Source organism: Glycine soja, chromosome 17 (assembly GCF_004193775.1).
Source record: "Glycine soja cultivar W05 chromosome 17, ASM419377v2, whole genome shotgun sequence".
In the NCBI taxonomy this organism is placed as follows: Eukaryota; Viridiplantae; Streptophyta; class Magnoliopsida; order Fabales; family Fabaceae; genus Glycine; species Glycine soja.
In genome coordinates this window covers 7,640,623-7,700,798 of record NC_041018.1, presented here as the reverse complement: position 1 = coordinate 7,700,798, position 60,176 = coordinate 7,640,623, and the positions used below count along the sequence as shown (strand labels likewise).

At 33.1% G+C, this 60,176-nt stretch overlaps 8 protein-coding genes across 20 annotated transcripts; 5 read left to right on the top strand and 3 right to left on the bottom strand.

Annotated features, from left to right (window-relative positions):
• The first annotated feature begins 3,881 nt into the window (after window positions 1–3,881).
• Window positions 3,882–6,492, top strand: LOC114391432. Its single transcript, XM_028352442.1, has 2 exons — window positions 3,882–4,049; window positions 4,799–6,492. The coding sequence occupies exon 2, from the start codon at window positions 4,822–4,824 to the stop codon at window positions 6,004–6,006; it is 1,185 nt and encodes a 394-aa protein (XP_028208243.1). The 5' UTR covers window positions 3,882–4,049; window positions 4,799–4,821; the 3' UTR covers window positions 6,007–6,492.
• Window positions 6,493–7,844: 1,352 nt separating this feature from the next.
• LOC114393691 lies at window positions 7,845–15,946 on the top strand. 5 transcript variants are annotated; one of them, XM_028355093.1, is made up of 13 exons: window positions 7,845–8,595; window positions 8,681–8,843; window positions 9,116–9,228; window positions 9,344–9,445; window positions 10,136–10,205; window positions 10,682–10,737; window positions 11,714–11,764; window positions 12,012–12,116; window positions 12,247–12,291; window positions 13,737–13,836; window positions 14,153–14,272; window positions 14,822–14,908; window positions 15,193–15,946. In XM_028355093.1, the coding sequence occupies exons 1-12, from the start codon at window positions 7,951–7,953 to the stop codon at window positions 14,902–14,904; spliced, it is 1,653 nt and encodes a 550-aa protein (XP_028210894.1). In that variant the 5' UTR covers window positions 7,845–7,950; the 3' UTR covers window positions 14,905–14,908; window positions 15,193–15,946. The 5 variants fall into 5 exon arrangements, with proteins under 5 accessions (XP_028210894.1, XP_028210893.1, XP_028210891.1 ...); XM_028355090.1 differs by having other exon boundaries at window positions 7,848–8,595; window positions 8,684–8,843; window positions 14,153–14,355; XM_028355091.1 differs by having other exon boundaries at window positions 7,848–8,595; window positions 9,116–9,219; window positions 14,153–14,355.
• A 1,485-nt stretch (window positions 15,947–17,431) lies between these two features.
• Window positions 17,432–18,939, top strand: LOC114393693. Its single transcript, XM_028355095.1, has 2 exons — window positions 17,432–17,730; window positions 18,191–18,939. The coding sequence occupies exons 1-2, from the start codon at window positions 17,517–17,519 to the stop codon at window positions 18,805–18,807; spliced, it is 831 nt and encodes a 276-aa protein (XP_028210896.1). The 5' UTR covers window positions 17,432–17,516; the 3' UTR covers window positions 18,808–18,939.
• A 2,223-nt stretch (window positions 18,940–21,162) lies between these two features.
• On the top strand, window positions 21,163–22,845 carry LOC114393692 (protein QUIRKY-like). Its single transcript, XM_028355094.1, has one exon. The coding sequence runs from the start codon at window positions 21,473–21,475 to the stop codon at window positions 22,649–22,651; it is 1,179 nt and encodes a 392-aa protein (XP_028210895.1). The 5' UTR covers window positions 21,163–21,472; the 3' UTR covers window positions 22,652–22,845.
• Window positions 22,846–29,384: 6,539 nt separating this feature from the next.
• Window positions 29,385–31,540, top strand: LOC114393879 (mitochondrial outer membrane protein porin 1-like). The gene is made up of 5 exons (XM_028355356.1): window positions 29,385–29,491; window positions 29,623–29,709; window positions 30,358–30,419; window positions 30,526–30,752; window positions 30,921–31,540. Exons 1-5 carry the CDS (start codon window positions 29,443–29,445, stop codon window positions 31,231–31,233), a joined length of 738 nt encoding a protein of 245 aa, XP_028211157.1. The 5' UTR covers window positions 29,385–29,442; the 3' UTR covers window positions 31,234–31,540.
• Window positions 31,541–31,847: 307 nt separating this feature from the next.
• Window positions 31,848–35,529, bottom strand: LOC114393877 (hypersensitive-induced reaction 1 protein). Of its 3 annotated transcripts, XM_028355354.1 has the most exons (7): window positions 35,315–35,529; window positions 34,783–35,083; window positions 34,056–34,254; window positions 33,456–33,576; window positions 33,269–33,360; window positions 33,090–33,186; window positions 31,848–32,683 (listed from the first exon to the last, which is right to left on the bottom strand). In XM_028355354.1, exons 3-7 carry the CDS (start codon window positions 34,242–34,244, stop codon window positions 32,328–32,330), a joined length of 855 nt encoding a protein of 284 aa, XP_028211155.1. In that variant the 5' UTR covers window positions 34,245–34,254; window positions 34,783–35,083; window positions 35,315–35,529; the 3' UTR covers window positions 31,848–32,327. The 3 variants fall into 3 exon arrangements, with proteins under 3 accessions (XP_028211155.1, XP_028211154.1, XP_028211156.1); XM_028355353.1 differs by lacking the exon at window positions 34,783–35,083 and having other exon boundaries at window positions 35,315–35,465; XM_028355355.1 differs by lacking the exon at window positions 34,783–35,083 and having other exon boundaries at window positions 35,319–35,449.
• A 1,815-nt stretch (window positions 35,530–37,344) lies between these two features.
• LOC114394177 (zinc finger protein BRUTUS-like At1g18910) lies at window positions 37,345–47,961 on the bottom strand. Of its 7 annotated transcripts, none has more exons than XM_028355803.1 (12): window positions 47,569–47,959; window positions 45,614–45,832; window positions 43,551–43,745; window positions 43,127–43,476; window positions 42,734–42,965; window positions 40,583–42,270; window positions 39,630–39,848; window positions 39,410–39,544; window positions 38,379–38,613; window positions 38,237–38,296; window positions 37,708–37,791; window positions 37,345–37,627 (listed from the first exon to the last, which is right to left on the bottom strand). In XM_028355803.1, the coding sequence occupies exons 1-12, from the start codon at window positions 47,848–47,850 to the stop codon at window positions 37,520–37,522; spliced, it is 3,807 nt and encodes a 1,268-aa protein (XP_028211604.1). In that variant the 5' UTR covers window positions 47,851–47,959; the 3' UTR covers window positions 37,345–37,519. The 7 variants fall into 7 exon arrangements, with proteins under 7 accessions (XP_028211604.1, XP_028211606.1, XP_028211607.1 ...); XM_028355805.1 differs by having other exon boundaries at window positions 37,345–37,621; window positions 47,569–47,958; XM_028355806.1 differs by having other exon boundaries at window positions 37,708–37,779; window positions 47,569–47,958.
• Window positions 47,962–51,489: 3,528 nt separating this feature from the next.
• Window positions 51,490–55,055, bottom strand: LOC114392987 (protein NRT1/ PTR FAMILY 4.6-like). The gene is made up of 5 exons (XM_028354245.1): window positions 54,965–55,055; window positions 54,756–54,858; window positions 54,320–54,537; window positions 53,090–53,530; window positions 51,490–52,551 (listed from the first exon to the last, which is right to left on the bottom strand). The coding sequence occupies exons 1-5, from the start codon at window positions 54,965–54,967 to the stop codon at window positions 51,568–51,570; spliced, it is 1,749 nt and encodes a 582-aa protein (XP_028210046.1). The 5' UTR covers window positions 54,968–55,055; the 3' UTR covers window positions 51,490–51,567.
• Between the last annotated feature and the right edge of the window lie 5,121 nt (window positions 55,056–60,176).

The following is a 60,176-nucleotide window of genomic DNA, read 5'->3' as shown; positions in this document are numbered from 1 at the left end:
ATAGATGAGTTTGATGTCTTCTGAAATATTTATCAACTAATGTCCTTTAATTTGTGTTACTACTTACTAGTGTTAGGTTCTTTATCTGATTGATTATTTGTTTTTTATGTCTTGGCAAACTTTTTTTTATTTTATTTTAGTCCTTACAAAATATGTTTATTTTATTTTTTCCTTAAAGTGTTTTAAATAATGCTTTGAATAGTAAAAAAAATGTTTTCAATAGTGAAAAAACATTATCTAAAGTACTTCAAGAACGAAAAATAAAACAAATACATTTTATAAGGACTAAAACGAAAAAGAACAAAATTGTAGGGACAAAAATGAAAAAAAAAACATTAAATTATAGGAACCAAAAATGTATTTAATCCTTGTGATTAAACACATTTGCAAGAAGTTGTTGGAAAAACAGTAAATGGTACTACTTATGCTGGTCTAAGAGCAAGGACAACCGGAGCTCCTCAGAATCATTGATAATTAAAAAAAATTGAGTTCGTTTTACTTGTACCATGAGTAAGAAATGATGTTCCGATTTTTTGAAATCATTTCAATGCCCCTCTGACTTTTTCAGATTTTAATAAATTTATGGAAATTGAGTTTTGATTAACCTTTTTTATAGCTGGTGTGCTTATTGGTTGTGGTGCCTGGCATTATAAAAGGGAGCAAATTTTATTGATGCTAAGCGGCCAGTTAGCCCTGGAATTAGAGAAACTAATCAAAAGTCCCTCAAATTAGTCTAAAATATAACTTCCATCAGTTAAAGTCGTTAACAATTAACACTACTGATTTAGAAAGTTGAATGCCATGCAAGTATTTCATGTCATGTACGTGTCATGCATCCCAATTAGCAGCGACCAAAATGAACAATTAATTATTCAATCACATGTTGCATGCCCTATTTCTTGGTCTTTCCTTTCCCCGATTCTGCTTCTCCCCCCTCTTTGAAGGTCGTTTAGGAAACAGTAGTATTTGTATAAGAAAAATTGATTTTGCATTCACTTGGATTGACAAATATAACATTGTAACTTGACATCCTTCAAGCTATACTCTAAGGAAGAAAAAATGAGGAAAATATGGAGACAAGAAGCTAACATGATTCACACAACTACACGTCACTCGGCACTATAAATGTTAAGAGAGAAAATAAAGGATAAATAGATTGTTGAAAAAAACACCCTCTAGGCAACTCCCTGAGTGTTAGTACCATTAAGTCAACCCCAACATAGTTATGTAAACATGGCTTTCTCAATCACCTCTTGAAAATATAATAAAACACAGTTAGGTTGTTTGTTATTCATTTGATTCGTTGAACTTTAAGGTGATGAAAACATGGCTTTCTCAATCACCTCTTGCAAGGTTCCTTTTTCTTCTTCTTTTTTTATTTTATTTTTGACGCTACCATTGTGGAATGTTGACCATAATTGAACCTAGGAAGGACCTCAAGGTCAATATGCAGAAAAGTTGTTTTGACACCCAATTGTTCCAACTCTAGATTATACTGATTCACAATTACCATCAAAGTACTTATAGAACAATGTTTTTACTACAAGTAAAAAGATTTCATTGTTGTCAGTCCTTTTTACTTGGATAAAATGGTTCCCTTTGCCATAAGTCTTATCTTGTACCTTATATTCTTTTCACCTGGAATACCTTCCTCTTTTTTCTTCTTAAAGATCCAATTGTATCAAACTACCCTTTGATTATTATATTCACCGTCTCTTTTATTCAATTTATTTATTGTCTCCTCCTCCACCAGATGCTTTTGAGTTACCAGACAGGGACCTCCTTTCCGTTCCATCAATCTTTGTTCTTTCATTTCATATTAAAGCGTCATGGTAACCATACATGTTTCTTTTCTCAATGTTTTGGATTTAGATTATCTGCAGTATTTAAATTGGCTTATTGCTGATACCTAATACTAAGTGTTGTGTTTTTCCTAATTCAATTTTGTATATTTTTTGTTGAAGGATTTCGTTAAAAGTAAAATATCTACTTATAGTTCACCAAACATCCTTTTGCGACCTGGAGATCAATATATAGATTGTTTTATTTTTTCAGTTAATTATTTGATTTTTCTAGTTATTTTCTTTGCTTCCTTTGATGGTTGTGCTACTTCATTTGTAACACTTTAAAGGAAAATTTTGTGTCTACTAATATATTTTCGACACTTATCTGATCTATCAATTAAGTTTTATTTTTTATATGGAAGTACTGATTCTGCTTTCATTTGTTAAAAGAGACATGCCTTGATCCTTTTACGTGAAGAAGGTATCATAGCATCTTCTTGGCAAAGAAATTTGAGACTATTAATCTTCCATGTCTGAGCTACAAGATTTATATATTTTATTTTCCATGATATTTATTTAGAGAAGCAAAACTTGACTATTAATATTTATTTTATTTTTAATTTTATGCATACTTCTAGCAATGTCCTACTCTAATTTTATCAATCATGCGTAAATTCCTTCTCTTCATAGCCTCCAATTGCCCATTACCCTTACAATAAAGGACATAAAAGGTAGCTTAATGGAAAATATAATTATGTATTTCGTGTTCTTTTGTCTTAGTATATATTCGTAATGGAAAATATAATCATGTATTTCATATAGTGTTTTCAATCAAACATAAATGAAAGGTCTAACGTGTCTCTATTCGTGATATACATCAAAAATTTAAATTTTAAAAAAATAATAGTTTTTGAATAATAGTATATTAGAATTTTAAAATTCAAAAAATTCGACAGTTTGATATTTTAAAATTAAAAAAATGTATGTTTTCAAATAGTAGTTTAGAATTTTAAAATAAAAATGTAAAATATTAAATATTAATAGTTCAGAATTTTAAAATTAAAAAAATGTCAGTTTTTAAATAGTTGTTTTTTTTTATTTTAAAAAAAGGCAAAAACATATTAGTGGGGTAGTTTGAATTTTTATTTATTTATAAAAAAGACAGTTTTTACATAACAGTGGTTTATTTTATTTTTCATCATTAAAAATATGAAGAAACAACTTAATCCAATCAAACAATTAACAAATACCAAGCGATTGTTTTAACCCTAAATATCAACCAATATAACATAAAATAAATATTAGAAAAATATCGTTGTGCATAAATTTCCATGAAAAAAAAATCAACAAAACTTCTTTTATGTTTTAAATAATTAAAGAATATAGGATTAAATATTTAAAGAGATATCAGGCATATTCAAATTATTCATATCCTCAACATTTATTATGGATAATGTAATCCTAAATTCATTTATTTATGATTTATAACGATAGATAAAGAGGATATGATAATTTGTAACCGTCGACAATTCTTTTAAACTTCACGCCCTTTGTTAATTACATACTCTCCCACTTAAAATAATACTATTTTTTAATTTAAAAATCTACCAATTAGTTAATGAAGCACCCAAAATTTTTTGCTATTTTTTTTAACTTTTGTATCTGTTTAGATTCTACATTATGTTTTAATCTGACTAATCATCTTTATAAGAAAAATTACAATGTTTTTAATTTATAATATGACGTGTATATTAATTTTAATTTATTTTTATTAAAAATACATGATACAACCACTCATGTATATAATAATTGCAATAATACCTTAACACAATACCTAAGAATTTATTGAATGCGTTTTGTATTATACAAAATTAATTTATGTAATATATTAATGTATATTTTCTGCATATACATATTATATAAAATTTTATTCAACACATGTTATATATAACTAATTATACACATTAATATATGTCAAATTTAACACATTAAACATGTAATGATGCAATAGAATTGCGGATACACGCGCTGGTGCCTATGTTTCCTATGTTTTCCCTAGTTATTATAAAATTAATAGTATAAAATAAAATGTCAAAAACCCTAAAACCCTAACTAGCATAAGTGAGAAGAGATAGAGACAGTGACACCGCTTTGTCCCTAACAAGCAACGCAGTGGCTGAGGGGCGGACGGAGTCGCCGCACCAGTCCGTATCAACTGCACGCGTTTCCACCATTCAAATTGCAATTGTGAGTATAGAAGAAGCGGTAAGTTGTTATTCTGTGTCTCCTCCTCAAGCCTTATTCGGATTCAGGGATATTTTTTTACTATAGGAACCCATCCCAATTGCAAATGCAAACTATAGGGCTTCTGAATTCTCTCAAAAAGTATAAGGAAGAGTGCATGGAGTAATTTAACCTTCAATTTTACTTTCCAAAGTTTATTTATGTTTTTGTTTTTATGTGGTTCATCAATTCTGTTTTGATATGTACAATGAGATGATGGATGTAGGGCATATGCCATTGAAGCTGCTGTTATTCTTCTATCATCAAAATAAGAAGTATTTCAAAATTAGTTTGATAGGCTTACTAACCTATTTACAGATCTTATCACAAAACAAGCCTTTAAACAGGCTTGCTGGTCTGGCCAGACCTGACTTTTGTGTAGGTTAGGCTATGCCTTTAAATAAGGCTTATGACAGAGAGGTCTAGCTCAGGCTTTGTACTTTCAACCAAGTCTAGGTTCAAGCCTAGCAAAGCCTGGCTTAACCTGTTTCCATCCCTTGGTGCGATGTCCACCTCAAGTTTGATCTATAAGTGATTTTTGGTTATGAGCTTCTGTTACTTATTATTCATTCCTTTTCCTTTTCTTTGATCTCTCTATTTTGAAACTTAATAAAATGAAATGCTTCTTTGATGAGTAACTGTTTTCATTTCTGCTGATAATATGAAATCCCTTTCTGATATAGTCTCTTTCATACAATTGTCTTCGGTTCATTCTTCTGCTTGCTTTGCAGGAATCTTTCTTGTAATTCCAATCATGACTTTACTAGAAGTAATTAAGGATGCTTCAGTCAATTCAAAACCACTTGATTCACCTATTGACTACCCAATTGTTCTGAACCCAGATGGTATCTTGCCTAATTTAAAGCCTGAAGTTGAAGATGAATCTTCCTCATCCCTCATAAAACCCCTTATTGGGTGGCAACTTTCACAAACTGATGCTGAGATTATTGACATTAGCAAAAAGTTCTTTATACAACTGAAGGCTAAGCTCAAGAACAATAATGACTTGAATAAGGGTGAGTTTATTGGTAGTTTGAATTCCTATCTAGAAAACATCAGGGACAAATTAGGGGTTGTAATTGAGTTTGATCCATCCTGTAGTGGTTATAACAGGGCTTTGATTGATAAGCTTGGAGTTTTCATGGGTAAAGATGTTGCTGGCCTGGTTTTGGATGGGAGTGTTTCTTTGGAGATTTGGGAAGTGGTCAAGGCTTTGATTGTTAATGGTATTACTGAGCATTCTTGTTATTCAAACCTGATTACAAAGTTAGTGGAAAAAAAGAGGTCTGATTTGCTCTGTTTATGCATTACGCATGGTTTCGATCTTGGTTCATCAGAAATACTTACCATTTTGAGGTACTTTCTTTCTCCGTCCAAAGATGCTTATAACAGTATGGTAACTGTGAAGAAGGATTGGGAGTGCCAAGTGCTGTTGGCCATTGAGAAAGCAAATGATAGCAATCTGAAGAAGTACTTGCTTACGGCGAAGGAGGCTTCTATTTTGCTTATGATGGCATATGATGGTTTCTCTGCGTCTGAGATTTGTTTGCATTATCTGTTTGCATCATCCAACATCAATGATGTGGTGTTATCCCCTTCATTCAGTAAGTTGAATGGCAAAGAGTTAATAAATTTGATTCGTTATTTAGCCAAGTGGTTGAAGAAATATGAGAGGTTTCCTCAAGCAGGACCGTGTCCAAAAGCCTCATCAGTTTCAGAGGCTTGTGAATGGGTTCCTAAACTCGAAGATGTTATAAAATGTCTTGGCTTAGTGCTTGATGAGAAATTTTCTTCATTGGTGTTACATCCACAGTTTCATGAGGAGCTGAGATCAATTGAAGAAGTGGTTAGTTGTTTAACCGATGAAGCCAAATTTTGCCACTTGATGACTGATGTAGTGGACAAACTAAAGATCGAAGTGAAAAGTGAAAATGATTAAATCCCTTCCGAAGATTATGTTCTGCATTTTTTCTAATGATGTGCTATTGTATGAACAATGATCAGTGAACACACATCTCTCTCCGTATCCTCTTTTCACACAATACCTGGATGGACAGAGAGACCATAACTCCAGGATATGTGTATTTTGTTAAGGATCGGGACTACAGTTTCATTCAGAGATTCATGCCTTCACAGAATATTTTTTTGATATCCAGGAAAAAAAAAATTGTATTAGGATTCTATGCAGTATAACCTTTTTTTTTTGGGTCACAACATTGGTCTTAGTATGCCTTGCTTAATTTATGTTGTGCAAAACGATTTTCTTGTGATCCATAATATTTTTTGGTGCCACGTTATCCAATTTGCTTTCATGACCTGTGAGAGTAGTTTTACTGTATGTTGCCTCTGCACAAGGCAACGCAGGGAAGGTAAACTGAAGATAGAGCTTGCAAATTGTGAAATCAACAGGGATCCGTTCAGATGATATACATAGAATTTTTTCAATTCCATCAAGAATATTAGTTTTTACGATTTGGACAAATATGAAATAAAAATGCCAAACTGAATTGGAATTTTATTAGAAAACCTTGACCACTATGGTAACCGGAGGACATTAGCCGTGATAACAGCTTGGTGTCAGTGGTTGTAGGAGTGGGCGAATGTTGCTAATCAGCATGTTTGAATTTATGCTGGATTTTAGGTAATTATTCACATTTATTTTTCATGAATAAAATCTTGATGGATCACTCATGGTTATGATGGCTGCAATTTGATAACTCATACTTGAATTTTAGTTGAAGTACCTTAATTAGCTACACCATTAATATCTTTAAGATGATTTTCAGTATATTAATGTATTTTTTTAAATAGCCGTTTTATTAATGTATTTCAACAAAAAATAAGTGTTACTTATTATATTATTGATATTATTGATGTATTTTAAAATAATCTCTAAATATAAATAAGTTTCTTTTTATATATAACTTATTAAATCTTATTCTGTATTAACAGGCCTAACTTTAAATAAAATAATAATATAAAAAATTTATGACAAATTATCATATAATTTTTTTGACATTTATAATATATTTTAAAAACTATATTAAGGATGATTTGTATTAATTAATAATGTAAAAATTTTTATATTGAAAATACATGGTCCTAGTAGTTATTACAATAATTTTTTTATATCAACAGTATATATAAATAAAATTATAATTGAATTAAATTATAATTAAAGACTAGAGAGTTTGACCAACCATCGTTAGTATAAATGATAACGACTTATATTTTTTAATTAAATAGTTCAAAACTCACATTCCTACCTTAGATTTGAGATAAATCTATTTATGTAAAGAATATTCATATTATGTGTACTTTATGATCCTTGATGAGTATCATTCTTTTCACAAAATAAAAATCTGTTAGTTTTGGCTTGGAGTAAGGTTCAAACCGAACCTATATGCATGACTTTTTACATTGTCATATGTATAACTGATATAAAAATATTATATTTTACATTGATTATATATATAATCGATGTAAAAAAATCATATTTACATTGATTATATATATAATTGATGTAAAAAATTATTATCGTATATTTGGATTTGACCAAACATACATAGATAAAAAATGATATATTTTAATTTTGTTACGATGAAAAAAATACTAAAAATTTTAGAAGAATGAATTTTGAGAATCATCATGATTATGAAGAAAAAAAACATATTTTAATAATTTTATTTATTTATTTATAAAGACTGAAATATCTAAAGTACATAGTATTTAATTATTTATTACCAGACCGAAAACGCGAGTATAAATGGAGGGTTTAATGGAGGATTAGCGGTAAGTGGGTGTGGGCATTGGCATAGCAGCTGGGTCGCACAGAAAGGGAAGGAGACAAGTCTACTCTCTCCAAAATCCGTTGCAGTCAGTAATGGATCGTCAATGGCGTCCTGCTCCTCCACCCAATGTCTGCCCCTCTTGCTTCCACCCCCACTTCCCCTTTTGCCCTCCTCCACCCCCCTATTATCACCCTCACCCCCCCTTCCCTTACGCCAACTTCAAGAGACCCCGAATCGACGACAACCCTATCAATTTCTCCGACGACGAACGCAGATTAAAGCTCATTCGCGATCACGGATTCCACACTTACGCGCCACACCCTAATCACAAGGACTTCCCTCCCCACAATGCTCAATTCAGATCTTCCCCTCACCCCTTCCATGCTTACCCGGACCCCTCGCAGCACCGCGTTCCCGACGCTTACCATCACGCTCACGCTCCTCATGTTGCCATGCACGAAGGGAACCACCAGCACAATTTCAATGGAAGAGTAGTTCACTATCCTTATCCCTACCCTGCTGCGGGTAACAATAGCAACGATAATAATAATAATAATAATATGGAGCCTTCGAGATTCTTCAGGGGACAGCCTCAGCCTCCGCTTCCTTCTTCGCCGCCGCCACCTCTTCCCATGGAACCGTCCATGAATCAATTGAAACCGCCTTCTCTTTTTCCCGTTGCCGAATCTCAACCCATGTCTCAGCCCTATTATCACCCCTCTGCTTTTCCTTCCGAGGTAGTAACCCTTCTTATTTTTCTCAGTTTTGTAATTTTTACTAGTTCCTCTTTTTCTCTTAGCTTTGTTTTTTTTTTCTTTTTAGCAGGAAGCATCGAAGCAGCAGTACTTGGGAGATTCCCAATCTTTTTCGTTAAACCAATTGGCTGCAGAGAGACCTAAAGTGATCGATGCGTCGCACTTATTTCGCCATCCTCATCGAGCTTCGCGGCCTGATCATTTTGTCATCATCTTTCGAGGCCTCCCAGGTGTGCTTTTCGTTCGAGTTTTGTTAATTGCTTGTTCTGTGCTTTTGTTAGTGCAAAATTCTTGAAAGTCTGTTGTGTTAAATACTGATTAAGTGTTTTTTTCTGTGTAAGTTTACTCTGTTTTATGATTTTTTTTACTAGCGCGTAGGCTAGAGAGGACTTCTATAGTTCTTTTGTTTGCATCAACAAGGGCAATTTGTTGGCAATTTTGCATGCAGTTTAATTATTTCCTTTCTGTTGAGATTTTTGTTGCTTGTTTGAGTCTTTTACAGGTAGTGGTAAGAGTTACCTAGCAAAGATGTTGCGTGATCTTGAGGTTGAAAATGGTGGTGATGCTCCTCGAATTCATTCCATGGATGATTATTTTATGACTGAGGTTGGAAAGGTTCATGAGTATGCATTTTGCTTTTTATTTTGACCAAGTATTCTTATTGTCCTGTATGCAGTTTTGATTAGTTCTGGTGGATCTCGTATTGATAGTTGTATTTTCTGTTGAAAAGGTTGAGGATGGCGAGGCATCAAAATCTTCAAGTTCAGGCAGAAACAAGAAGCCTGTGACAAAGAAGGTCATGGAGTATTGTTATGAACCTGAAATGGAGGAGGTAACTTTTTGAATGTATTGGGCATTTTATTTAGTCATTTGTTATTTCATCAAGATTTCAAATGTTTGCTGTCATTTGTTTAGAATTGTTGTACTAGATTTGTGTTGTCCATGCAATTTCTCTGTTTGGAAATGACTTGTGGAAGGGCTGGAGAGAGAGGGCATTATGTGATTGACTGTGCCTAGTTTAATTTTTGTCTTAGGACTTTATTTAAAACATATATATTTTGCAAAGAAAGATTTCTTGTTACATGGAGTATATGGATTTGAGCCTTGAGTCCTTTTTGTGTTCACTGATTTTCTTGGAATGGATTTCAAATTGAAATATTAGAAACTGTAAGGATTATTTCATACTTCATAGGGGGCAGTGGAATCTAATTTTTGCAATGCACAGTGTTTGGGTGCTGGCTTGCATCAGTTGCATGTAATATGGTAGGAAAATGGGAATTAGGCCATGGCAGCTTGATTGCTGGGAATTTCTTTCTTTCTTTCCTTTATTTATTTTGGCTACTTGTCATCTACAAATTTGTAATTGCTAGAGAAATACTGGAAAAGTCAATGTTTTATGCTCTATTACATTTAAATTTTGTTTGCGATACACATTTGCTTCAAGTTCTCTGTGAATACCTTAATATGCACTTAATTACCATGTCTGCTTATGCTTTTTTGTTTTACACCCCCACTATGGCAGGCTTATCGGTCAAGCATGTTGAAAGCTTTCAAGAAAAATGTTGAGGAAGGAGTTTTCACCTTTATTATTGGTATGCATCACATAAAAAATACGATAGTTAGAGTATTCTTAAAACAGATTATTTCCACTTTTAGGATATTAAATTTATTGAGGTCATTGTTTTGCTCTGGATGGGAAATTCTGCATTTTGTCTTGAGTTGCATACTCAATTATTGTGACATTATCTGTTGATTTCTTAATAGAGTTGCAATGAGTACTGATTCAGAGATTTGATCTGCTCTGGTAGATGTATGTGAAATTACCTAAATAATCTTTTACTCGGGCAACTATGGTGAATTATAATAACTTAAGTGTAGAGTCAGGAAATGATTGAGGGATCTATGGTCTTGTTAAAGAATTTAATAAGTTCAATGTAGTTTCGTTTTAGATTAAGTAGTGATGCAGTGCCCATGCCCCATGCACTGCCTATTTATGCACTAACCACAGATGCAGTTTTTTGTTCGGCAATGTGACCCTTTTCTTGGTGGTATTTGTGCCTCATTTTAGTGGATGACCGCAATCTGCGGGTAGCTGATTTTGCTCAATTTTGGGCAACTGCAAAGGTATACACTTCTTTCTTTCTTGCAACCTCTGCCATGTGTGCTCAAGACGACTGACAATATCTTTGTAATACTCTCTCTGTATGCTCTCAGAATTAGCTGCTGACATATGTTTCGTGTGCCTTGTTTTTACCTAGTTTTGTAAAGCGTATACAGTTTCTTATTATGATTTTGTATGGAAAACTAGCAAACAAAAGAGAAGAGGGTAAGAAGTACATTTAGTATTAATGCAAATAACTAAGTTGAACCATCGAAAATGATCTATAATTATGCTTTCTAGTTGTTTGTCTTGTTTAATGATAGAGAGGTCAATCAGTAACTGTCCAAGGACATAGGTCTAAGATGTGGAGGGTAGGATTTACTTGGTTTAACAGCAGAAGAAACACAAGAATAGACTAGGCCACAATATGTAGCCTATTCTGTTATTTTCTATTTTGTATGTGGGATCCACCAATAGTGGAGGGGTAGTTACATTGGAGGAATGACCTATGAGGATCATGATTTTCCTTTCTGTTATTCCTTTCGGCTTCTAGCTTGGGTAGGTATAGTTTTCTCTGTTGAGCATAGCTCTGGGGATAGGGAGTTGAATCATTTTCTGGTGTAATTCTCCTACATTCCTATCTTATTGCAAGTTCAATAAGACTGTTCAAGTTCATACCGCGAGACTTTGTGTTACTCATGTTATGCACAAGGCTGTTAAAGATAATAGATATCAAACTGTTACTTCAATGGGGAGGTCAATGCTCCTTTTTGTACCAAGTGCTTTGTTTAAATGTGCTACCTCCTACTGAAGTTGCAGCCTTATGTTTTTTAATTAAAAGCTGATTTCATTTGAAGTGCATGCATGAATGTGAGTAGCCTCTGTAGTGATTAATACATATTTCGTGCCTAAAAAGATAATGAATTTAAGAGAAGGTACATGAGATCCGTGTTTGTTCAATATGTTTCCTTTGCTGATGGATATTCCTCTTGCTTTCAGAGATCGGGGTATGAAGTTTACATTTTAGAAGCTACATACAAGGATCCGGTGGTGCGTTTATTTTTTCTTTCCACCGAGCAACATTGAGTATCATTTTTACCTTTGTTTTAGCCTTTAAACCAACCGATAATTTAGTATCACAACAGAGAGGTTTATCTTTCTTTTCTGTTGCCCTTTCGAATGATGGGTTTAACTATTTTATATTGAGTTTTACATGTTTTGGAGGTGCTTGATGATTGATTCCTCTTATCTAAGCAAACTTTCTTTTACAGTTATTTGGGCTTGATATTTTCTTCAGGGTTGTGCTGCAAGGAATGTCCATGGATTTACACAGGAAGACATAGAAAAGATGTCTAAGCAATGGGAAGAAGCTTCATCCTTGTATCTGCAGCTTGATGTGAAGGTTTGCTGTAAATTTGGTGTTATTTGGTTGAAAGTGTTGGCATGATCGAGCCATAACAATAGTAGTGCAAACTGCATAATAATGTCTTCTTACTGGTGTCTTCATTGTTTCTCTTTTACTTACTTGACAGTCATTATTTCATGGAGATGATCTAAAGGAAAGCAGAATACAGGAGGTAATTGTAACGTTTGCACATATTTATCTCTTAAGCCTTTTGTGTGTAATTTAAGTGTTAATTTCAAATGTTATTCTAGCTTTTGGAGTGAGTTAAAGACGAAATTTTATAGAGAGAAAAGAGAAGAGGTACAACCAAGGTAAGATAATAATATTTCCTGGAAAAAAATATGGAGAAAGTTGAGTCAAAGGGGTTGCAAAATGCGAGAAAGTTGCCCAATCTCCCTGTGAATCAGAAATAGCAACGAGCACAAAACAAATACAATAAACACAATCCTATAAAGATATCGATGAGGATGTAGGCATTACTATTTCTTGCTGCCACCACAATTTGATTATTGTTTCAAGAGTGCTTCAAAATTTTAAGGATAAACCCAATGTTACCAATACTTTCAAAAAAATTATTCTAAAGCTAAGCAGAGTAACTTTCCAATATTGTAAAAATGGATGTGCCTTAACTTCTCATCTAGGTCCACCTCTACATGACATAGATACAACAGCAAAGAGCTGTGTGACGCATATGAACCCAGCATCTCGCATGTGGAAAAGCCATGCATACTTCTATGCATTGGTTAGCATTCTAGTGACCATGTTTTATTTTTGGTTTATATCTGGATTCTATACTTAATACACTGACTAATAATACTTTTTTGTTATTGTATTAGATTATTATATAACATGCTTAAAGGTATAAAATGAATCTCACGCATATTCATAATCACTTAATTAAAATCTGTTAAAAAAAGTTTTGTTTTTTAAATTTTATATTGATTACAATTTATCGTCCAAAAATATCTATTTAATATACATCTTGCAGATTTTTTGGTGATATGTCCTGTGTTTACAAAGCATATATTATTAATGGAATGGTTAATAGTTTAATGATATGTGTGGTTGCCATATGAATTATAGAAACATACAATATAGCTGGAGATATATATTTTTTTAAAACCTGCTGTTAATAAAGTTCAATTATCTGTCTGGTCTTCTGTGCACTGATTATCGGTTCATCTGAATTTAAGTGTCTTCACCCTAATGTGTGTTAAGAGTGTGATTGGCACAGACAAATTATTTTTAATAATAAAATGCTCTATAAAAAACACACGAAAATATAATATATTTGGGTTTCACTATGTTTGTATTTGTAATATACCTTATGGTTTTGATTTCCTGTCCTGTTAGATGTGGGATATGTGCTGCTGGTCATCTAGCTGTAATAATAACTAAATTTGTTTTAATTTGTAGTATACCTTATGGTTTTGATTTCCTATCCTGTTAGATGTGGGATATGTGCTGCTGGTCAAATACCTGCAAGCCGTTTAGTTGATTTTATTGTTGACGACTCTACAATATTTTAAAATGATAAATTCAATTGGTTTAATATACAAAATTTTCGAACAGTGTGCCTGGATTGACTGGTTTCATTTCATATTGCACATATCCCAGGTTGACATGGATATGGAAGATGATCTAGGTGATGCATTACCTCCATTTCAAGGAAAAGAAGATGAGAAAGTTGTTGACCCTCCTGTTGGGGAAGATGCAAGTAGGGTGCTTTAACCTGTTACTATTTGTGTGGCTATGTTTTATCTCTATGCTGTTATTTTTCTCTATATATTGGATGAGTTTAGACTGGCAGAGTTGTAACTTTGATGGAGCCTAACCTGCATAAAAGTAGGACCCTAAGTATTCAGGTTAACACTGGTGTGAGTGGTGCCTATCTTGATTTTTTTTTTCTCTTCTCATGTTAATCCCTTTTCACCCCTTTATCTATGTCTCAAGAACACTGGACAAATTTAGGGGATAATTATACTACCATGTATTTCATTTTTTTTCTGTTTGATTAACCCTTTGAAGTTTAGGTTTCCTAAAGGCTGGGAAGAATTGGCATGCTGAAGAGGAACATCCAACAGAAGTCAGGGAATTGGGTAAAAGCAAATGGTCAGAAGATTTTGGTGAAGATGACATTGATCAAACTGAAGGTATGAAGGGCAATATTAATGCTCTGTCTGGGTTAATTCATCAATATGGCAAGGAACGAAAATCTGTACATTGGGGTGATAAGGTATAACATATTTTTTATGCTGTTATCTGAAAGCTTAGAAACTACTACATGAAGTCTCTTTCAATCTTATAGTGTTGTACCAAAAATTGCATTTTTGTTTAAATTTCTTTGCAAAGAACGAAGGGAAATGGGTGGTGCAGGGATTGAACCCATGGCATCAAGTGCTCTATGGTAAAGATGGTAGCGAGAGCTATCAGCTCATTGGTGTCTGTTTTTTTTAATTATATTCATCTTTTTATTTTTTCTCTTGCCTTCTTGAGGCGTTGGGGGCACTGAAATATAGAAAAAGGGAAATGAGTTAATCCATTATATTTAAGAGAGAATTTCAATTATTAGGTTTGGTGTGTGTAGAAACATGGCTACAAGTACAACAAACGGGTAAAACCTGCTTTTGTGGCTTTTATTACATAGCCATTTCCTTAATCTCCACCCCCCACCCCCCCCCCTTTTGCAATTATCCTTTCAGGGTGGCAAAACAGGGTTTTCAATAGGGGCTGCAAGGAAGGTAAATGCTTTGTCGTTAGTGATCGGACCTGGTGCTGGATATAACCTGGTTAGTTGTTTAACTTTATGTTTCTTAAATTTCAGGAACAACATTTGCTATTATTTAGTTGTCCTTTTCTTTTTTGGTGTTAATTCTAATAATAATCTATCTTTCAAGATTTTGTACTTTGATTGTTCTCCATTTTTCCCCGAAGTTAATCTGCTGTGTATGTTGAAGCATTCTATTTGCTGATTTGACCCAAAGTTGAAGTTTTTTTTCACCAAGGATTTTAGTTTACTTTTTCATGGGAAGATAACTGTAAATAAACCTCTGCATTTTATATTTATGTACAGAAATCTAATCCATTACCTGAAGAGGATAGTCCAACCCGTAATAGTGTGGAGTCAAAGAAGCATAGCATATTTCAAGAACAAATCCGGGCTGAACGAGAATCTTTCAAAGCTGTTTTTGATAGGAGACGGCACAGGATTGGTGGGCTTGATGTGGAGGAGGACTGAAAGAAACCGACCCAATGCAGAAGGCTTTCACAAAACAGAGTATGGGGAGGGAAGATCTATCATGCATTCAGCTCTATCCCTCCCTGCATTGGAGAAGTTGTTACCAGGATTTGAATCCGTCACAAGACAGATTTAGAGACTGATTCCGAAATTTGGTAATGTCATCAAAATAGACGGGTTACTTGAACTCATTCTTGATACTTCCATGCATTAGAGGAGTTTAAGTGAAAGAATAGAGTTGAATTGTTTGGTGGCTGGGAAAAGAAAGTGATGTCCCCAACCTGAGTTTTTGTGCAATGATGTAAAATTTTATTTGATGATTAATATGAAATATTTATACACCTGATGTGATAAGGTCAACTCAGCGTCTATGTGAGTGTAGGTTTTTCTTTTCTTGTACCAGCATGCTATTTGACATTTATAGACATTACGTACTCTGAAAGAAGAATACGTTATCGGTTTAACAGACGTCTGAAGAGGAAATACACTCATGTGATTGTCCTTCAAATATAAACAATCGTGTATGATGATGTTTATTTTATTGATAGGAATATACGATGGGATGTATATAACTCAGAATTTGCTTGCACTTTTACTTTTTGTATTTACATTTCATCTCCTCTATTCTTTTAAATTATGATCAAAGGGGAAAGGAATCTTTAAAAAAAAAACCAGAAAAACAGTACAGAAGTGCTTCGTTTCTAATACTCGGCTTACTACTGCTACGACTTGAATCTATCTCTTTTCCAGTGTCCGGTGAGCTGTATTTGGTTGTCCTGCATGGATTGTTTACTACACATTTTTGAGTACCTGCAAAGAGAGCCTTGATGCAAATGTCCCAGGTTTTGCAGTGATGTCTGTCTGATGATCATATTGTGCGTAAAAATGATCCATAGAGGCTCCTTTTGAATGGCAGCATGTCTCGGTCTCTGGTTTGGGTTGATGAGTTCATTGTCTGATGGATCAACGACCAAATGAATCCCGTTGTGATCAAAACAAAAATCTCACTAAAATAAAAAAAAACCTCTATCTATTTTATAGGGACCAAAAGTTATTTAATTAAGCCTTTTTACTATTATATAATGGTGTAGGTTATGATGTTTCTGCAACAAATGAGAGAAAAGAGAAATACTTGTTGACGTGATTATTGAAATCAACAGTTACTTTCTCAGGGTTTGGCTTGAAAGCCTGTGTGCTGATATTTGGCCTTCTGAGATTACTTCTGCGTTCTGCCAGACGTGGTTGAAATGAGACTTATTATGGTCTAGTTTGGATAAGTTTTGTTTCATTATATTCCATTCTACTTCAGTCTATTTTAATTCATTCACTTTCATCATATATCTTTTCATCAATCCAAATATAACCTTAATTTTATTATTATTTTTTATTCTTACTGGTGAGTGGTGAAAGAGAAAATGTGCATTCTATCATTGAAGGGGCCTTAGAACATTGCAAACACGGTGAAAATAATTGTGAGAATTGACCATAAATCTCCCAAACTTACCATTTGCATTGACTTATGGAATAAGAAATCCCTTATTTCATGACACTGGTCCTAAGTCACGTGTTATAATGTCACAAACATGGCTTGCAGCCTGCCATAAGCACATAAGAATATCTCAATTATTAATTCAATACTTAATAATTCATATAAAATTAACAATTTGCAGTTTTTTGCTTTAGAAGTATTTATTTAGGTATTAACAAACAATGACAGTAACGGAAGATATTTAAAAATATCAGGATATAAAATATATAGTTTTGTTAATAAATTCACTTTTTTTTCCTTAACATAAGGACAGATGTTAACAAAACCTAAATAAAACAAAAACAAAATTTACTTAGCGTGGTCCCTGTACTGTAAGATAAGAACAACCCAACAAGAAATACGACGAAATAATGAAATATCGTTTCCAGAGACTCCGCCGAAAGAGGGTGGCCTGGAAATAAGCAAAGCAAAGAATAACTACTTTTGCACATGTTACAAGACTACATTACATAGTTCAATAGCACCCAAAACTTTCACGTTCCAGAAACTCAAGTTTGGAATATCAATGTTCAAGCAAGTAAAGCAAGCCAACCATCAACTTGATCATGAAGAAAACATGTAAACCAAAGCACGTAATTACACGAGAATATATATACCATCCACAGTTTGCATGGAAAATATAACATTCACGTTTCTTCAATGCCATTTTATTGCAAACTTGAGGTTCATATTAGTTTTTAGTTCGTTCTCAATGGCCAGTGCAAGAGGTACTACAAGGGTTGGAGAAAGAACAAGGGCACGAACTCCAGTTGTGGAAGAGATGGTACCTAATTCTGGATGGACACTAGACTCTGCAGGACATTACCTTATAGTGGATCTTCCCGGTATTGCATCAAACACGTAATTCACTTTTGAACAGGCGAATAAATAGAATATGCGTATGAATTTAGAAGAATTCGATAACCCCCATAGAGAGACCAATGCTAATTTAGGGCAGTCGCTTCCTGCACCTGATCCGGAATGTAAATTTACATTCCCGGTTTAGCCTTTTCGGAAGCTTAAAAAGGTGTTGGAAACAAATTTTAAGGTGCAGGAAACAACTACTTTAATTTAGTTATAGTTTTTGGCTTGCTTCTTGTTTCCCTACCCAACCAAAAAATCTGTCTACTTTTAAGGTGCAAGCGTGCCATATTTTTTTTATAACCGAAGGACTATTTAATTAGTAGTTAAATTTACAATTACAAGGACGACTTCTTGTACAGTTCTCAATAAGGATTGATGCCGTGAAAACAAATATAACTTGTTTCTTTTTTTTCTTTTTTTTTTTTTATCTTGCTTCTTCAGATTTCAGGAAGGAAGAGGTGAAGCTCCAGGTTGATAGCTATGGCCGTATCGTTGTATCAGGAGAGAGGCACTTAAATGAGTGGAAACGTGTTCATTTTCGGCTGACTTTTCCCGCACCGCTGAACTCTGATATGGATAAGATAGCCGGAAAGTTTGATGGTGGAATCCTTTATGTCTATGTCCCCAAGCAAGTAACACATCAGAACAAAGAAAGTGCGACTGCGAAAGTTGGAAATCGCAAAGTTGAAAGATCAGAAGAAAAAGATCGCCATCAGCATGGAAATGGTGAAGTTGAAAGAGCAGAAGAAAAAGATTGCCATCAGCACGAAAATGGTGAAGTTGAAAGAGCAGAAGAAAATGATAGCCATGCACCCAAAGCTGATGAGGGGAGGAGAGGTCCCAGTCAGCATGATGACCATATAGAGCTTGCAGTAAAAAGAAACGAAAATGAACACATTGGAGAATTTCCTGAACAAGTAATAAGGAATTGGCATCAAGAATCCGCGTTAAGAAGTGCATTGGGGGTTTTGAGGGAAAACAAAGGTATTGTAATAACAGCTGTTATAGCATTTTCCTTGGGGTTGCTCGTATCTCGCAAATTCAACGGCTCAAGTTAAGTCCTTGACAAATGCATATCCCCCATTTCAGGTCATGTGCCTTTTACATGTATGTAAATAGAATAAACCATAAAGTATCATGCAGATATTCAAACATTAATAATATCTTTGCTTTGTCCTTTTTTCTTTCCAGTCTTAAAATCCGCATTCACAATATGATTTGATTTAGCATGTCATCAATCCTTTATCACATTAAATAAATCGAGTTATTTAAGAGGGCTCATTTGGGATAGGTTCGAGTCTGTACTTTAATATACCCCATCATCACCGTTATATTTGCTCATACTATGCTTTAATATCAAATGGCTACCATATAAAAGACTCAAAATCTCACCTCGTAATTAATTCGCATAGAATTATGAATCTAATGGCTACCATATGAAAGACTCAAAGTCTCACCTCGTAATTAATTCGCATAGAATTATGAATCCAATTGCTTTAATTGTCCTTGTCAAAGCATATATAACTTTATCAGCAGTTTATGGCAATCTGATCAAAGTCAAGTATTGTCTTTTCAGAGCTAATAATCTAATCTAAACAAAGTATTTTGAACCTAATATAAATTTCTTTATCTCTGCTTCCTTGACCCTCAACTAAGTAAAGGGGGAACCCAAGAAAGGGGTTATGCATGCATATTAGATATAGCAGGTGCATCAGATGCAATCACAATAAGATTATCTTCCTTAAAACCCTTCCTCCATGTTCCTTCTTCCTCAAATGCCCAGTTCTTCTCTCAAGCTACTATTCAACAATCTTAAGTGGGCTTCTATACTGTGATGAATCCTCAAAAAAAAAAAAAAAAGCTATAAACCAGCTGACATCACCTCTTCTTTTCAACACCTCCTTTGCATATATTTTTTAAACCAGTGGTTTTTCACTGACCTCATCTTGTATCTTGATCTAAATTATGCTGATTGGAAGAGCATCATATCATCAAAATTTACTTTTATCTTACAGGATCAGATTCTGCAAGTAGTCCACCAATTTAAAAAAGAGCAAAAGGATGTTGATTCGGGAAAGAGAAGTTTCTTTGGCATCTGTGCCATAAACTTATGAAATGTGACCAAATGTTCCTAACTTCTTTGTGTTTATCTAACATAACGAAATAAAGTTTCCCCTTCCTGATCTTAACAGAGAGTCACTTTGCTTGCAGAACTAACATTGTGTGGCTGCTTCTTCCAGTTACATAAACTATTTTCCTTCCTTTTATGCTTTCTTTTAAAATAAAAAATACATTAATATTACTTCCAAAAGATTTTTCAATTTTTTTATTAAAAGGTAGTAGTTGGTAGATAAGAATCATACAATACCTCATGAGCCAATTCCAAAATGCTGAAAAGAAAGAGCTTGTTGAACAAAGTTGGGATATAATAGAATTGTACCTCTGGGAGCTTCCTGAACACTAGTATAACCAATATAGTAGAAGACAATAGTTGCTGTTGCTTGACTTAGAAAAAGAAAGGTGCTTAGAGTTTTGAGATTTAGATGTTGACAAGCGATGCATGGTGAAGAATAAGGAACCAAAGGAGAGGAGAGGGGTATAAAGGTGATGCTTTGTCGTCGAACTTTATTCAAAATGCAAGTGCTTTTTGACAAAAAGGAAGGGCCCATAGTTGGGACGCGGAATCGTGTGCTTCCTGCCAAGGCTTTTTAACTTCCTTTGACAATATGATATGGTTATTGGCTAAAGACCCTATAGTTAAGGAGGGCTAATTACAAACCTATGTTCTAAGTTCAAACACTGTTATGAAGAGTGATGGACATTAGTAAAGGTTTTTTTTAGATATGGGCATATGGCTAATTAGTAGACACGATTTTCTAAGATTTCAGTCTCATGAATACTTGCTCTTGAATGTAAGTATAATATTTCACAGTACAATAGTACCTGTAAACCAATGACTTTATATTACTGATCAAGAGCACAAAGAAGAGATCTAAAGTGAAGAAACATTGGGCAAAAGTAAAGTTTCTCTCTATCAGTCCCTCCTAATTCTAGCTGAAGGGGAAGGGTATAACAAAAAATAAAAATAAAAGCATTTGTGAAAATAATATCAAGATATAGAGAAGGATTTTAAGTAAATCCAAAATTGAAACATTATTACACAAAAAGCATAAAACTATTCTCTGAACTCAAATCTAATATAATGATCACAAAGCGAGCGCACATGCGCACTAGCAATCAATGTCTTAAAACTAGATATAGAAATTTAGAATAAGGACTTTTTGTCTGTGAATAGAGAGAGGAGCTTGGGCATTCTCGCAAGACATTGAAATAAAAAAAAAATATATATATATATATATATATTAAAACCTTAATCCTAATATATTCTGAAAAAAGAAAAATTTTAAGAAAAAAGGGTGAGGTGGATAACGAAGGTTGAGTGGAGGGAATTGGAAAAAAAGTTGAAAAGAAATCCTTCGCGAGAGAGCATGGAATCTAATCCGCCTCCCCACTGTCATCGCAAACAAACTTCAAAACCGTCCTCCATCCAACAGAAAAAAAAAAAAAAAAAAAAAAACTAAATATAATTAAAAACAAAAAGCACCGCACAACGCAAAACGAACCTTACCTTACCTCTCTCTGTGAAACGTTGATCACAGTGAGTGACCGCTATCAACGGCATACACAGCGCGAGTTTGTTTATCCACATTCCGCAATGAGAAGATGATGACGACGCCGTTTCAGCAACCGCCCCAAACCGTACGGAGACTGGTGGTGGAAGTGGTGGACGCGCGCAACCTGCTCCCCAAAGATGGCCAAGGCAGCTCGAGCCCTTACGTGGTGGCGGACTTCGACGGTCAGAGGAAGCGAACCTCGACCCGGTTCAAGGAGCTGAACCCGGTATGGAACGAGCCTCTCGAGTTCATCGTCTCCGACCCGGAGAACATGGAGTTCGAGGAGCTCGAAGTGGAGGTCTACAACGACAAGAAGTTCGGCAACGGAAGCGGCCGCAAGAACCACTTCCTCGGGAGGGTCAAGCTCTACGGAACTCAGTTTTCCAGAAGAGGAGAAGAAGCTCTTGTTTACTACACGCTGGAGAAGAGAAGCGTGTTCAGTTGGATAAGAGGAGAAATTGGCCTCAGGATTTATTACTACGACGAGATGCTCATGGAAGAGGATAAACCTCCGCCGCCGCCGCCGCCGCCGCAGCAGCAGCAGCAGGAGCAAGGTGAGAGAACGGAGCAAAACAAGCCGCCACCGGGAGTGGTGGTTGTTGAGGAGAGACGTGTTTTTGAGACTCCTGGTGGACCGATGATGGAGCAATGCGTGCCTCTTCCTACAGGTCCTCCTCATTCGCCGCCGCGTGTTGTGGTCGTGGCTGAATCTCCGCCGCCAGTGGTTCATGTTTCGCAGGATCCACCGTTGCCGGAAATGTGTGAGCCTCCTCCGGCGTCGGAAATGCAGTTTCAGCCCGAGGTGAGGAAAACGCAGGCCAACAGAGGGGAGAGGGTGAAGATTTTGAAGCGGCCGAACGGGGATTACTTGCCTAAAGATATTTCTGGAAAGAAAACTGGTAATGAGTCTGAGCGAGTTCATCCCTTCGATCTGGTGGAGCCAATGCAGTACCTGTTTGTCAAAATCTGGAAGGCGCGTGGGCTCGCTCCTCCTAGTGAAGGCCCAATCGTGAGGGTTCGGATGTCGAGCCAATCCAGGAGATCCAAGCCCGCCAGCTACAGGCCCAACGAGCCCACCGATTCGCCGGAATGGAACCAGACATTCGCGCTGGGTTACAACACCACCGACGCGAACAACGCCGCCACGCTGGAGATTTCGGTTTGGGATTCCCCGACGGAGAATTTCCTCGGCCGCCTTTGCTTTGACCTTTCTGACGGAGAAAATTAATTAATCATTAAATCATAATAAATTCTTTAATTTAATTAATCATCAAATATTAAAATAATTTCTTTAATAAAAATTAAAACACTAATGTGTGTGACTCATAGATTCAAAACTAAATTCATAATATATTAATCAAATTATATATTAACCAAAGTAAGCATCTAACAATATTCCTCAACATTCACGATAACATGAAATAATATTTATTATTTACAAGAACCAAATAGAAAGATAATGTAATATTTTCTTTCACATCATTTATAGCTCTAAATTAACTCTAGACTATGATATTTATGTCAAACTTAAATATGTTAATATATGTAGTGAATGATTTAAGAAAACTCATTTATTCATTCGTCCTTCTAAATGTTTTAATTTTATTATAAAGTTCAAAACTCATTACTGAGAGTTAATGAAGTTCATCTTGATTAATCATTAACTCTATAGGTATGTAGTAATATTCAATGTTCATTCAATCAACTTTAAAATATTAGGTGTTTGGAATCAAAATATAACAAATGACATATTAATTACTATAACAATCTCATGTCAATATAACAAATGACATATTAATTACTATAACAATCTCATGTCAAAGAAAATTTTACACTTTTTCTTGAGAATTTCCCTTGATAGTATAAGGTAATATTATCTGCTAAAAAATTTCAATTGAGTCAGTTCAACACACACACACATATACGGATTATTAATTTTTTATTCATAATAATTCTATGATCAAGAACAATCTAAATTAAAATTATAAGATGCTTATTTTTCATTTTCAAATAATCTCTATTATGATAATAAATCTTTAATTTTAATCAAAGACCTTATTAAGTCAATTGTTTTTATCAACCCGTATAAAAACGATAAAGAACTAATAATACTTTATTATTGGAATTAGAATTAATCACAAGATGTATTAAATCTTAGATATATATAATTATTTCCAAAAATTACAAACTTTCATTAACTTGGACATAAAAAAATTTCATAGTGTATATGATAATTATTTTAATTTTGTACTTGATTTTATTTTATACATACGAATCTCAAAAATATATATTTTAAAAGCAAAACAACAATTTTTTTGGTTGACTCATTTTTTATGTTTAATGTTAACTAATTGGTAAGTGTATCAATTTTATTACAAGTAGTAAAGATTAAAACGGAAGATCGAGTATCGAGTCCACATGAACTTTGTTTGTACTTGCGTTGATAAATACCAATTTGTAAACAAAAGATGAAGAATTATAATAGAATTAAGAAGAAAGAAATGAATTGAATTTAAAAGACAAGAATAATAAAATAAACAAGATGAATGCAAAAGATGACTTGAGAATCCAATTATGTTGGGTCTAACATGCTAAGTACCCTTGATGCAATATTAATGTTTTTCTCTATTAATTGTTTTCTCAATTTTCACTCACATCTACTAAGACACTCAACTCTGATTCCTCACGATAAAGGACCTAATTTATGTATTCTTTCCCAAATCCCAAATTCATTTGCAAAGATTGAATAATAAAGTGCATTAAGTATGAAGATGTATGGAGAGGCACAACAAAGTCACTCTATCTCTAGAAGTGAATTGTTGAGAAGTCATTTCCCAATTCTTTAAAAATCACCATTTTTCAATGTATAACCCATAAAAACTAATGCATGGATGGTCAAACCACACAATAAAGATGAAGAGCAGAAAAGAGACAATAGAAATTGAAATTGCATTTAATAGATAAGAAGAGTAGTTACATTACAAGGGCATTGACTGCTAGGCTCCCAATAGAGAGGGTTTAACCTCATAGTCATGAGAGACTTTACACTTCAGAGGCTAATAGAAGAATGGGCTGAATGACTAATAGCATGAACAGGGGGAATGACTAAGAAAGAGGTTTTCTTGCAAGGGAGAGACTCAAACTTTGGATTGGATTTCTTCACTAGAAAGCTATGAGACTCGGTGTGTCTTCCTCTTTTGTTTCCTTCTCCTCACATAGACTACTTAATTTTCATGCTGACTTTGCGTTTAGTGCGAGAATAGGCTACTTAATTTTAACATTGACTTCACACTAAGCGCGCCTTTAGGCTTCGTTGTGAGCTTTTCCACGCTAAGCCTGGGTGACGCATTAAGCGAGTTGTCCACTTCTTCCATTTTTCTTCAAGGCTTTTTCTTTTCATTCTTGCCTTAATTTCCCTTCAAAGCACTTGAATTCTTTCTCTCTTGACTTCTGCAGATAAAAAATAACGAAGATGCTAATTTCTTTATTATTTCATTAAAACAATAATAAAGTAAAGAAATTATATTCATTTATTAGTCAAAATTAACTATCAAATTAAGTCATATTTTACCGTTATGATTTAACAAACATTTTCCTTAATTTATTACGACTTTTACCATATCCATATGTTACTACTAGTACTTTATAGTGATATTTGAATGATGATTTTAATTGTTAATTAAGGATAATAGGGAAGATATATGCATGGTTGTAAATACCTAACACAATCTTATGCTGGGAAATAGGAAGGCATCGTGATTGGCAGGGGATGGCTATTTAATCAGAACATATGATCTGCATGTGGCAGAAAAGTTAATACATTGCCACATGACAACTGCAATCCACCAAATAATTCAAAGATAATATAAGTTTTGCTTTCAGCGGATTTTGACGCAGAAACTCCAGAAAATATTGACTTCATTCATGGAGCCAGTGTATGGAGTTCAGACTTCAGAGTACAGGCCAAATTTGGGTGCCTTTGATTTCCACAAACATGGGCTCCCTCTCTGAACCCAGTGCGATGGGAATAAACTTCCTGCGATGTCACAGACTATTTTTGTGGCACATATGCCATAAATGATATGTTGATAAATACACTAACGTCTAAGAAAATGCAAGTGTCCCTTTGCTTTGAAGGAATGAAAGTGATTTGAAAGTAAATTGAGATAAAAAAAAAGTGAAATACTTAAATTAAAGTAAAATATAAAAGTGAGATTTATATTAATTTTTGAAATTTTCATCTCAAATACTTTTTTAATACTCTTTTTAAGTATAATTAAATCAAACACTATCTAAGTCCAATGTTTCTTTATAAAGGGTATTTTTTTGGGTGTAATGTTCTTTCAATTTCAATTTATAAAATAATCATGTTTATAAATTAATCTCATTTTTATTCTTTTTCTTTTATTTTTTTGTCTTCTTCGAAATTTGGTCAATTTTACCAATTTGAATAAATCAATAAATAATTAAGCGACAAGTTGAGTAACTACTACTACTTAACGATGTAAGTTTAATAACTGTGTGAAGTAAACTAATTGCAATTAGTATGTATCTGTCATCAAAGTTCTGTTTGTGAAAAACTAGTTATTTACAACTACATCTATCCCAATCTTGGCCCAATAATGTTATTTCTGTAAGGGAAATAGTCAAAGAGACGTGTGTAGATGCAAACTACCTTGGACATCCTATGAAATTACTTGGGATTGGCTTTAAGCATTTTCTTTAATAGAGTCACATTTCTAACCGTATGTAAGGAACTATAGGCCACTGGACTATCTCATGTAAAAGAATTATGAGGCATTAGGCATAGCCAGCTAAAAAGAGCACAAAGGCTTTTTTAGGTTAAACGAAGATTGATCTTCAAGTGCAAAGGTAGAAAGAACATCCGTGCAGCACGATCAAAAGTTAGCCCTTGGTGATTTATAGTATCATTGCTAAAAAGATAAAAGTTACTCTATACATATATTTCCCAGAATTAACATGGATGTCAAATTGTCAACTCTTTTGCCTCTTGGTGCTATTGTATTTTAGTATGTTTCATCCATTAAAGTGACGTGGGTTTTAAATTAAAACCATAAGCATTCACAAGACTTTTTCTTAGTACAAGACCCCGAAGGACATATCTCTGTTGTGTCATTTATGGTGTCCACGGTAATAAACGTTGTGAGTACTAAGTGTATAGTAGATACCAATGTTTGGATTTTCATTCACACGTAACTCAGTGCACCGTAATGTGAAAGGAGGAAATTGGTGAATTTTTCAGTGTTCATTGTGGTTTCTAAGGGAAATCCAAACACATACTAAAAGCTTTTAGGTAGAAAATCCAAACACATACTAAGATTGCCTGTAGTCAGGGTAATCACTGCAAGATCCAATGGCTACTATTTTTTTACCTTATATTTTATTAACTTTTTTATAAGCGAAAAATAAAATTTAGTGGTGAAGATTCCTTGTTACTTCCCTGCAGAAAATCCAAGTTCCCCGTAGCACGGCCCAATAATCAATTGGCTATGAACTTTAGTAAATATTGACTTCATGGAAGGAGCCACTGCATGGAGAGACTAATTTAATTTGTGAACCACAAATTTCAACACAAACTTAACTTCTTTTTTTGTGTGTAAGAGATACGATTCGTATTATAATTTTGCTCGGGTTGGGCACTTTGGCTCAGGGCTTGTGTAAATTCTTGAATCAGACTTATATTCATAAACTTAAGATTTCTTCAATTTTTTTAACCGGAAGTTTTAAACTCTTCTTTTTTTGGTACATTATTATTTTTTTTGGGTACATATTTTTAACTCTTTAGAGTACACGTCTTTGATTCTTATTTCCTACAAATAAAAAAATATTATTCGGTTTTAAACTATAATCTATGCTGGTGTTTTACAAAATCGTATAGCATACAGCCATAAGCCCATAATGAAAATGAGAGATTATCAATCTCTTTATTATAATTATTACAAATATATTTGTGGTGCTTTTTTTTATATCTGAGAATTAAAATTATTTTTTTATCTTTAAAGAATTAAATTATCATCATCTCACACTTTTAGGACCAACATATATGTTTATCCAGTTTTTAGTGATAAATGTCCACTCATAATTATTTAGAGTTTCTCTCTGTTTTCTCACGATTTTTTCAAACATCCTCTTATTTTACATCTTTCCAATAATGGAATAACAACCAAACATTTTTTAGGACATGACTAAATCATTTTAGTTAATTTTTAATTTTATACTAATTAAAAAACTTATTTAAAGATTCGATAAATAATTTTTTTAAAGTAATTTAATTTTTTTAAAATACTAATTGAAGTAGTATTTTTTAAATACTAAATTCTAAATTCTATTTTTTTTATTTCATTTTTATCCTTAAAATATTTATTTATTTTTCTATTATTACTATTAAATATTATTTATGTCATCTTATATTTTCTAATTACTTCAATAATTAGTGATACTGAATACTTATAATTTAATTAGTTAACTTAAAAAAAAATTATTATCACTTATCAACTTTCAACTACATGTTAATTTTCTCAAACACAGTATGATTTGTTATATAAATCAAACAGCTGGCACAAAAGCTTTATTTTCTATCTCACTCCATTCACTCAGTTTTTACCCTTTCTTTCTTGCTTTGTTTATATCCAACATTGAATAATTTCACACTTTTCAATCTCTTGCAAGTTTTAAGCTTTAGGGAAGAAAAAAAAAACGTATTTTTTACATACAAAAAAAGTGTAATTTGCGTATGTTGCATAAATGGTTAGAGAAGCCCGCGCTCGTGCGAGCTGGACTTTGGATCTGACTGAGATGCAATAGCCTCAAAAAGACAAAACAAAACCAAACAAAAAGAAAAGAAGTAAACCCAAGAAAGCTAGCGAAGTGTATTTAGAAAAGGAAAGTTAGACAATATGCAAGGCACTTCCCTATACGCATGATTGTATATACTAATTTTATTTTAGTTTATTTTGTAAAGTCTTTTTCCAACATGATTTCCATTGGCTATGAATTTTATTTTTTTATCGATAAATATTAAACATTAATTATTATTTTTTTTAACAAGAATAATTGATTCCACAGCATCTTTTTCTCTTTTCTTGTTACCATCTAGTTAATCATATAATTTCTTGCACATAGAAAATTGTCTCAATTGTAGTGAAGTGTTCATCGCAATTGGTCGTGGATAAACAAATGAAATTAATTAATGCCATGATTGAAAAAGTATAGACTCTGGTCTCCAAACAACGATGAAATTGTGAGTATAATCAACAATTAAAATGACCATGGCAGGTTGACATGAGAAATGTTATGTACTTCCACAATACATAACGCACGTCCCATCACGCGGTGCTCAAGAAGAAGAGCAATATTATATTAGAGAACATAAATATTATATTGCCCCATAATTTTGTTCATTTATGAGACTATCGTGGAGATTAAAAAAGATAATTGAGTTTGATTTTAGTGCAGTTGTTAAATAGTGACAAGATAAACTGGATTAAATGCTTCCAAAATGTAGCTAATCTCTAAATAATTATAGTCAGCTTAAGCTTAAAGCAACAATGACTTTACTATAAAAAGGTAACCGTTAGATTTCCCTCATTGTTGACCAAAAAACAAGTAAAAAGGATTTCCCTTCCTTTCAAATGAAACATGCATATTACAACCTTATTATTATATGTACATACGTGAATTCACAAGAGCCAGCGTCTATGTCCAGAAGCAGTAACAGTGTTTGTCTATGTTAGCTCGTGTTCTTTCTCTTTGTCATCATCTTTAGGTGTCATTTTTAGAGTACGAAATGATAGGTGCAATTGTTTTATGGAAGTTTCGTTATATATGCAGGTTTCAATTGAGTCATTTTGTTTGTGTACCAAAAAAGTAAGTCATGTTGTACAACAAGAGGAAACTTCCTTTGCCCTTCTTTCCCTCCCAATAAATTCTCATCCCAACAAATCATGAAAGGGTGAAACACAAAAAATAAATTGATTTCTAAGCATTTGTTTTAGCAAAATGAGCACCTGTCCGGGGATATATTTTGATATTGGCAAGAAGGCTAAAGGTTTCATCAATTCGTTATTATTATTATGCATTTTTCTTTTTAATCTTTCACAAAAATGAATTATAATCCGTGGATCTTAGAGTTGCCTTCCCGATCATATTGTAACACAAATTTGTTTACTTTTGTATTAGATGTTCTTCACACGGACTATTCAAATCTATCTCCAATTCATTTTCACTACCAATTCATGGACTATAATGTAGACCTCTCTTGTAAAGGTAATGTGAATATCAACTCAATCTTTTTCTTTTCTTTTTTTCATTTCTACTTCTGCTTGAAACAAGTTCATTTTTGTTATTATTGTTTAATGTTATTCAGTTGGAGAAGGGGTCATTAATATAGATAACAAATGAGTAAACTGATATTTCGATCATGAAAATTATGCTCATTTTGCAATTTAGTTGTCATTTAAATTACATCATGATTTAGTCCTTAAAATTTCAGACTTGTTTCTGAGTCTCTTTTCTATCCCTGGTAGGGATTATTCAATTACTAAATCATATACATAATTTAGTTCAAGGTTGAAATTGCAAGTTACACTTTCAATGATAAAAACACCATTTTACTCCATAACAAATACCACCAACAGAGATTTAACTCACATATACAGTTTTTCTTCAACCCTCAATTTTTTGTTGGTGAATTTTCAGTCTTCATTTCATTTGATTAGCATCTAACTTGCACCGAGGGAACCAGTCAGTGCCTCATAAGTCATGAATCATATAGTGATACCCATATAAAAAAGCATCAATTAGTCCTGAAAGTTTTCCATAATCAATATGAGAGCCACGCGAATTTCTTAAAAAGCCAAGGAATTGCATGCGGCATGTCTGACTTTAGTGCTTTTGCTGCCACATCCATTACAGTAGATGAACTTGTACCTGGATTCAAGAGCCTTTTCAAATGCACCATACCTGATTCTGGGAAGGTAAAGTTAATATTTACTTGCCTATGGACTATTAGTATCATCAACCTTAGTCATTTTAATTATTGATTTTCTTGTTTCATCTGACTATTTTCTGGAATCATCATAGTTGGAACTACAACACTTGAGCAACTACACTGGGATTACTGGGTGCATTGGATTAGAAGGAAACCTAGAAAAAGGATATGACCCTGTTCTAAACTTATCAGGTCTTGTAGGAACAAACATTCTGTCTCTAGGAGGCAATGTTGCACTTGACCTACCAACAAGAACAATCAGCAAGCTGAATGCAGGCTTAGGCCTCAACACTAACTTCCTTGTTGCTTCCTTGACCATGTGAGATATGTGCTACAAAAAGTATACAAACTAAATTTATCAGAAAATGTATAGGAATTAGGAACATCAATTTGTTACCTCTAAACTAACTAGAGAATTTAATCATTACTATTTAGTGCTCTCCTCTTGTTACTTTCTTCAAGCCTGAAGTTTGGTGTTGTGCTGCAGGCATGACAGCTTTGACATAGTGAAAGCCTCTTGTTATCATGAAGTGAACCTCCTAACCAAGACCGCCATTGCAGCAGAGCTGAAGCATAGCTTGTCAATGGGGGAGACTAGTGGCACCATTGGTGCTCAGCATGCATTTTTTCCACAAACATTGCTAAAGGCTCGATTTGACACCTTTGGCAGGGCAGGTGCTCTTATTCAACAAGGGTTCTGGGAGAGATGTTTTGTAACTATGGCTGGAGAAGTGGAATTTAAGAACTCAGATAATAATTTGCATCCCAAGGTTGGAGTCTCTGTGGCTTTAAAACCCTAGTCAATACCATTTAGATAAGCTTCCATCTCCAATTGAGAGGTTGTTGGATGTAAGGAGACTTCAAAATGACGGCACAAACTGGATGAAACTTGTTGATTTTCCCCATCCATTTTCTTCAATATTCAACAACTGTATGAGTACCATGTGTAGTTCTACTCACAATTTTTATTAATAAAATTATTATAATACTAGTGGTAGGTATTTGTTTATCAGTTTTACCTGTTTGAAGTTTAAATTCATTCCTGCTTATTCTTTTAGAAGTTGAATATCTGAAACAAATAGCTCCAGAATTACTTTTTTTCTTGGATGAGATGGTAGCTGCTGTGTTACTTCTGTTCTTTACTTCGTTGTTGAACGACTTTACTATTTGTAAAGGGGAAGCAGTTGTACGTTTTCTTAGAAAAAAATGAGCACTGCAATACAGGCAAACCTACATATTCCAAGGGAATATTTTGTAACATAACTTGGTAATATTTTAGTTTTATGGAGAATATGATGAGTAGAAGCATTTTTTATTTGTTCAAAAAATGGAAGGTTAGAAAGCGTAGTATTTAATTTAACAATTAGCATGAAGCACTCTCTAACAGTATATAGTTATCTACTCTCTAACGGTATATAGGAAATTTCTTGTTTATGCAACTTTCACAATTTAGTCAACATATATATACAGGGATACTTAATAGTTTAGTTATGCATGATTCACAATATAGACAACAGAATATACAGTATTACTTGACTGCTTGAAAGTATAAATCGAAAGAGTAAGTCCTTGAACTGGTCCTTCAAAGATTTTGGTCAACAAATCAATCCCACAAAGATACAAATCAAATACTAAATTCTTGTGTTACCACTTCTTTAGTCCTCTAAGAAAAAAATTGGTAACATTTTAGATATTTGTGGGACTGATTTGATAGAAAAAATCTTTTGAAGATTAATGAGATGATGCCATAATCTTTGGAGGATCAATTTTGCAGTTTATTCTAAAACAAAATCACAAAACACACTGCACAGAACAGAAATACAGGTAGACACAGGTGCTATAACTTCACCATACTCCAATTCAAACCAAACACAAGATCTAGGTGGAGTAGAGGCTACTGATGAGAAGCCTGAAGAAGTCCCTCCCGAATTTGACCAGCTACATCACGAACAGCACCAGGTCCATGTGGAATGAACACAGCAGAAGACTTAGAGGCAGCACCAATTTCTTTCATAGTGTCAAAATACTGAGTGACAAGGACCATGTCCATGACATCTTTTGCAGTTGTCCCAGGTACATTAACTGAGAATCCAAGCACACTATCTCTCAAGCCATCCACAATTGCTTGGCGTTGGCGAGCAATACCCAGTCCAGAGAGATACTTAGACTCAGCCTCACCCTCGGCTCGTTTAATTAGCAAGATCTTTTCTGCCTCTGCCTTCTCATTAGCTGCCATCCTCAATCTTGCAGCTGATAAAGGGTAAAAAGCAGCAGAAAAAAATGTCAATCTGTAGCACTCGGCAGAGGAACTAGGTAAACTATTATAAACACAAAAATCATTTGAGTCCAAAATTACACTTCATACGATATCTAGTTAATACATGAGTCATACAAGATTGAATTGATTTAATGAAGGCAACCTGATCACATTATGTAGTGAAAGTAACAAAAGGTAATCCTAATTAATATTTTCTGCAATAAATTAGATTTAGGATCTAATACTCAAGAATAAGAGCTTGCAAAGGACAAGAAGCTGTGTATACCATGAGGAAAAAGGAAGATATTTGTCATATTACTTAAAATTAATTGTCTCCTTTTGGAGATAAACAAATTATGGGCAGAAACTGAACATACAAGTTCTACTAATATAACATACCAGCATTGATTTCATTCATGGCCCGCTTCACATGCTCATCTGGATCTATATCAACAATCAGTGTTTGAACAATTTCATACCCATAAGCTGACATAGCCTATGAAGACAATAAAGCATCAGATCCAAATTAACATAAATTCACAGTTCATCTTATAAGTAAATAATATTATTAAAAAAACCTTCTCAAGTTCTTCTTCCACAGCTTTGGCAATTTCATTTTTCTGCTCAAAAGCATCATCTAAGTTTAGTTTTGGAACACTTGCCCTAATTACTGCAATGAAAATAGAAATTTCACCTAAGCTGATATAATATGCTTAAACCACTTATTGTAGGTTTCGTACTGTTACTCAGTATTAAGGTTTATACCATCAAAAACATAGGCTTGAATTTGGGTCTTTGTATTGCTCAATTTGTAAAAAGCATCATTGGCCTTCTCTGCCAGGGCACGATATTGAATAGAAGCAACAACGTTGACAAAGACATTATCCTGTAAGCAAATAAACATTAAAACCAATAAAATTCAATTCAATAGAAAAATATAAGAAACATGTACAGAGTAACATGTCATGCATGGATATAATTGAAAGCAGACAATACTAGTGAAAGAGACAATGAACATACAACAACAACCAAGCCTTTTCCCACTAGGTGGAGTGAACTACATAGACTAAATGATGCCATAATGTTCTACTGAAAATCATTTCTGTAGACAAATGATTGACCCCAAAATCCTTTGTATTTGTTTTCCTATAGTTTTTCTAGGTCTCCGTCTACCTCTAGCAACAGGACTACCCTCTTGCTGACAATAAACTTGAAGGGTTCAAAATAACTGAGCACAAGAATGGCAACAAAATACACTTAATAAAATTAAAAGATGTCCATGCCAAAAAGTATTCACGGCAATTAAAGATCATGCAATGACTTAAAAGGATTTGGTTAGAGCTGAAGTGCCAGACAATAACAAACCTTTGTTTTGGTCTCACATCGAAGATCCAGTTGCTGTAGCCGAAGAGAGAGATGACCAGCAAGTTGTTTTCCAAGGAACCATGGCATGCAATGGCATCCTGGCTGAAGTACCTTCTCAAATCGTCCAAATCCTTCTCTTATAGCCACTGTTGATTGATCAACTTGCACACAACAAAAAAGATTCCCCATTTGCTTTTAACTGCAATGTTCATATGTATCAGCAAGATGTAGCAAACTTGAGGATGATAATTATAACATGCATGAACTGAATGAAAGAAAATAGAAGGATTTTGACCAAACACCAACTGCCAATATACAAGCTATATATAGACATAAGGTCAACTGGAAATTATTTAACACATTCCAATGGCAAAACCAACAGTAAAATCCATTGATACACATTGAGTCACAGTCCTCAACAGGAGAGAAACCTGTGTTCATACCAACAAACTTCTACTATAGTACTTCTTGTTTAATTGATATATCAATGCACTAGAGGCGAAGCACAGTAAGGTTGAAGATGAAAAGGTTTTGGTATCAAAAGTATTTTATCAAAGCATCGATTGAGTTATTCCTACAAGCAATTCAATGAAGGGCATGCAACACGAATACAGTAGAAGAGTTTAGCCATTAAAAAGGATGACCAAAATTTATACTCAAATGTCATCCAATGGAAAAAAGCACCACATCAAACACACGTAGATGAATTAGGGACAGGAAAACTTACAAAGTTACAACCTAGAAGCAAAATACAGTGAGGATCAGAATGACAATAAATGCTTCGAAAGCAAAGCTGACTTGGGAGAGCTCTTGCATAAATTATAAGCAAGTAGCTCTCGAATACTGAGGGTAGACAAATACTCGGTATTCTTGATATATTCCATAGTCGTAGTCATACATAAATACAATTTATATATTGTCTGTCAGAAACCCAGAATTGCAAGCTAACCGGCATGACAAGCCAATCACAATCTCTTGAAGGAGATATCATTTACAATCCAAAGTCGTAGTTGTCATGCAGATACAACCTAGAAAAGTATATAATAGTACCTTTGTTTAATTTATGTGTGGAACAAGAGAACACAAAGACAAGTCCAAACATAAAAATATATAAATAATTAACCAATTGGGTAAACTCTAACAGCCATTAGACACGGACTATGCCGAGTTTGGAAGCAATCCCTCCAGATATCAACTACGAAAGTTAAAGGGCTGAAATTGAATTACAGTTGTAAGAAAACTATGAATGAATTAATTACCTACTATTAAGTTTTTTGCTTAATCAAACAATTGATCCTCCGAAACAACGCAAGAACTGTACTGTTCAGAATTTCAGATAAGTGGATTTACGAAGTGCAGGTCAACCAAAGACGACTTCAAAAGTCTAATAATAATTGACATGGATGGGATAATAATTTTTCTATACATTTTCTTGGTATAATAATTTTTTTGAGCAATTTTTTGGTATGATAATCTTTCTATACACATTTTTCTATTCATGAAAACCAGAGTGCATGCATGACCCGTGTTATGCACGGATCAAAATTTTTATGAATAATTATATAAAATATTTTAAATATAATTTTCATGTATTATGAATTTTTTATAATTTTTAATTTATTTTAATCATGAATTATAAAGTATAATATTTTAATCAAATAATTGGACACAAATAATTAATATGTTAAATTAAGATCAAATTATTTAAGTATTTTTTGAGTTTGATTATTAGTAGAAATAATTATTGATTGAGCTTTTTTTTTTCCGGTCAAATTCAATTAGTTAGCATCTCTTTTCCTTAATAAACCAGGATAAAAAAAATATAATATTTTTAATTATTAATTATTTTTATTTATTATAGATATATATTTGATTACATATATGATACACTATAATCTTTAAAAAATAATAAATGAGATTTTTTTATATAAATTAGGTAAGGTGGTAATTTAAATAATTATTATAAAATAATACTTCGATCAATCTAACGTAAGAATTTCTAACTACAATAAAAAAAATAAAACAAAATACTTTATGGAATAACATTTTCAACTATATATTTTAAATTAAAACATAAATCAAGTGTCATGTGTCAAGCACAACTATATGTTAATTTGTCAATAATGTGTTAAAATATTTTAATTTTTTAGCATATAATTTTTTTTTAAAAATTGAATTAGAAATTATGAACTAAAAATAATAAAAAATTTGTGCAAGATATCAATCATGTATCATAAAAGGATAACAACTTTAAATTATTAGTTAGTATTGGGCAAAAATAAATAGTTGCTGAATATATGATTAATTATTATATTTAAAATAAACATGGAGAGAAATAAAAAGTAATAGTTGAAATTATGATTAGATTTTGATTATATGTGGTAGAATTAACCGAAATGTTAACGGGAAGTTATAAATATAATTGGAAGTTGAAAAATTAGTTAAAAATTGAAAAGATTAATTTATTAAATTAGTAAGTGTCTGATGAAACTAATGATTGAAGTAACTGAAAAATAATAAAATTATAATTTATCTAAAATGAATGAAAGTTAGAAACTGATATTAAAAAATCTACTTTAACTAACATTTCAAAAAATATTAAAAACTAATGAGAAATTACTAAAAAAACTTATTTACCGTAAAATATTTCCTACAATCTTGTCATAATATTTCTTATTTTCTTCTTCAAAATTGAATTCGTCACTTAAAGAAATTAATTTTTTAATAAAGATTATTATCTTGTGGTGCCTTTCCTAATTCTTTGTCTTCATGTTTATACAAGTACTTGTAGTTTTAGGATCCAAAATGCTAATTTCTATTAAGTTTTTGATTAATATAGTTGGTAATGTCAACAACTTCAAAGAAATAAAAGTTATTTTTAAAATATTATCATCTCAAACATAAATATATTAATTATATTATTTATTTTAAATATGCATTTCAAAATAATATTCTTATCTTAATTTAAAATAATCTTACTTAGTTAGTCAAATTAATAATAATAATAATAATATATTATTATTATTATTATTATTATTATTATTATTATAATCTTAACTCACCTATATTCATCAGTTGTCCAGTATACCTTATAACTTCTTATTCTAGGCAAAGATAGAACAAAACCAATACAACGAATAGGAAGCTAAAATATTATGGCGTTATCCACACTCTTGCATTTAAAGAGTCAGCTGAGTACTATTAAAAACAAAGTGGGCAACAAATGTCTACGTGTAGAAAGTTGTCACGAATGGCATTTTTCACGTTTTTCAGACTGAAGATGCAATGATGATTCTAATATTTTGCAATGCAAGATCAATAAAATGCCATGGACGAGAAGATATTTTTAAATTAGAATGATTATTTTGGCACAAGCAATACAGATAAACATCAAATGTTTTACAACCTAGTGTTTAAATACAAAGAAGCAAGGAAGAAGCAACTTTATGCTCTCAATGGAAGAATCATAGAACTCTAGTGTTGTAGGAACCACAACTAGGGCATTTGTGGTAGAGCCAGTGGAAGGGGGTCTCTCCTTTCTTTTCACAATCATTACATAATAAAACCTGCAACTATTACAGGATCCATCAGAGTATGCATTTTGAAAAAACATACAACAACGCATCAGAAATAAGAAATATAGTTGACAAACCTGAGTTTGACTAGAAATCTCATCAGAAATTCTCTCTTCAGCCAACAACGCATCTAACATCCTAAAATATACCTGCAAGTCATTCTGATGGTTTAAGAGAGATGATCACTTCAAAGACAATGGTGTACTGATAACAAAATTCAAAAACCAGCTTAACCCCTCAGCTAATTCGGATAAGCAAATATAACCTTATGTAAAATGACGAGACAAGACAATGATAGAGTAATTGAAACAGAAATCATGCAAAGTGAAAAAAATTTAATGTTGCCCTGTAGAATTCCCTAGTCGCTTTTATAGATTTTAATATTGACGGCTGGTCATTAGAACTATGGCGTAACTTATGTAGTAACTAGCAACCCCTAAAGTTGTACTTTATCAGCTTTTGTAAACAATCATCAGAAGACAAGAAAGCTTCTCGTAATTCTCCAGTGCATGTAAGTAATGTGAAATTCAATGGCAAATGTGTTATCATCAGTATGAACAACATATCTTGATATAAGATACATAATAACATTAAATAATAACTGACCTGCATGTCTCCAAGTGACTTGCTACATATTGGGCAGGTATAATTAAAGCAGGTATATTCCTGAAAGTACCATCACAAATGCTACCAAAGTTGTTTCTGTATTTTCTGGATATTTGTGAAGGAAATAAATATAAGGAAGTACCTGAAAACATGTTGAGTGCATTACATGACCACATGGGAGGGCTTTTACCGGAGAGCAGGATGTGAAGATATATTCATGACAAATTGGACAGTTGTCCTCTAAATGTTTCTCCCTGCATGTATGTGTCATAAGAGAACGAGACATACAAGCATTGCAATTCATACAGTGAAAGTAGTCTACACCCAAACCCTTTCCAACTCGGCACAGGTTACAGTAAGGACAATGGTAAATTTCCCTGATGAGCATTTCAGAAGTAAGAGATTTAGATTAGCAATAATAGGCTTTGTTTAAATAATAAAAGAACTACAGTAACAATTTGAAAGTTTAGCATAGCTAGTTAAGGTGACAACTGACAAGCACGACTATTAACCTTCATGCACTTGATCATTTTCATTGAGAACTTGAAATATAGCACAGCTAGGGCCCATTATTATTATCATTATCATATTCATGAAATATTTTTTGGAAGGTAACAAAAAAACCTGTCTTCCTTTAGTAGAGAAACATTAAGATACCGTGTTTACTATGCTTAGGAGTTAGCATATAATTTAATGATGCTTTGGTGTGGTGTGTGTTGACTGTCTGTGTAGAGAGAGGTTAGCCTATCGATGCTAATGGAAATCAAAATCATTCTTATAGTTAAACCAGTTCACCAATGAATATCATTGTTACGTTTGTTGATGTCAATTTGTTAGTTATTGGCTCCTTGATTCTTAGAATGTGGGCTTGAGTCTAACTCAACCTCAAAAGCTAGTTCATAGGGTGAAGGTTGTCTCCCATTTATATATTCAATTTTGACATTATCTCTAACCAATTTGGGACTTGGGTTTTTTCCAATATTGATTGACTCTAATTATCTCTTTAACTAATTGTATTTATACCATAAATAAGATATTAGTGAGCAATCCTGGACACACTATTCTCAAAATCTAACAAACAAATGTTCTATGGGATGGGTATCTTTACAGAATCCACCGATTGAAAGTTTCTCTAAGGTAAAGTTTATAAAGACACTAATTAAGCTACATTACCTTTCATCATCAAATAATTTGCAGATCCTGCAGTAATATTTTGCCATCGATAAATTACATGAAATTGTTGAGCATGTGGCACTGATTGGTTGAATCACTAAGCACTTCATACACATCATCTTTGTAATAGATTTTCTATACATATTTTGGCAATTGGACAAAGATCAAAATAGAAGTTCTCTATTGAAAAAAACATAAATTGAACATATGGTATTCTTACCTGTCAACTGAATGATCTGATTCCTCATTATGGCAATGTATGCAGGTATGAAGTTGGTTGCAACAAGGAGCAAAAAGCTTACAGTTCCTCTTGTAGTGTTTACAACCGTAGATTAGTTTGAGAGGGTCCCTGTAAGATGGATGTTTCCCAGGAAATTCCAGTTCATCATTTTTTATATTGGCTTCTGTAGAAGAGATCTGCTGCCTAATAATCCAACGACTGAAATTACGTGGAAAGTAATGTTAAACTCTACAAGTGTGAACTTATTGCTTGAAATAAATTACTGAAAGCTGCTATGAAGCTCTCATCATATTTCGATGTATTTACTTAAGCAGGAATATACTGTCTGCTTAAATCTTTTTATGCCAAATTCCTACAAATATAAATATCAATATTCTCTCATTGTTGTTACAATATCTCACTTAAAATCCACAGGATTTCAGAATCAACTATGCAATGCATCATTTGATTCTCAAGGAGTAGAATAAGTTTAGTCCATTCCAAAAATTAATGGTCAGGAAAACCAAGCAAACTTGCATAACCCTGCCATTAGTGAATGTCAGAATTAGCTTATTTTACATGTTAAAAAAAATCTTGCAATTTAAAACTCCACATTTTTATTATAATCTTTTTAAAAAAAAGGAAAATATGCTAATCAAAACATGCACTAAAAATCTCCAAGTATAATTGCAATTAATTGTTTATCACACTAAAACTGACAAATAAAATCAACTAAGGAATACTACTAAATTGTTACTCAAAATTGGAGATGAAATGAAAGTTTAAAACAACTCTCTCAAAAGCTTAAGTTGTTAGGTGAAGGCAATGAATAGTTGGTTATAGAGGTTCTAACATGTCGTGAACCAACTCTCCCATAAGCTTCAGACGCTAAGTGAAGGCATGGTAATGGTTTTTTAACAAAAACCTCAAGAAAAATCACAAGTAAGACCAACCTCATTAGTAGGTTCTGTATTATGTATGACTTTTTCTGAGGATCCAAGCAAGAGTCACGAGACACCCTTCTTATCACCGTCTCCAAATCATCTTGACTCAATTTCAAAAGTCGGTCATAACGCCCAGACTTGTCACAAAGTTGAGAATACTTACCTTCATTGTTTACAGGATTTATGATATTTGTTACTTCATTGCAAGCATGTTTGTTATGATCATGAAATTGATTTGTGAGTTTCGAACATTGATTATTATTTTGTTCTGCATTATGAACCTTAACTTTATCATCAAAGTTGTAGTTAGACAGCACAACATTATCACCATTATGATCCTTCTGCAAAAAATTTATGCTTTTGTTGGCAGATGATTCTTCTTGTAATTCATCCAGAATTTCTTCAGATAAATATTTGGATATAATCTCCAGTGGCTCAACAGGCTGGAGAGGGGCAACATTTGACCCCTCTGTTACCTTGGTTAAACTGTACCCATCCCACCATTCACCTAACCATTCATCAAACATTGTATTTTTAGTAGCCATGGACCATAAGAACATCAAAACATGTTGTTCTTCCTGTGTTAAAGATGCCATTAGCCAAGGTATCATATCTTGCAATATCTCTGCTCTTATTCTTCCAAGCATGCATCCAATGATCCTCCCTTGCTCATGGTTTGAGAAGAATTTTCTAATTATAGGCCAAATTTCTATTTCCTCACGGTTTATGTGATCAGAAAGTGACTTATGCATTGATTTGCACATTTCTTGCAGCTTCCTGCATAAATGGTGATACCTTAGAATTCCCTTCTCCTTGACATTTGGATCAATTGTAGAAACAGAAAGATGTAACCCAGACATCTTATCAAGGATGTGAGATATTTTATTGAAGTGATCAACTTCATGTTTGTGATCAAAGGTATAAGCATGGCTAATGTTTTTAAGTTTACCCCTTGCCTCCATGGCTGGAAACACTATCTCATCTTCTGCATCACTATGGATTTGATGAAGAAAATATATGAGATGGAATCGTTTATGGAAATCCATAAGCAACTTATCATTTTTTTCTAACTGAGTTGAGCCAAGAACTAGGTACTCCAAATCTTTCTTGATAGCTTTGTGAAAGAAAAATATTAGGTCAATTGGTTTCGGATCATCAAGAAAAGAAATAGAAGAACGTTCTTCTGCATGTAATGTAGGATGCTGATGTAACTTCGCAACTGTGGAAGGAAAAAATATATGCAGATTAATTCCTGTGGAGTATGGTGTCTCATACTTGTTTACATTATTGGATCCAGAGGAGGAGGAATAGGACAAACAATTCTGGCCAGAGACTTTATGAGGCTGCTTCTCAGAATTTAAGAAAGAAAATTCATGAGCTTCCTTAATTTGTTCGGGTAAAAGAGAGCATCTTCTTTTAAACATATGTTGCAGTTCTTGTCTGAATTTTTCAATAGAGGTTTTACCTGAATAACCAATGCGGAACCACTCATGTAACAGTGATGAAAAAGCTTTACAGACAGAATTATTTCCTTTCTTTATGCAATAGAGAATGGAGCTAGACTCTTTTTCAGACAAGCGAACTGAAAACCAGGTTATAACACATCTTAGTAACCCAAGAGGCATCATATATAGGCTCAAGCTTAGAAGTCTCTCTTGCATTCCATTTCTGCAGTTCTTTCTAAAGATAGGAAATACCTGATAAAAAATAAGTAAGGATTCCAAAATGGTAAGCATTTGATATGTTAGCATGTAGAATCCCTCTCATGTAGGAAACTAATTTGTTGATAAATATGGAAGTCATAAATTGAACTTTTCTCAGAAAATAGAGATTTTTTTTTCTCACTTATTGGTCTTCTATTCACTCAAGGTAAGAAACATTTCATTCTATGAAGAACATCATATATAAATGTGTTTTCCTTTAAAAAAATCATACATTAACGTGTTTGAATAAGTGAGTAGGTTGATCTACTTGCTGCATTATTATATTGATAACACTCTTACAGTTTAGAATAGTTTCAAAAGCACAATATTAGGATATTTTATTAAACTGTTGCGTATGAGGATAAACTGAAAGGTTAAGGACCATTCCCATATATTACTAATATTTATTCCCTGACTTCCTTGGTAAAACAAACAAGTAGTGATTTAAATATAATACCTCATTTTCTTGAAAAGCAAATTGTTTGTTGACTCCTGATACAAATGATTCAAGTGTTTGGCAAAGCTTCTCTATGAATTTGCTCAAAAGTATTCCACTTTCTGAGTTATAGAATAGCAATTGTTGTATATCTTCAATGTTACTTTCACCAAGAAATTGTTCAATGGACTTGGACAACCAACCATAAGCATGTTTATTCAGTACAGGATGAAAGAATTTCTTCTGAGCATCACTGTAATAAGGAAGTTACATTAAGAAATTAGATGATTGTGAACAACAATAATAAGATTTTTAGATAGAAGAGAAGCATATGCCTTCAGGAAATTCAGCAAATAACATCAAACAAATTAGTCAGATTCCACACACCAAAAAAGAAATGGTTAGAAGCACTACCTGTAGAAGATGAGGACATCTGCAAAGAATTTTAGTTGGATAAGTATCGAGTCTAAATTCTGAAAACAGCTGGATTTTCTTAGCAGATGAAGTTCTTCCAGAATATCTTTCAAATCTTTCTTGATGGCATTATGCCAAAGATGAAGGACATTAACCTGGTTGGCTCCATCTTCTATTTCTTTGCCATTCACTTTCATTGGACTTGAAATTTCTTCGGAGTTCCTATTACAATAACTCAGCTCTAGTGATCTTTCTATATGTAGGAATCCATCAACACCTTGAAATTCTCCACTCTGAAAACAGGTCTCGGTACAGGTTTGTTTGCTGCTTCTAAGCCAAGAAACCAAAACCTTCACAATGATATCTGAATTAGTAAAAAGTAGGAAGTTTATTAAAACATATTAAATGCTAAACTGTTGCCTACCTCTTGCATTGCCTTTTCCATTGGTGCAATTTCATTTAAACACTGGGTAACTTCTGATTGTTTGTTTGCAGAAAGGAAGGATACCATCCATGGCAAAACTTCCTCCAGCAACATTATAGGAACACTACATATGAATTGCCACACAAGTGAGGCCTGTTCTTTGTTAGATAATTTCTGGATCAACAGGGGAAAAACCTGCAGCAGTGCACAAATTTATAAGTATTGCTTGTTGTCTTATTTTACCTCCCATCGTACATTTCCTTATACTAGAATGAACTTAATGGTTCGTATCTTGTTAACAGATAATTGCCATTAACAAAGCATATGAACAAGCAAATAATTGCTGCAAAACTAAATTTAACCATGCATCTAAGATAAAGGTACAACAAGCCAAATAGCAAGTTATAATTGACACCCACATGACCATTTTCATTAGTCAGATTAATGTCCATTTGACATAGGGTTTTTTCTTGCACATTCAGTAAGAAAGAATAAGTTTTTTATCCTTTTCAAAAGTCAGGGAAAACCGCACTTGACTCAATCGCTCAATTAAAAGATCTTTGCAGTTTATCCATTAGTCAGATTAAGGTTCTCTGGGCGAGGGGTTTTATTGAACACTAACATTTGGTAAAGATGGACAGGGTTTGACCCCTTTATAAATTGCACATGTCCTATAGTTGAAAACAGGGTTTTTTGCATTTTACCCTATATTTTTTGGTTGTTTTCTTTAAGTGTATTTATCAGTACAAATCAAGATTTGTTAGCATACTACTTTTATTTTTAAGTAAAGGGGTGAGCAAAGGTAACAAGGTAGGGGAGACATCCTAACAACATTGGCACCCCTACCCCTACCTCAACTATGCCGCACCACAAATATATATATATATATATATATATATATATATATATATATATAGAAAAAGGAAAAGATTAACAAGCATAGGGGGACATCAACCAAAACCCAAGAGAGAAATCCCAACACTAAGAGAGCCTGTAGTTGGGAAGGCCCAACCTCATTTCTAAAAAAGTCTTCCCTAATGAAATGACCAAGAGAATCCCACCAAACAAAATTCTGTACACTACGACCATGGAAGGCAAGTCTATCTGTACAAGTGTTGCCTTCTCTGCACATATGTAAGACATTAAAATTCATCTTTTGAGTGAGAGTTAGACATCCCAACATCTTTAGCATACTACTTTAGGTTTGTTCTTATATAGCAAATGTTATAATATTAATCAGTTATAGTTATGATAAATAAAGTTGTGCCTTGGTGACTTGTTGGTCATGGGTTCGAATCCGGAAACAGCCTCTTTGCATATGCAAGGGTAAGGCTGCGTACAACATCCCTCCCCCATACCTTCGCATAGCGAAGAGCCTCTGGGCAATGGGGTACGAAGTTTTTATAGTTATGATAAATAAATGAATAATTAGTTGTGTTGGCGGTCCTTTATTAGCTTCTTTACTTAATACATTCACTTTACAAATTAATTAGAGGGTACGTGCAATATGCAGTTTCTCTGGAATACCTTATTTCATCATCTAATAAAATACACTAGATCACTATAAAATCCTCCCATACCAACCTCAAAAGAGTACGTATTTATGCTAAACTTATAGAAGGGAATCTTTAATATAGTAAGCTTTTGCATTAATGCAGTAAAGAGATGGCAGTTAATTTATTTATTTTTTAACAAGATAAAAAATGTTGTCATACACATTCCTTAGAAGATAGCTCCTAACTTTCTATTACAGTTGATTTCAACATCATGATCTGTATCCCATAAGAAACATGGAGCCAAAGAATAAAATACATTATACAAAATAAAAAAATGTCTTATATGCAATGTTGATGTCAACAAATTAATGGAATGTGTTTAAATTGTATTTAATGAAGCATGTATTTTTCACGATAGGTTCATATTAATAGGAAATAAACCAATGCAAGCAAAACAAATTAACCACATGATTATGAATGCATTTGTGTCTGTAAAAGAAATGAGGAAAGAACATTTAATGTAACTAGAGTATATTTTCATGAATCACAATAAGTGCAAACAACCACCTGCTCTTCTTCTTTCAGCATATGTTGGTAGATGGAGGTTTGCAAGATGCCAATGCAGTACACAAGTTCTTGAAACAGCTTGGAAATATTCTCTTTAGGAACCATCAGCTCATCCAAGAAATGAAAAACAGAACCAAAAAGGCCATTCGTGCTTCTATGTTCAAGGGAATATGTACAGATTACATTTTTCACATGTGTATCCAGTGCAAGGAAGATAACCTGCCAAAAAAGTTTTGAAGTGATATTCAAAAGTGCAAACTTTGAATGGATAACAATCACCATACACATGCTCCTTGTCAGTTGTCACAGACAGAGGCATCTTAGCTCCAAACATGCACTTACAGACATGAACACAAATATTTGAAAAATGTAAAGAGAGAAAGACGACAGTATACTCCTCTTTTGAGGCATCAATGGTATTTCTCTCAGTTCATTCCATACATTTGTTAGTTTTAACTTTAAAGTGATGATTGAATAGGACTAGAATCAAGCCAAGTGTATTGTCAAGATTAGTTTTTTTTAGATCAGCAAATAAAAGATATATATTAAAAAAAGGGTACAAGGGATACCCTAAACTATTACAACCCATAGATCCATTAAAACCTACACAACATACGACCCGCCCTCTAGTTACCTTACATGTAGTATGATAATGCATATAAATTTTTAATAACCAGAGAAATACATTAGACATCTATGCCTAAGACTATGAGGCAACCCTGCCTATATATACCACAAACGAAAGGGACAGATAGTCATTTATAAGGACTTTCTCACAGCATTACTATATCACACATCCTTAACAAAAGAAACATGTCTCCATGTGAGAACCGTTTCCTGAAATAAAACTTGAAGCCCATCGTACATAACGCCTTCCGCATAATAACAAACAATAATGAACCACCTTCAATCAACCCAAGAAATTCACACCCCACCAGCCACACTCTAATCCCAAATCCAAACAAACTATCTCGGCCCACTAAATCACCATCCCGATTCATCTGATACTTCAATAATCAACAAATTTAGAAAGGTCAAGTACCCCTCAAATTCAGCCCTGATAATAACTAGATTCTACTACCACCCACTTTAATACTTTACTCCAAACACATAAAATAAAACCCAGCTAGATAGGTGTTTGAAAAAAATGGATGTTCAAATACCATAGCTCTCATCTTTATCTTTGTTTTCCTATCAAGCAATGATACTCAGACCTCCCGCCCCCCTCTCTCTCACTCTTTTAGCATTGGGTGTCCATTTATTTTCATCCTTTCTTATCACCTACCATACCTAAATTTCTCTCTCAATCTCTCTATAGGTGTCATACAGCATTGGAGTGTCCATTTGTTTTTTTTTTTCTTTCATTCTACATTGCACCATGAAAACATAAAATTCATAAAATATAAAAAAATACCAAAACCAAGGAATAAGGGGTTTAGGATATAAGAACCAAGCAGGTTAAGATACAAATAATGATGAAATTTGTAATTAAGCGACAGTTCATCAACACAAATCAGACGAAGCAGAATTAGATATGAAGTTTGAAATCATGCAACCTTGAAGTTCAAAATTCCTCAAACTAACATAAGATCACATGGCTTACAAACAAATTATAATCATCTATGCTCTTCCCTGCGTCATTTGTAATCACAAAATGGCTCAAACAATAGCATTCAATTCTTGATCCTTCCGTTATTACTTATTATTAATTACAATACAAACTAAACTACTTTCATAACTAATATCCATAGTTATTTCCTCTGATTTACTTAGGGTCTGTTTAAAGAAAAATGAATTGAGATGAAAAGAGGTGAAATATTTGAATTAAAGTAAAGTGTAGTGGTGTGAGACCCACACCAAGTTTTGAAACTTTCATTTCAAATGGATGAAGTGTAATTAAACCAAACACTACCTAGCAACCAAATAAACAGAGCGTAGATATAACTGAAACTGACCTCGTCTTCCGCAGCACAATGATACTTATGAGCTAGTTTGAGGAACTGAAACCTACGTTGAAGCTGAAGAACTATTTGTCGGCAACGGCGCGGCTCGTCCTCCAACGACGACGCCGTTTCCGCCAAGCGACGAAGGTGATCGAGTTCGGAGCGAAAAGCCTTGTGGAAGCAAACGAACAAGAGTATAGGAGCATCGACGAGTGGAACTCGCAACAACGGAGTGTCTTCCTCATCGTTCTCCCCCTCCTCTTTATCGGACAGGGAAGGATCGCCGTCGTCCATGCACGGCGGAGGTTCCGGCAGCAGCCACCATCAACAGCGAAGGAGATCGAAGGGAGGTTCCGCTTAGAGAGTGGCATGGAATTTATCTCTCGCTGCTGAAAATTTTTTATGCGAAAAAATAAGAAAATGAAATAAAAAAAAAAAGGGGGTTTGATACTGACAAGCGGAAAAGGACCTCGTAACTAACGGCCGAGAGCGTTTAGCGTCTTGGCGCTTGCTGTATATGATATCATATAAAGACGGGGGTGGCATGAAGAGTGCCTGTTATGGACTTTAATAATTGCCGCGTGAAAGAGACGCGCCAATTGAATAATGCGCTTGGCGCGCTGGGAATGCCTTTGAATAATAGCTTTTTTCTATGTTTTTGGAAGAATTCATGATTAGTATAATATACAACTTAGTCATCTCGGCCATCTCAACGTGATCATTTTACAAATTTATTAACAAGCTTAAATAAATTATGCCCCCAAAAAAGAAATTAATAAATGATAAATGAAAGATTTTAGCTCTTGGATAGGCAGTTAGTTAATTATAAGTTATAACTAGTAAGTCGTAACTAGATTTTAAATCCTGCAAGTAAGGCATAGGATTGATGGTACAAGATATATAGTATTTACATGCGAGTGATGATTTATTTAGTGGAAGAGAATTTGTGTTTAATTTTTTGTGTATAATTTATTTTTAAATTATTGATAGTCATACGCCATGAATAAAATTAATTTTAAATACAATAATACGAGAGATATATCTAGCATAGGATAAAAAATTAAAATCTTACACGGTTTATATGTATATATATATTTATATGTATATATATATATATATATATATATATATATATATAATTTTAAAAAAATTTATAAAAAAAGTATGTATAAAATAAAATTAATTTTTAAAATATTTAGTTGTATATTAAGTATAATTACATTAAAATTAAGAAAAATCATTAATTATAATTTTAATTGAAAATGTTTAGACACCTGAAATTAACATATTATGCAATTTTAGATAGGTATATTTGACATATGATTTGTTTATATTATCTGTCTATAAAATATAAAATATTCATTAAATATATTAAGATTATGTGTAATTACACTAACAAAGATTATTACATATTTCGTTGTACATTGCATTCTTACACATTGCATGGGAGATCAGGCTCAAGCATACGTACAAAGAAGTGAACCAGTGTGCTGAGTGGCTTACCAGACAAAGATTCGTCTCGAATCATCATTTATAGATTTGGAGCTTGTGTCCTAGTCCACTTCTTTATGCTTCTTTTGCTGACAAATTCGGCATTTCTACCCTTTGTCAGTAGCTTTTTTTTGTACTTTTATGTTCTTTCCTATGTACAATTTTTTTTTATCATTTGTGTCTCATCCCAAATTATGAGATATATTTGGATTATTAGTTGAGCAGGATGAGTGTTATGTTTGATTGAGTAAGTGTTGGCTTCAAAATCTACAATGAGTTTATTTACCTCTAGGGAATAATAGTGATATAATAATTGTATTAAATTTTCAAAAAATTTAAATATAATAAATATGAATATATTTGTTAACTTACACTTTTAATCTTTTATATTTTCATTTAGATTCAGTTTTATCCTTTATATTTTATAAAAATCAATTTAGTCACTAATCTTTTAAATTTGATTCAATTTGATCCTTCCCTTCATTTGAAATCTGTTTTGGGGGTTGATTTTCCAAAAAATATTATTTGTTATTTTCATTCTTTTTTATCATTTTTTTAAAAGCAAGGCTATCCCTTAAGAATGTAATTCAATTCAAATAAGAATTATTTTGATCAACTCCAGCCAGCCCGAGCCAAATAAACGAAACCTAAAATAAATTTTAAAAGATTTTTTTTTATTTTAAACGTGTTGGACCTTTTTATTGATTTATGTGTCATTTTATCAACATACGAGTTTTTTTACTTTATAAGTACTAATAAGAAATATTTTTTTGCTAATGAACCTAAAACATAAGCTTTAATTACTTTGTCCTAGAGCCAACTCTTTGAACAACAAAACTCTTTTTCTTCTTCTTCCGAGTATTTAACAAAGTAACACATTTCAGCAACATTTGTATAGTTTTGTATTGCTGGTGTTGTTAGTCCTTTTGTGGAAGCTGACGCTGTGGGCAACTTGTTTCCTATGCCTTAGCTTTCTTTCTCTGTTTTTCTTTTGTATTTTCATACTCATAAAAAAACTCAACTACATATTTGAAACTCAAGATTTAATTAAACTGAAATAATTTTATGTGAATTGATGATTCACAGTTGAAGTTAAGAATCTAAATCTAATAGAAGAACTTTAAGTATTACTCAAACAACTCATAAATTCAGAATTGCTTTAAGATCAAATGTGATCTCAAATTAAAGATAAAAGGCTAAAAGTTTTAAGTTTACATGGAATGTGTAATAAATGAAAAATGAAATCCATGCCATCACTCTCATGCTTTTATTTTCGTACTCAGTCCATGAAGTTTAATTATGTATCACACGTTCGCGGTGATATCGCATTCCTTGAGCATCATTCTCATTCTTTTGAAATATCTTTCACGAAATAAATAGTTACAAACTGAAAAATCTAAATATCACAAATTTTATGAAAAGTGATATTGTGCATCATACGTGCATGACTTCCACATGGTGATCAGCTACACATCTCTTGTTGATGTTATATATCATTTTGGATTTTAATTTTATTTAAAAAATATTTGAATATATATATATATATATATATATATATATATATGGGAAATGCTAATATTTAACCTAGTTGGAGTGCATTAACATTTAATGTAAAAAAAATTAATTGGACTATAAAATTATTGGTTGTTTTGTTTTTCAAAATTTAATTTAAGGATATATATTATGATATTTTATCATTTAATTTAAAAATAAAAAAAATCATTTTTTCTTTCTCCTATGTATTTTCCAGGATTCTCTTTTATATAGAGAGAGAGATTTTTTTTAAGTTAAATAATAAAGTACGATAATGTCTTTGGGTTAATTTTTGAAAAGAAAAATATTTAATGATTTTTTAGTCTAAATTTTTTGTATTAAATAGTAAATTACTAATGCACATCAATTAGGATGGATATTAAAAATTTTTTATATTTATATATATATATATAATAAACATTTTTATATTTATATGTTTTTCTTTTTTCATTTCATCATTTTTTTTTAGGAAAATGTTAAATTTACATTAGTTATATTACTCCATTTACATCATCATTAGATATCGAAATATAGCGATTATACTTTAATATTGAAAATCCAAAAGAAGAATTTAAGATTTAGGATCATGAAATTTGATTTTATCATCATATTCATAATGGGCAATATATGGATTACTTTAAAATTACAACTAGGTATACACTGCACCAAGTAATAGTACTACTAGAGTGGAATTAATATATAGTTGCACCAATATTGGTCTATGCACGTAGCTCATGGACATGTTATAGGTAAACGAGGATGGAGTAGGTAGGGGTCACTCTATCTCACTTATCATTTCATTATTAGTACCAATCACAAACTATGATTAAAATCTATTTGGATATAATAGTTAGAAGTATTTTTAAGAGTTTTTCTACTAAAAATATAAATAAAAATTCAACAGAAAAATTCTTAAAAATACTTTTAGCATTATATCCAAACACGCATTAAGTATATATGTACGTAGGTTTGTACGTTCTAGCTAGTTTATCCAGGCTTAGTTGAACATCTGTATTTGTAGGAATTAGCCCAGAAGAGAAAATGAACGAAGTTGAGTCCACTGAGCGCACACATCAACCAGTAAAACCTCTCGAGGTGATAATGGTTCAAGTTGGCACCCAAGAGCCATGGCGTGTGTGATCCAAAAGCACCAGTGACCTTATTGATGGTGGACACAAGAACAGTGCTGAGGAAGTACCCCATGGCCAGTGAGGCCCATGAGAGTGCTGTGGCCAAAGACCTCATGCTCCATGGTGCCTCTGTGAAGAAGAACTCCATCATGCCGGCCAAAGTGAATAGATCAGCGGAACCAAGAAAGATATATTGCAATGCCACCCAAAGGAATGTTATGGGGAGTGGTACTTTGGGTGAGTCCAACAAACCAAACTTTGTAGCAGTTTTCTTTCTCTTAGTTTCCACCAATGCTGCCACAGCCATTGCCACGATGGAGAGGAAAAGGCCTGTCCCTATTCTTTGTAGGTGTGTGATTCCCATTTCAGTTTTGGTTGCTTTTCTTGCAAATGGGACAATGATGTGGTTGTAGAGTGGTGCAAGGATCATGATGAAGAGGACAGGGAACACAGGCAGAGAAGCTGGTGGGACCTTGAAGGAACCAAGCATGGTGTTCATAGTGGCTGACTGTTGAACTGAGAAGGTAGATAGCTGAGCTAGGCAACAGTTTAGCATTATGGTGGACATGAATATGGGAAGAATCCTTGCCACAATCTTCACCTCTTCCACTTCCTTTACTGTGCACTCTAACATTGGGTGAACTGCTGGTTCCATCACTGCTTTGTTGAGGAATTTAAGGTTGTCGGTTAGAGTTTGGCCTGGAACAACCTCTTTTCTAGTCTTACTTTGTTCCTCTCCATCTTTCCTTTCAGTTGCATGAGATGGACCTGTAGTCATGCTTATGACAGCATTGCTTGAATTCTTGGCTTTGCAGTTGTTGCAAATTGCTGCAACAAGAACCTTCAGCACAGCAAATTCAAAATTTCTTTAGCATTTTATTTTACTAGTCAACTCCCCATATTTTTTAGTAGTTGTTACTTAATTGTTTAAACGATTCAGAGTATGTTTGGAAATCCATTACAAAATTACGTTAGAGACAAAAGTCATTCTGCTAACAGGACCCTAACTTTTGCTTTCATTTCACTTTTATCCATCCATTGAATTTGTATTGGAATGCATGCTACTACGTTTACAACTGCAAACCGAACAGGCACTCGTTTGGTTCCTATACTTAATTTTCATTTTAAGTTTTAGTTCCTACACAGCAAAAATAGTAAGTTTTATAATTAGCTCCTAAACATTTTTTTTGTAGCAGTTTATCACCTCGTAAGAAAGTTTCTATAGTGATTCTATACCGCCAGAAATTAAGACCAAGACTTAACTTTTATGCATGCTTAATTAGGAATTAAAAATTACAGTTTTCTTGTGAGTAGGAACTAAAACTTAAAAAAGAGACAAGTATAAGGAGCAAATGAATACTTATTTTAATTAAGTATACCTTGAACATGGATGTGATGGGGCTTCCTGCTGGAATCTTGGTCCTGTACTTGTGAGAGCCAAGAAGAAAAACTGGAATGGAGAGAAGTATTGATGCAGTTGAGACCACTAAACCCCACTTCCATCCCTTGTTGTCTTCAATCCATACCACAAAAGTTACTGCAATTAATGCTCCACAAGACAGGCTGAAAACAAAGTAATTGAAAAATGAAGATCTCTGCTTCCTTCCCTCTGGAGTGTTCTCATCAAACTGCTCAGCTCCATGAGGAGGAAGAGAACCTTTTATACCTCCAACGCCCAGAGCCACTAGATAGAGGCCTGCAAACAGCATAACTGCGTCCCCACCATGGATTTTATCGCATGGACTGTCGGTGTTTCCAATTACGCAGTTTGGTGGTTTCAGTGATGGCTTGTGAGCTTGTATTGTGAGCATTAATAAACCCTGATGTTTCCATCAAGTAGTTTCACGTTTAAAATATATATCTGTAATTATAATCTTGATAACTGCAGCAGGAAAATGCCTCTATTTGATCTTCAATTATTTGTGAAAAGTTAGCATATTTGATCTATTCATGGCATGCTTATTCTTTGGTGAAGTTGCTATTTTGACGTTTGATAAATCATTCATATGATATGATGAAACTATTTTGAAAATTGGTTCAATTTGAGGTTCATTTGTTTTACTGTTTTATACTGAGGAATAGTGGTATGCTAACTCAAAGAACCTGGGTTAATTATGTCATGGTTAAGCATGATTGAACCTTGCTTCCAGTTTTGTGACCGGCATCTAATCGCAATAAATAATGATCATGCTTCTTTTGTCTTTCTTTCTCTTCTGTTATTTTAATTTTTGAGTTGGTTGAGGATGGAAAAAGGGCCCCATCATGTGGGGATACTTGTACTGTAGTACATAAGTGAAAGTCTATCAAAATCTTGACCATGTGGTTTGTCTCATGACCGTAATCAATATTATCATTGATTACCGTGGAGATTCCTCTCTTCTTGGGTAATTATCTACCTAGAAGTACAATCTATAGGTGGTAAAAGGTTTTTCACCCTAAATTTAGCTTCTCTTTTTCTTTTTTCACTTTTTATTATTGACACGTGAGTGTTAATTCAAACACTTATTCCGAATAATTTGGAAGTTTTGAAGCTTTTTTCCTGCAAAGCTAGTGTACTAACTTTGACACTAAAAGGGAAAGATAGAAGCTTAATTATGATGGTAACTTACCATGAATTCTATCACAGCACTTATGAGATAGATGGAGTAAGTGGTGATAAACGCATCAGCTAGAAATCCACCAAGAATGGCAAGGAGGAAGGCTGTTCCCATGAAGTCAGTGACAATGTTGGCAGAGGTGGATGGTGAAAAGTGCATAAACTTGGACAGATATAAAACAAGGTTGCTTGCATTGGCAAGAAATGCTAGGTTCTCCAATACCTCCGCGGCTGTGGTTAATTTGCCATGTGGGAAAAATTAGGAAACATGTTATGCATGCATACCAAAAACAATATAGCAATTTTGTGAAAGAGAAAAAAATATAGTTAAAAGAATTATATATATGTAGCTAAAAGATTTATTGGTTTCCAATTACGTACCTATATATCATAACATTGTGACCAACAACTCAAGAGAAACAAGAAAAGTGTGGTCAGACAGTACTTACCCAAAACAAAGGAAGCAGCAAGCATGCCACCATGATGTCCTTTTATGGCTGGCTTGTTCCTCCAATCTACGTACCCTTCCCATACCTGCACCTGTGCTTCTTCCTATAACAGTTTTCTCAGTGATGTTAAAACCAACTAATGAAAGTAGAGCTATACTAATTTAAAACTAAGATAAAGAATAGTGGAAATATGAAGTAAAGTTTTATACCATGTCTAAGTTTTGTTATATTCTATATTTATCCTATTCTTCAATATGGTTATGTAGGAGGGATTTGGGATGCTGCAGGTGGCAGAATACTTGATCAAGAACACTTTGTATAATGTGGGAAGAGGTGAACATAATCGCATTTATAGCGGGAGAAATGTAATTTCTGGTAGAAAAGGAAAGGTCTAGAAAATATGAAAGCAACCATTCATTCTCCTGATTCCTTTCACCTTGCATTAATGTTGATGTTGACGGTTTCTACCGTTACCTCTGTCCTTCTTCGTTTCCTTTCATTTCTATGCTGGGAAAGAAGGCTTCTCTTTAAAAGTAGTAAAACCAAATATATATGTCTGATTAAAAGTAGTAAATTAATAACCAACCTTTCCACTAATATTGTTTTGTATGTCTTGGATACGTAATAGTATTAAATACTCGGGGGGAGAGTTTGTCACTCAAGACTGGAACAGGATTAGGATACTTGTGGTTTATAAAAAAAAAAAATAAAAAAAAATATTGTTTTGAATGTTCTCATTTCATCTATGTTTCCTGTCTAATTAATTAGTTAATGGCTTATTGAAAAGATAAGGTTACAACATAAATGGAAATGCTAATGATGGCAATCAATCCAACTCGATTAAAAAATTGAAACCGGAGGTGTTGGTAATTGCATGAACAAACCATGCAGAGTGTGTTGAAACTGTCATCATATATTTTTAGCTTGGTATGGACAATAGGGCTTCGCAAGCTGAGACAAAATTTAGATTAACAAGTGGACAACACTATTGACAAAAGGTCATAGTTGCATGATGGTGAGCGTGAAGGTAAAGTTAGGGAGAAGCTTTCCAAAAGCATGTCCCACCCCACCCCCTCATACTCCTAGAAGCACCCATGATTCGTCCACATAGTGATTATTAGTCCACCGTGTTTTTATGCTAATCTCAGGTCTATTAACGCTGACCGTCCGATAAAGATCAGACTTTAACTCATATATCAGATATGAATCGTCTGATTTTCATTTAACGGTCCAGATTTATGACTGTGTGAATGCAACAAATCCAATTTCCTGTATATCTCTTAAACCATTTTATGTTCAACCCTTCTGGCCAATAGAAATAAAAAAGAAAAAAGGAGACCATTTTTGAAATACAATCTTGAAAACGCTCATTGTTTGAATTTGATGGTGACTATTATATGTAGCTAAACAGACCAGGCCAATGGAGGCTTCTGCAGGTCATGTGAATTTTGTCTCGTTTCAATTCCTTAAGAGAGATGTCAAGTTGAATGGGACTTACGTGTGGATCTTCTCTACAGGGTCGTCATTAGAATTAGAACAGTAATATTAATTAAAAACAAATTCTATCGTATGGTATTCTTGATGGTTAGAGTTTTATGGGTCAACCAATAGGGCCTTCTCTCCTTGATCCTAAAAATATGTGGATGTAGGTCGGCAAAGTAATGTAGATGGCTGTTCAATCTATACCATCCCCAACTTGTGTGGCTAGGATCCCTCAACAATGGGTCTACCTAGCTCGTGCTATCATTTAACCTAACTCCATTTATTGGTACTATGTAACAGTTCCTCCTCCATGCTTAGTTTGTTTGAATAAGTCCCTATAAATAAAAGTTTGAAAACACTTATTATTATTACTGAGTGTAATTAGTCATCTAGAGTTTGAATATATGCAATTAAGTTAAATATTTAGAAATTTATGTTTTACAATAATTTAATTCAATTCGAACAGAATTGTTTCTCGTAAAAGATACTTGTGTTTTATATATATCGATTTTTTTTTTTATAAAAACTTATTTGTTGGAAAAGACAAAATTACACTTCAAAAAAATAATTTTTGACTATCAAATGAGAAATATTCTTGATGAAAATAAAAAAAAAACTTGTTTGATACTTTTTATTTTTTCTCTTTAAATGACGCAGTATTACTTATTATATATACACTACTTCTCTCTCTTATATCATTTTTTCTCTTTAGGTGTCAACCATTTAATACTTCTTTTATTTTTTTTCTATTTAAATCAGTTTATATCACTTATTATATACATATACATCTCTGTTCAATCATTTTCTCTTTTATATATCAATTAGCATTGAGATATCTACTGATTTTTTCCCTAAAAGTTATAGATAGTCTACAAACATTAGTCTTTTGACCCAAAAAAATAAGTGGTTTTGTGGGTGAAAAATATAAGAACAAGGTAGCAGGTGAATAGCTTGTAACTGTTATTGTTTTTACTTTTTGCATAGTAGTGGATGTTGTACTATACCATTTATCAGTCTATCCAAGTCAGTGACTCAACTTAGTTAATCTAGTGGATAACTTAGTACTAAGAGATCAGATTAAAAAAACGAGTTGTTTGTGAATTAGAATTAAATGAATAAATTTTATCTAGAATTTTCGTCCGTAGTAACATATCTGTCATTAATTATCTCTCAAAAAAAAATATGTCACTAATTTGATTGAACAATAATAATATCTAAAATCAAAACAGAGTTTTTAATTGGGAGAGCATTAAATTAATCAGTGTCAATATTTTTGTGTCAGGAAATACGATTATACGAACCAATCGTTGGTTGTATAAGGTTGCCCCTCTGATAGGAAGTGTGACAAATTGAGAGGTGAGACCCCACCTTATTTAAACATCAGCATGAGGGTATGCTGCCATCTCCTTTCATGCCTGTGGGGACTAATTGTGTTATTTCGCTTACTTTGCACTTTTTTAAGTTGAAAGTTGTGACCCTGGATAAAACTTGGCTAGATATATATAATAGATCAAGTCCACGTTGGCATCTTCATATTTGTCTCCAACTTGCCATTTGTGTGTTTTGGGGTAACAAAAGTTTCGGATGATGATTAACTAGCATTACAGAAGGAATGTTGCAATTTGCTAGCCAATTAATAGTGGAAATTATTGGCCCATGATAATCGTTGCCTTTATATTATATCGTTGTGCAAAACAGGAAAAATATGTTGTCCACACAACACAAAGCAAGCTATTTTTCTTTTCTTCTTTTTTTCTATCTTTTTTGTGTTGATTGTAAGAGAAACATACAATGTTTAGCTAGGTCATGGAGTCAAGTTGAGAAAGGGATTAAAATTATTATTTTAGGAGTTATCAAAATGGTGTAGAATGGAAGAATGCATATAAAGAGTAGGGAGAGTGAGTAGGAAAAATCTTCATTTTTACTTTATTTCTTGTTGGGTAATCAACGCTCTTATAAATAAAATTATTCGTCCCACAAAGGATTATAAGGACACAAAAGATTACACTATAGGAAAAATGATAACAAGCATAAGAATTTAATGTGATTCGGTATCTCTTGCCTACATTCACGAAACCGACTCAAAAAGTATTTTACTATCACAAAAATGATTACAAGATTATAACTCATCCCAAATAGTCTATCACTCTACAAACCTCAGTACCTCTCACTTAATGACTTTATTTCACAATCTCTCTTCTCACACACTCTTTCTTCATGTGTTGTATTTCTCCACTAATTCTTTTCTCTATATATAATGAAAATTGCTATTAACTATAATAAATAAGCTCTCCTAGAAGTTGAAACAAAAACAACTTCAAATGCATCCATTCAACTAATGTTTATCTAGTAAAATGTAATCTTTCACTTTGCATTTAAGTCACCTAAATCTTAGTGATAAAAATCAAATTCTCAATATACATGTACCTTATCTTTTGACTTGAACTCTACAATTTTTCTCGTACATTAAAATTTAGACAAAATAATTCTGTTTTCATTTTCACTGAAAAATGGTAATGAAAATGTGTTTGGTTGGATTTCTATTTTCACTTTCAGTGAAAATATTTTCTCAGACGAATCAAAAACTGAAAACAATAAAATTTCATTTTTAATATTTTCAGTTGAAACCAGGAACCTCATTTTAGGTAAAATGAAAACATGGTGGTAAGGAATGTAATTTTAAGCAAATCTAAAAATACATTTTCTTTTAAAAACGCATTTTTAATGTTTTTATTTCTTGAAAATAAAAAATAAGAAGTCAAACCAAACATATTTTCAAAATTCTAATCTTTTAAAATGAAAACAATTTTTAAAAAATAAAAAATAAAAAATAAAAATATAAAATAAAAATACAAATCAAACACACCTAACTCTTTAAACTTTAACGTATTCAGTCTTAAAAAATTGTGCATTCATTGCAGCAATGTGTGATGGAGTGCGATGGAGGGAGTTATAAAGTAGGAAAGAGGGACGTGGATGAGGTTTATGAGTTGCTAGTTTGGTCCAGATGGAGGACCATATTATATACATGCTGCGATGGTTCTTTTTCCGGGTTTTGATTTCAATTTTCAACAGTCTTTTCAGATATGTCTTGGAGAGAGTTGTGGTCCATTGAAAGAGCTGTCCTTGGAAGTTTTAAACACGTTGGGTGACAATAATTTGGGGGGGAAATGGTCTTCTTCTAACTCGTTGAACATTCAAGCAATGAACCATGCTTTGCTAGTAAAAAAAAGAGAAGAAAAGAAAAGAACAAAACACCATGCATTTTCGCTTTTTATTATAAATTTGTGCTTTTAACCTGTCCAGTCGAATTTATTAGAGTTGGCATAATAATGGAGAGTTTTTTTTTTTTTAGCAATGGAGAGTTTGAATAACATTACTGAATCAGCATTTTCTTCAGCTTCGAGCTGCTTCATCTTCTTTCCTTCCTTTTTTGGTAATTTCGTATCGAGTAGGAAGTTCCTATTCACAACATACACGGGCCTAATGCCCTTTTTGTACCGTGTTTTTGCATCTACCAAATTGAAACGTGGATTGGATTCTGAACGTGCATCTTGAATTTTTCATCGTGGTAGAGGCACTAGAACAACCACCACCGCACTCTTCTCCTTCAACCATTTTTTAGATACATAAATTATATTGTAATTGTTATATTATTACCTATAAATTGAAGTATAAATAAATTCACTTTAAAAGTATTTTATTTGATTTTAAAGTGGCATTCCATGTTGAAATTGAAGTTTTTAGGAGCATCTATTTAATTATTTTTTTAATAGACAAATATTAGTGATTAATTTGTTGGTCTTTATTATCACATCTTACATAAATGGCATAGTTGAAATTGGAATGTGTGTTACATTTTTCAAGATATATGTCATTAATGAGTAGTGACTGAAATAGCATCCAAAACAGCAGTGGTTATAAGGATAAGTGGATCGT

Excerpts from the sequence above, each read along its gene's own strand:
- LOC114393692 (XM_028355094.1), top strand. The coding sequence starts at position 21,473 with ATGATGACGACGCCGTTTCAGCAACCGCCCCAAACCGTACGGAGACTG.
- LOC114393877 (XM_028355354.1), bottom strand. The coding sequence starts at position 34,244 with ATGGGGAATCTTTTTTGTTGTGTGCAAGTTGATCAATCAACAGTGGCT. Across the intron at positions 33,361-33,455 it reads TCAAGCCTATGTTTTTGATG|TAATTAGGGCAAGTGTTCCA; the intron begins GTATAAACCTTA and ends TTTTCATTGCAG. Across the intron at positions 32,684-33,089 it reads CATGAATGAAATCAATGCTG|CTGCAAGATTGAGGATGGCA; the intron begins GTATGTTATATT and ends ACCCTTTATCAG.
- LOC114391432 (XM_028352442.1), top strand. The coding sequence starts at position 4,822 with ATGACTTTACTAGAAGTAATTAAGGATGCTTCAGTCAATTCAAAACCA.
- LOC114392987 (XM_028354245.1), bottom strand. Across the intron at positions 54,538-54,755 it reads TGCTGCTTCCTTTGTTTTGG|CCGCGGAGGTATTGGAGAAC; the intron begins GTAAGTACTGTC and ends AATTAACCACAG. Across the intron at positions 52,552-53,089 it reads CCATCACATCCATGTTCAAG|GTTCTTGTTGCAGCAATTTG; the intron begins GTATACTTAATT and ends GCTGTGCTGAAG.
- LOC114393691 (XM_028355089.1), top strand. The coding sequence starts at position 7,951 with ATGGATCGTCAATGGCGTCCTGCTCCTCCACCCAATGTCTGCCCCTCT. Across the intron at positions 8,596-8,680 it reads CCTCTGCTTTTCCTTCCGAG|CAGGAAGCATCGAAGCAGCA; the intron begins GTAGTAACCCTT and ends TTTTCTTTTTAG. Across the intron at positions 10,206-10,681 it reads AGTTTTCACCTTTATTATTG|TGGATGACCGCAATCTGCGG; the intron begins GTATGCATCACA and ends GCCTCATTTTAG.
- LOC114393693 (XM_028355095.1), top strand. The coding sequence starts at position 17,517 with ATGGAAAATATAACATTCACGTTTCTTCAATGCCATTTTATTGCAAAC. Across the intron at positions 17,731-18,190 it reads CCTTATAGTGGATCTTCCCG|ATTTCAGGAAGGAAGAGGTG; the intron begins GTATTGCATCAA and ends TTGCTTCTTCAG.
- LOC114393879 (XM_028355356.1), top strand. The coding sequence starts at position 29,443 with ATGAGCACCTGTCCGGGGATATATTTTGATATTGGCAAGAAGGCTAAA. Across the intron at positions 30,420-30,525 it reads CCATACCTGATTCTGGGAAG|TTGGAACTACAACACTTGAG; the intron begins GTAAAGTTAATA and ends GAATCATCATAG. Across the intron at positions 30,753-30,920 it reads CTTGTTGCTTCCTTGACCAT|GCATGACAGCTTTGACATAG; the intron begins GTGAGATATGTG and ends GTTGTGCTGCAG.
- LOC114394177 (XM_028355803.1), bottom strand. The coding sequence starts at position 47,850 with ATGGACGACGGCGATCCTTCCCTGTCCGATAAAGAGGAGGGGGAGAAC. Across the intron at positions 43,746-45,613 it reads TGCTGAAAGAAGAAGAGCAG|GTTTTTCCCCTGTTGATCCA; the intron begins GTGGTTGTTTGC and ends GCACTGCTGCAG. Across the intron at positions 39,545-39,629 it reads TCAGATCATTCAGTTGACAG|AAAATCTATTACAAAGATGA; the intron begins GTAAGAATACCA and ends AAATATGTATAG.